The following is a 72,089-nucleotide window of genomic DNA, read 5'->3' as shown; positions in this document are numbered from 1 at the left end:
AAAATAACGGAAGATCCACATATATTCTTGTAATTATTATTATTTGAAGGTTGAAGTTTTGTGAGTAATTCTAAAGTAACGCGCGTTAAAATTAATTTTTTCTTAAAAGTAAAGTTGACATTGGCCTTAGAAAGGCATGTTTTTACAACTTCTTTAAGATACTTAACAAAATAGGTTGAAGATGAAAGAGCCTGCAAGATGCAATTAACGTAACAATTGTTTCCTTCATTTATTAAGCCGCTTGGGAGAAGGATAACGCCTATAAATATTATAATTTTTATGAGTTTATAAATATTTATCACCCTAAAACTTTGATAAAAGTGTAAAACACCATCTTAACTTTTTTTATAAGAGAGGCGATGTAATCCAGATTTTCTTCGGGGTTTTCTAAAGCTTTTTTGTAAAAAAAGAAAACATAATCCAAAAAGCACTGCTATAAAGCAAATAAAAAAATTAAATTATTTAAGCAACACTGTCAAAAAACAAAACCTAAGATAGCAGTGTTTTGAAAATTATTTTTCATTTTTGCTTAAAAATTAAGTTTCATCTTTAGAACAAAACAAAAATAAAGTTTCTTATTACTCCATTTTTCTCCTGGTGTTATTTATACAAAAGTTTAATATCACAAGCAGTTTTAAACAGGTTTACACGAGGCTCGCCCCTATAAATATTATTATTTTCGGCCACTGAAGAAAGCAAATCGAATCAAAGCTCTAACCGCCGGACTGTAATTTTGGCCCGCTCACCTAACTTCCTGCTTAGAAATGCGATATTTAACTTACTTCTTTAGCGATTTATTTAAAATATATGAAAATTTAATCTACTGACCTTATATTAAAGACCTTATATATATTATATATTTATTATTTATTATTATTATAATTATTTTTTCTTCCTCTTAACCTCTAATTAGCGATTTATTCAAAATATACTTATACATTTTAGAAAACTTAGTATCTAAATTACATCTACTGACCTTATATTACAGTTCTTATATATATTATATATTTATTATTATTAATTTTCCTTCCTTTTAACCTCTTTTTTTTAAAAAATATAAATTTATCTTTTTATTAATTATGAGTCTGTCCTCTAAAGAAGACTTCAAGTATTTATTGCTAACTTGTTGGCTATTTATGAAGAACTTAGAAAAGAGTTAGATTTTACAAAGGAAAAACTTCTTAAAGTTACTAAAAACACTCAGGACAAAAATAAGTTTAAGAGGCGAAGGGGGTCTTTTGATAATACAACTAACAATAATAATGTGCAAATTCTACATCAACCAGCGAAGTGGTACTGGAAGTTGGCGAGACTCTAAAGGTTTACAAAAGGCCCGTCTAGCCACCGGGAAATAGCTAATATTAAAGATCATAGTAGCAGTAGCAATAGTTCCCTCAAAGGCGTCATTAATAATAATATAATAGTTAGCAACAACACTAATAGCAATTAAATATATCTAGTAATAAAAAATAGAAATGTCATTATAATAATGATAGTAGTAAGTTTCCCCCCATTGAGGGTAACGGCAACCCGAAAATAATTAGACTCAGAGAGGCCAACAAAAACTTTACAATACGCCGTAGGCATGGAGATGGGCAGTGCTTCTGACACTGTCCTTCTATTTAATGAACGACCATCTACTGCAGAATTCCCCTGCGAACCCGTAAAGAGAAAATCTCTCCTATTACCCTTTGCGAGAAACATAAGTGACCCTTCCTTGCACAACTTTTGCAATCCAACGGTGCCAAAATCCCGAGGTCATGAGATACGCGTCTTGGAATTAAAATATTTCCGAACACAGCTCAAGAATACCGTGCGGTCACAGCGATAATGCGCAAGCAAGAATTACAACAGTTTACTTATCAGTAACCCCAGGCAAGCCACACCAATTTGTTATTCGTGGAATTTATTGCGAATTCGATCTCTACTGTCGAGGCGGACCTGCGCGCGCAAGGCTTCACACTCCTCCGAGTGGCACGGATGCACACAGAAGATTCTGTCAATGAGCTGAAGAAGCGTCCGTTACCCCAAGTGCTGGGGCATATACCCAAAACGGAACGAACAGAAGCTTTTAGAGATGAAGATTATTCCCCGTCCTCAGATCAAAATAGAAGAACTTCGAAAAAGAAGTCGCGTTGGCCAGTGCCACTGTTGTCAAACCTTTGGCCACGCTGCAAGCTTATGCGCCGCGGCCCCTCGATGCGTTACATGCGGGGAGGGTCATTTAACCCCAGGGTGTACCAAATCACCAGACTCGCCTGCAGATGTGCCTATGTGGAGAGGCACATACCGCTAATTATCAAGACTGCAAATATTATCCGCGTAAGGCAGTCAGCCAACCCGCGAAGTTTACTTCTTTGACTCCAACTCCAAACGATTACTGTTATCCTGGGGATCTCTTGAGCCTCTCGTTTGAGGACAAAACCTTATCAAGATTTGCCCAGTAACCCTTTATATTCTAAAGCCCTTGGCCACTCTTCTACTGCGAAGCTAAATAACCGCAACCCACAATACGGTAGATGTCAGCAATTTAAACGACGAATTTATGCAGCAGGCTTGAAACTGTGAGGGGCTGTAACGGTTTATAAGCCAAAAACGCGCCCCCACATTCGGACCATTATTCCGGAATTCAAATGGTGTTTAGAGTAAGAAGCGCGAGCTTCAGGAGCTGTTACTACGAGAAAGAATTGATGTGTGCGCCATCAACAAGACACACCTTCTTCCTAACCTCTTATTTAATTTGTGCAACCTTGTTACGTATCGCCAAGACAGAATTGATGCACGCAGTGAGGATGAGGCTGATTGGTAAAACGGAGTATTTGACATCTTCGGATATCTATACCAGATCTACAGTGCCGAGGTAGTGGGAATTTCCTATGTAGGGCCGACCAGGAGCCCATCGGTCTGTGACCGCTGTCTACAAATCCCCTTGGAAGCTACTTCATCCCTCCGATTTGGATGCCGCCCTTGGGATTGTCTCTTCTGCTGTGTTGTGCCGGGATCATAATTTCAAGCACCCTACATGGAACAGCCGAGCCGATAACTCGAATGGCCACATCCTAGAGGCTTACGCTGATGAGCAAGGGCTGTTCGTGCTAGGTCCCCAGTAACCAATACACTTTTCAACTACAGGCACAATGAACGTACTGGATCTTGCCATACTTAAAAATATACTTCTCTCTACGGCAATTGAGGCGTTCCACGAGCTTTTCTTCGATCACACCCAGTTATTCTCGATTTTGGGGCTGAGAAGGACACACCACAAATCACTACCCGTGTTTTTACCATCTGAGACAAATATGATGATGTATTAGAAACCGCACTACTTCTGTGTTCTTTATTACCGTCCACGCCCGCCCTGCTGGATGATGCTGTTGCCCTTTTCGAAACTTCACTGGACATTGCTCACACTACTGCCACGGCAACTCATGTAGTAACCTACCACCCCGATCGTCTGCCTGACTTACTAAAGGCGATAATTTGCCAAGATAGACGTCTTACTCGAGTAGCCTTGTTGTCGCAGAGCGCCCGAAGACAAACGTGCCCTTAATCGACTTCACAGATGCATTAGAAAAAAGCTAATAGTCCATTTTAATAGTAAATGGGAGAGCAAACTGCATCGTATATTAGAACCAGGCAGCAGCAGCCGCTCTCCCTTTCGGAGATTGCTAAAAGGATCAAAAATCGGAGGCATGCACCACTACCGCCCCTTCCTGAAGGAAATATATTGACTGAGGGTGATGGAGAGAATGCTACATTTTTCGCTGATGTTCTTGCTATCCAAAACGTGCCAGCTGCTCACTATTCCCTCAACTGAGCTACCTCCCCACCCTCTACCCCCGTGAACTACGACCACTTAATCTAGTTAATGATGACGAGGTGCAAGCTAGGTCAAAGAGCTACCTAAACGAAAAGCGCCTGGACCCGATGGCATTACAAATGAGATGCTGTAGAAAATGCCATTAATAGGGATGCACTATCTGTACCTCCTTATAAAACCTTCGGTGCTTTTTGGCGCCTTTCCAATTCGAAGGAAGACGCGATCGTTGTGATACCGCCAAAACACTTTAACCGGAATCATCAGCTAGCAAGTACCGACCCATTAGCCTACTGTCAGCTTCCGGTAGAGTGGGTAAGGCCGTTCAACTGCGTCGTCTTAAAGAGGTCGTTGACGTTTGGAAAGTTTTAGCGGAGTTTTAGTTTGGTTTTCATCAAAGGCACTCAACGACCCAGCTTCTTCGCTTAACTGAATGGACAACCCGCGCTTTAACTTTAAGAAGGCAACAGGTCTTTCTTGACGTTGAAAAGGCATTTGGTCAATTTTTGCATGAAGGTCTGCTGCACAAACTGGGCTCGTTATCCTCCACTCATGGTCTTTATAACTTACTGGAATCGTATCTGAATGGTCGCACCTTCAGCGTGCGCCTGGGAGATACCCGGTCGCCACTTCGATCTCGACAGCCGGGGTTCCTCAGGGGCCACTTCTCTCGCCTCTTTTATTTGCAATTTACATGAGTGATGCGCCCTTGTCGTCGTCCTCTACGCTGATGATACGATCATATATTCCTCTTCGAAGTCCCCCGTCTTGCTATGTAAGCATCTACAGCGCTATCTTGTCGCCCTTGCTGTCTCGTGCCGTGATTGGAAGGTTACTATAAATGCGGTGAAGAGCAAAGCTATATAAATTTCAAAATAAACGCGTCCCTTTGTTGGCGCCCTTAACCTTTAATGGCATGAAGGTTGCATGGTGTTCTCAAGCGAAATACTTGGGGGTCCATCGACAACAACTTTTTCTGGCATCCTCATGTGGGCTATGTAGTGGCGAAGGTTAAGGCAGCAACTAAGACGCTCTACCCTTTACTTTGCTGCAAGAATAAGCTTCCTCTGAGAAACGGCAATTATATTTGTGATACAACCAGCCATAATGGCATACGCGTCTGCTGCTTGGACCTACGACACCACTGCGATAGCGTCGGCACATCAAGTGCGCCAGAACTAATTGCTGCGTGTTCTGAGAAGGGCGCCGTGAGTTGTGCGAAATGGTGCTCTTCACCGGGTTCTTCAGCTGAACCCTATAGACATAGTCTTCCAACACTATGCCGTGGTCCTTTACAACAGGTTCCAGGCACCCTAATCACCTGCTGGTGAGCAAACTTATTTACGAGCCATGGGAGGGGACACGTTATCGCCGACCACTTGACGTTCTTTAGCGCTAGTTTTTATTTGTTAATGTAAAAAGTAATGACAGTCTGAAAGCTATTTGTAATATATCTGCGATCACCCCCGTTTGAGAGCTCGAGTATTTGAAGTTTTTTACTCGATCGAGCACCAAGAACTGTTCATTAATAAATAAAAAAACTAAAGAGAGCAACGTTACAAAAAGCTTTTTTTAAAGTTTTACTTTACTTTGATTTAAAGAATAATATTGTAATAGTTTTTTGTTGTATTTATCAATATTTTGGAATTGTATCTTTGATTACTGGAATTTGTAGGCTAAAGTTTGTAAGTAAAACACGGCTTTCTATTTTTTATTGCTCAAGGCAGTTTCCAAGTTAGATTTTGAAGATAATTAAAGTTTGCTAAAGAATTATAAAAAAAAACTTTTAGGAAAGTTACTAATATTTTTTTTCAATTTTTGTGGTTATCTTCTAATTTTAATCACTTTCATGCATTTGAGATGGTATAACGTTTTATGATCGACTTGGTTTCCTTTCATAGAGTGGAAGGTTTTTTTGAAAACTTGAGTATAATTTCTCAGGTGTAGGTACTTTGTTTTTGCTAAGGATTTTAAATAGTTTTAAAAAATAATTTTTTTGTCGGTAGTAATGATAATTTTTCTTTATGTAGTTGGTGTGGGGACGTTGGTTTCTTGAAAGATATATATTTTTAATTTTCTATTTAATTTCCTCAGGTGCTTAGATTTATTAAGTAAAAATTTAAAATTATATTTTTAATAAAAGAAGTATATTAAATAAATTTTCTTCCAATGAGTTCTTTGTTTATATATACTATCAAAGTTTATAGAAGGTGCTATAAACTTATAACATTCTAGACTTTGACTTATATAAGGGGCTTTTATTGTTCACCGTTTACAACTGTTTTTTTTTTTAATAAAAAATTTTATAAATTTCACTGAGCTTTGTAGCCTGTGACAAGCGAAAAGTTATTACAAATTTAGTAAAATAAAATTTTTAGATATTATATTGTTATAAACACTCTAGATTTATGATATAGTGTAATGTTTATTCCAATGAAAATAAGAATACAAAAATTTTAATAGTTAAGGGATATTTAAACCAATGGGAAAAGCGACATGAATATAAAAATTTAGAATAAAAACGGTCTTTGTTGTTGTCTTCAAAAACACCATGACAAACACAGATTTAAGTAAATATCGCTAGAGTAGACCGGTTTCCGCGGTGAGCAAAGTTGTTAAAACTGTTCTGCGGCGCCGAGGAAGGTGTTCGTGGATCATGCGATGACTGCCGAAGTTTCATTTAGGTATTAAGACCGACCACTCTGAAACTCAGCATTTTTGCGACATGTTTTAAAAGTTCTAGAAGAGTTTGATCCCTTTTGGCACGACGGCCTCTCACAAAAGTTGCATGAGTTTGCACTTTAATAAACTGAGAAAAAAAGGGAAAACACAGAAAAAAGGGAACTAAAAAGCAAAGGGCAAGGCTTTTCTATTAACCAGTCAAGTTAACTGTATTATAATCTTTACAAAATATATTTTTTTAATTTTTTTAAATAATAAAGAGTATTTACTTTCATTGTAGTTGTTTTGTATGTAATCGTTGTTTTTATGATAACTATTACTCGTTATAGTAGAATTCAGCATCATACTCTTGTTTTAAAGGTAAAGGTTTAATTCATTATTCCCTATCTTTAATGATATGTAAAAAGTTTATTGTGGGTCGATCTGCCGAAACTTAATACGGCCTAACCTAATAATATAAAATATATGCGAGATTAAGCAGTCTGCGCTCGATATTACCGAGAATATGCACGGTTCATTAACAAAAAGAAACCAAGGCATGCCGTACGCGTGCCCGCATGCGCTATACATAGCATTTACGATTTATTTATGAGTACTTAATACTACTGATAGCCGCGCATTATGTATAATATATACTAGCGAGCAGCAATACTTATCTAGTGGTAATTATTATAGCCTCAATACTCAGTTAAGCGGCTGCTTTGAGGATTCTAATCATTCGCAAAAGGTGTTAATTATAATTAAATATATAAAATTTTTTGCTGCACTGGTTGTTTCTTTGTCTTCTCTTTCCTTCGTTCACATTTCTTTTATTATGGGACACTTTCGTTATTTTTTTTAACGGTGTCTAAAAAGAAATCTGCGGTTTATAAACAGTGTTTTAATTTTTAGGCAAAAGTTGTAAATTATTAAAAAATTGTTATACCCAGAAGGGTAATAGCAGAGAATTACAGTCGGAGCAATTGAAAAAAGCTTCGTTACATTACACTTTTTTAATGTAACTCTACCTTTATTAAAGTGAAAGCTACGCCTTTCAAAAAACTTTTCAAGGTTTTCCCCTCTATATTATACCTTTCACAGACCGAAGAAAGGATCCCGCTTCAATAGTTTTACTTATTTTTAAAATAATAGAAAAAGTCTTTAAATTAGCAACGGAAGCTTGTAGTAAAGAACCTAAAAATTTATTTTTAATTAGAGTAAAGTAACAGTTTGTGTAGTTCTTGTTCCTTATACATTTATAGTAAGTCCTTTTGAAACGTTTCTAAAAATAGCTAAGGCAACCGATTTTAATTATACTATTTAAATACTATTATCAATTTTTTTTAAATAATCTATTTGAAAGTAGGCGAGGAAATTTATTCACTTGTGTGAAGAATAACTTTGAAATAGTTAAGCATACAAATTATTTTACAATATATTCTTTTATTGTATAACCAAAATTACGTGGACTCTCTCCTGGATTACTTCAGATTCTTTAAATTTTACAAGTATATACTATATATTTCGTATAAACTCCAAAGAAATATAATATGTATGGTGAAGTAGTCGTAGTTAGGTATTTTGTTCCATTCTGGCTTTTATGATTTCGTGTACATCTATTTAAAGACAAAATTATAAGTTACTAGCGCACTCCTTTTAAAGCGCTAAGGCAGTAACGTATGACAAAAGATGTTTTTATACTGCACAAGCCAGAAGTAATGGTTTGAAAAATTAACACGTAAAACTTTGCTATTGCGTTATGGGAATAATAGATTAATTAATATATTTTTTACATAATAATAAAAAGTTAAAAGAAAAAAACGTCAGAATAAAAAGTAAAGTTATCTTTATTGTATTATTTTTTTATAAAAATTCAACTCTAAAATAAAATATATTTAAATAAAAATATTGTTAACCAAAATAGAAAGTTGATCATAGAGTATATTGTTAACAATAAAAAATGTGCGATTCACAACAGATAAAAAAAGTCGTTATTTTTAATAAAATGATTTCATTAAAAATTTAATAGATATTGTCTCTAAAAAGAATAATTATACAGTAAAGATACATTTTTTTGGTATTTCAAAAATAGTATAAACTAAAAAACATTGCTTTAAACAAACAAACAAGAATCAAAAGTAAAGTTGTTTTTAACACAATATGTATTTATAATTTGAACTCTAGCAAAAATAATTTGCAGGTATTATTTTTATAATTAAAAACCCAGTCTTTAGCAATAATTTTACAAAAAAAAGTTAATTACATTCAATAAGAGTAAAAGCAAAGCTGTCTTTGACTGTGTTTATTTTTTAATAATACAAAATATAATTGCAATTGAAAAAGAAATAGAAAGTAAAGTTTTTTATATTGTCGCCTAAACATAATAATGAATTTATTTTCTAGTAAAAATGATACAAATAGTAAATCTAAAATTCACTATAAAAGTAAAAAGTAAAGTAGTTTTTAACTTATTATATATATAAATAATAAAAAAGTTAAAGTTTTTAGCAAATATAATACAAATACCGAAGCATTTGTATTTTACAACAAAAATAAAAAGTTAAGTTGTTTTTAAGATACTATTTTATAAATCTCTTCTCGCAGCAGGGAGGAAATATTTCTTTAGTTCTTTGAATTGGATTAAGTGACTCTTTGTTCTGCATAAAGCTAGCAAGCACAGAGTTAGCTAACAAAAAAAATTATCAAGTTCTTATTAATCATTGTGCTGAATATGCCGTTACTAAACTAACAATACAACAGTAAAAAAGTCTTATCGGGAAACATTTTAAAGTTAAAATCTATGGCTCAGTTAACTAAATCTTTTTCGTGTCAAACATCATAAATAAAAACGCTAATCTTGTTTTAAAGTATATTAATAAATAAAACCTAGCTAGAGCCCTCTACTCTGTTCTAAGCAACCATAGTAGATACTATAGTTTTTATATACTTTTAATAAAAACACTCGACTGATACAAAGTTAACTTAAAATTGAAGTATCTTGCAAGTATTTTAATATCAATAATTTACTTTACAAAATTTTTTTACTATTGATAACTTCACGCTTATTTCTTTTTAAAAAAATTAGCACGTCATCGAAGGTCTCTCATACAAAGAATCTTAAAGCATGGTTTGTTTAACTCCACAATGATTCACGCGTGTAAAAAAAAGGCTATACAGCCCAACAGAGAAGGGAGGAGCGACCAAACTCAGTGCCCGTAGAGAAAGAGATACATAAAGTGGTCATCCACAATGTGAAACAGAAAAAACACGTGGTACACGCGCATAATCTATCAGCGCTAACATTAGGTACACTACTATCCTCTTACGAGTAGGTGATGACTGTCTAGTCCACTACAAAAAATATAGAGAAAAGCGATGGGTGCCATTTTCCATATTAGTTCAAGGCAGGTTCTCAAAAAAACCTGGGAAAGACAACTTGGATACATGAAGAGAATGTCACAGAGACTTGCTAAAAAATATTACCCAACCAGGAGTAATTTATATAGTACTAATAGTGCTGTGTAACCCTATCTTAACCCTTACTCTCTACTGAGCAGTAAATACTTACAAATTTTAAGTGTTCGATTAGATTCTTAAATGCGTAGCCTATCGAATTGACTGCAGCGCTTAAAACAATAAAAGTGATTAAAAAAAAAAAGGAAGTTTCGTTGAACTATTTTGCGGTTGCACCAAACGACAAAGGCAAGAGACTGGAAGTGTAGGCTCCTTCGATAATACATAAATCTATAATTAACTTAAATATGGTAGTGTGCGTACAACGAGGTTTCTTACTTAAATCCTTGGTGAATTTGAGTAGGGTTATAAAATAAAATTTAATTTAAAAAAAATAGAGAATAAGTTTTATAATCTTTATAATTGATTATAAGTAATTATTTATAATGCTTAAATAAAATGAAAATTGTAATAAACTTAATTACACAAAAAAATAAAAATTTTTATAATGAAATAAGTTTGAAGCTAAACATTATTGGTGAATTATTTTAGAAAAATACAATTAATTATATTAAAGAACTTTTGAAGAGCTATTAAAAAAAAAATGAAAACTTATTAAACTTTTTTCATAATATACACAAAACTTCAAGATTAAATTTAAATAAGTTTAAAATTAATAAAATAAGGGAAAATAAAATACAAAAAAATTTGAGCAGAACTTAAAGAATTTTATAAGGGGCTAAAAAAATTAAGTAGAGATTTGTTAACCTTTTTATGATTTTGTAAAGTTAAAAAATTCCTTATAATAAGTAAATTAGTTAAAAAAAACCAAAAAAATTAAGCCATACTTGCAGCACTTTTACGTCGCTTAAAAAGTTTAAAACTATACATTACACAAAGATAAATAATAGTGGTGGAAAAATAAGTGCTTCTTTGTTTTAATTAAAAATCTTAAAAAAAAATAAAAAGAGAAAACTTAAGGAATTTTAAAGTTGCTAAAAAATATTTAGTAGAAGTTTATTAAATTTCATTAATTTTAAAAAAAAAATAATTATAAAGCAAACCAATTAAATAAGTTTCATTAGAAATTTGTGAATCTTATAGTTTACTCAGAATTTAAAACTTAGCTACTAAAAAAAAAAGTTAAAGGTTTCAGAAATTAATGAATTAATTATTTATAAAAAAACAAAACTAAACAAAAAAAAAATTTGTAAATTTCAGGTACTTGAAAAATTTAATTTAATGACTGCAACGAGAATTTAAAAGTTGAGGCTGAAGTTCTACCGCTTAAGATTATAAAATTTTATAAAAAAAATATGCAGAGCAACCTGGTTTAATGAAAGTATTTAACAGAAACAATGAGCAATTTAAGAAAATAAATGTGTTGTTCTAAACTCCCATTCCCGTAGTTCTTGACTAAAGAGTCTTAATTATATATAATAATAGGATAGCAAGAGTAGAACTCTATTGAATTACTTCGCAATGAACCAGAAAAATATTAATCTAATAGGCAACTCCTTCACTGATGGTTTTATACGCTTTTGGTGCGCACGCCCATATAAACATGTTTATTGTTACATAATTTCAAAAAACCATTAAATAAACGGCTCAAAAAATAATAACAAGGGAAAAAAAAGGGGCAAGAGGAGGAAGCAAATCGAGATAAATTAAAAACTTAAACTATAGAGAAAAATATATACTAGTATTGGCGCCTGACTTAGGAAACAAGATTCTAATAGGCTAAATACTACCAAAACCACAAAATAATGGGTAATTAAGGATATTCCCGAATATTTCTAATTTTCCCAAAGAATTCGTAAATTTAACGTGTAAAAGCGATACAAATCCGATCACTCCTTTTCCTTTGCTTATCTTTATAAAAAAGTTATATAAACTTAACTTAATAACTACAAAAATTTATATAAGAAATAATCAATTTGTACTTAAACTGCGCTCACCTGATTGAGAGCTGGAGTTTCGAAGTTTTTTGACAAGAGCCAGCATCGGGAAATGCCATTTTATAAGTAAATAAATAAAGAGAACCCTCTGCTTTCTTGGTAATTTTAACTATTATATGGAAGCCCAGTAGCTATTATCGAACGTTTTTAATTGATACCAATGTTTTTCACACGCAATCCTTAAGTAACTATTAACTAGGTGCGTACTTATCCGTGATGCACCATTGGATGCAATTTACTAATGGACAATAAAATTTAGAAATATAAAAATAAATAAAAACTGCGAAGGCTATAAAAAAAATAATTTCTATTTGACAATATAAAAAGGTAAATTAATATTTAAAATGAATTGAATTAAAAAATAAAAATAAATATAAAAATTTATTATTCTATGCGATTATTTTTCTAATATTTCCACCAGCTATAGAATATCCAGAAGAATGAAACTGTTCGCTATTGAAAAATGGATGCAAATCTTTGAGTTGGAAACTTCGAATCTTATAAAATAAACATTTTAAATTAAAGTTAAAAAAATTACATTCTCGATGTAAAAATAATATATTTTTTAAAAATTCTCAAGAAAATAGTTAAACGACAAAGGCGGAAGTTATAAATAAAACAAGTATATTATTAAAAAAAAATAAAAATATTGATTTTGAGATGAACATTTTGAACCTACAGTATATAAAAATATAATAACTGTATGAAAAAAAAATTAAAAAAAAGACAATTAATTTATTTTTGTAAATTTCAATAAAAAAGGACGAGATTTTAAAACGCAAAGTAAAAAGTAAATTATTAAAAAAAACATATTGAAATCTTTGAGACAAATTTGGGATTTAAAAAAAAAGTACTGATACTTTAATTAAAAATATATGAAAAAAAAATTATTAAAGTTAACGTATACATAAAATTTCCGGGTAAAAAATAGACGAAACTTCAAGATGCAGATATTAATATAAAAACAAAACGGGATCAAACCTTTAATGTGAAAATTTAAATAGTAATAATAAATTAAGTAGAGTTGATTTAAAATTTAAAAGAAAAAAAAGTTGAATTATAAAATTTTTAATTTTGCATAAAAATAGTTGAAACAAAAACGAAAATTAAAAATTAAAGAAAATTAAATAATAAATTAAAACGAATTAAAATCTCTAAGAAAAAAATTTTGAATATGCCAAGAAATAGAATTAATTTAAATTAAAATTGAATTAAATTATTTATAAATTTCCAAAAAAAAAATTAACGTAACTTTAAAACGGAAATTATTAATAAAATAAAACATTTTTTTTTTTAAAAATTAAAATAAAAAATGAAGTTTCGAATTTACCAAAAAATAAAATTAAAAATTGTTATAAAAATTTAAGAAAAATAAACAAACTAAATTTCCTTAAAAAAAATGAATAATTAAACAAATTTAGATATTAATAAAAAACGGATCCAAAACTTTATAATTAATATTTCGAATATAACAATTTATAAAGTTAAAGTTAATAATAAAAATAAAAACTTGAGTAAAAGAAAAAAATTGATACTTATAGTTTAAAAAAATATATAAAAATAAAAACATATCACAAAGTATTATTATAAAAGTATATATATATAACTTGTAAGAAATATAAAATTTTATAAATTTTTATAATATAGCCATTTATAGAAAAATAAAAATATTAATTAATTTATTTCCTAATACACTTTTACTAAAAATATAATAAAACTTCTATAAGGTACCAAAAAAGAAATTTCAAACAAAGTTCAAATAGTAATAAAAACCGATTTAAATTTTTTTATTTTAGATAAAATTTCGAATTTTACAAAAAATAGAAATAATTAGATTAGAAATAATAAATTTGTTTTTTGATAAGCTAAAAAAATAAAAGAATTATAAATTTATTATTATTTTTTTTAAATTATTATTATGAAATATATATTTATTTTTTAACAACTTAAAAGTTTGAGAGGCAAATTAGAACACAAACAAATTTAATAAAAACAGGAAATTAAAAAAATTTGTATAAATAATAATTTTAAACCATAATCCTTTTAAGAAAATTACAAAAATAATAAATTTAAATTTTTTTTTAAAAGTATTTAAAATTTCATTCGAAATTAAATTTATAAATGAGAATTAAAAACTTAAAAATTTTTTATTAATTAATCAATAAAACAATTATGTAAATTTATAATATTTTCATATATATTATAATAATAATAAATAATATTTTTCATAAAAATCTCTTTACTTGTGTTTTGAAATCCTCAATAGAAATTTCCACCACTTCGGGCACATGTCCTCTTCGCATTTGCAAGTAATTGATTTGATCTTGAAAAGCCTTTGATAATAATAAGAAACAAAAGTGAATAATATCCTTACTTTTTTTATATTATACAAAGTACACAAAAAATTATTTTTAATGTTTTTACTATTGTAGTTATAAATAATAAAAAATAGATGATCATAATAAAGATAGTAATAAGTATAATAATAATTGTCAAGAATAATATGTAATAATATATAATAAAAATAATAATAAATAATTAATGAACCCATCTTTAGAATATAAAAAGCACAGAAAAAAGTTTTTTTAAGAAAGTTTTTAAAGTAATTAAAAAAAATATATATTTTTTATATTAAAAAAAATTTCAACATGTATTTTATAAAAAGTTAATAATAATAATAATACATAATAAATAATAATAAAATAATAACTTACAACGTGCAGCATATGAGCAAGTAAATCGTTGAAATGTTTTTTGTAAGTCAAATATTTCGAAAGAGACTATTAAATAATGATAATAATAATAATAATATAAATGATATAAGAAATAATATTTACTTTTTAATAAATTATAATTATATAACTTTTATTTATAGGGTTATATTTTTTTATAAAATTTATTATAATTATATAAATATATCCAAAAGTGTTACTATTATAATAAAAGATTTTTATAATATATATTTTTTATTTATATTATTATATAAAAATATAAATAAATGCCTGATTTACTTCATGCTTATAAAATAATTAGAAAAGCGAAAAAGAAAAAAAATACAATAGAATTCAAGTATTACTTTCGCTTCGATAGTAATGCTATAATAATAAATTAACCTTATATTTTTTAAATATAATTTTTATTTTTTATTATTATTTTGATTGTAGTTATATAGAAATATTTATTTATTATTTAAATAATATAAGATTATCATTATGATAAAAAAAATTCAAAAATAATACTTTTATATTTCTATATTATATTTTATAATTTGTAATTTTTTATTATTATATATTATTATGATATAAAAATTTATTTTTATATTTACTATTTACTATTATGTAAAAATAACCGATATTATTAATATAGTGACAATAAAATTTAAAAGTAATATGTTTATATTTTTACAATATAATTTATTTATAATTATTATTAAATTTTATATTTTATTATAAAAATTAGTCATTAGTATTATGATAAAAAGTTATCCTAATTATAAAAATATTTATTAGAAATAATTATTATTAAACTATTATATAATGAAGTTATTATTATAAGTAAGATATTCTTATGATATATAGTTATAGAGTTATTAAAATTTTATAAGAAATCTTTCTATTATTATATTATATTAAAAAAGTTATTATAATAATATTAAAATTCAATTTCGGTTATTATTATTATTATTGATATAATTATTTTGTGCAAATTACTATTCAAAAATTATAAAAAAGTTATTATTATAATAAATTTTATTTATTATTTATAGAAGTGTTACTTTTATTATTATATACAACAATGAAGTTGTTAGCTTATAATAAAGCTTTATTTATTATTATTCATTAAAGTCTAACTTTTATTATTATTTATTTATTATATTGTTATTACTTTAAAAGATTTCATTATAATCATATTATAATTAAAAAACTCTATTTATCATTATTATTTATAAAAGTATTACTAATACTATATTTTGAATTCTAAATTGAGAAGATAAAAAAAATTCTGTTATAAATTTTGATTTGTAAACTATTTATAATAAATTATTAATATTTTTTATAATATTGATTTATAATTCAGTATTTTATATAATCTAATGAATTTACTAGTAATATTAACTTTTTTGTAACAAATATTATATATAGAAAGTAATTAGTAATGACAAATAGTTATTGTTTATATATTATTATTATAACAACATTTATTTATTTATTAATAATATTTATATAATTTAATAAATATAGTATTATAAATTTTTTATAATAAATATCGTAAATAAAAGTTAAATAATAATAATAACAAAATAAGATGATTGTTAATATATTATTAGTATAATATGCATCAATATTTGTTAGCTTTGTTCATTGTATTTCTAAGAAGTTTACTATAAATATTAACTATGCATATATTATAAATAATAATAAAGTTAATGTTTATGATATTATTATTATCATTATTCAATATATCAATAACTATTATTCACTCTTTAAGATTTTATTAATAATATTGACATTTTATTATAAATACTAGAAAAATTGGGATCAATAATAGTATATACAAAATAAGTAGTAATAATAAATAGCGTTGATTATCCATTATTACTAATATGATATTCATTATTATTGCATCAAAATAATTAATATAAATAATATATTAAATTTATTAATAATATTAAGATATTATGATAAATATTACTTAAGTAATAATAATAATAAAACGTAAATTTTATTTATTATTATAAAAGTAAATTTAAAATTATTATTTATAATATAATAATAATTATAACAATTATCAGTTATTTACAATACATTATTTTGTAAAATACTTATAATTTATTATAATATCAACTTAAAAATAATAAATATTAAATAATAAAATAAATTACTAAAAGTGGATAATAATAATAATAATATAATAATAATAACCATAAATCATAAGTTCCATATATTATTAACTTATTTAAATTTATTATTATTACAGTTATAACAATTATTATTTTTAAATGATTCATTATAAACTTTTCATAGTAAATATTAAATAATAATGAAATAAAAATAAATAATTATAAGAATAAATAACACATAATAAAAAGGAAATAATATATAAATATAAAAAATAAATTATTATAATATTATATTCAATAAAAAATTAATAAAATATATTTATAAGTATTAAAAAATTTATAATAATAGTTATAGAAAAATAATAAAAAATACATAAAAAGTTAAATAAATTATAATTATAACAGTAAATACTAAATAAAATGTACTATAATTAATAAATATGTATAAAGTAAATTTTATTAAAATAATAATAATATATAAAATTTTAAATTAGTATATTACAATAATAATTGTATATAAATCTATAAAGAAAATTACGATTATAATAATAAATAAAATTTCAAAAAATGTATATAATAATAATAATTAATATTTTATAAGTTGAAACTTTTAAATACTTTCTAGTATTTTCTTAAATTATTAATAACTTTTATTATTTATTATTCATTTTACTTTTATTATTATTACAAACTTAAAAGAAACTTTTAATTTATTATTATTAAGTTATTATAATTGATTATAAATTTTGGTATGTTTTTTTTAATTTTTAAACTTTTATTATTAGAAACTTCGAAACTTTTTTATATTTTATAATAATTTTTTTTCATATTATTAAAAATTAATTGTAAACTTTTTAAAAAAAAAAAGTAAATTGTAATAACTATAATCAAATATTTTATATATAATAACCATTAATAAAGGAAAATATTTTTATTACTCAAAACTGATATATTCTTTTAATTTTATATATAAATTTATTATAAACATTTTTTTCATAATTATTTTAATTATTTATATTATTTAAAACTTATAAGAAACTTTTCTACTTTAATATGAATAATATTTATACCACTTTCAGTTAGTATTATTAATATAAACTTATTATGAACTTTTGTATTTTATTATTAATTTTTTTAATTTTTATTATTATAAAAATTATTATTATAAACTTTATTATATAATAGTAATATAATACTTTTTTTAACTTATTCATAACGCTCGACTTTTGAGTAGAAACGAAAGATTCTAACATCACTCGAATGGCAATATTCACATCTTTTATAAATAAGTAAAAAAAATTGATAATAGAAAGTAGAAGTTTATGATTAGTTTTGAATTATAACAATAAAAGTAAATAAAAAATACTTAGAAGTAAAAAAAAATATATAAGTTTGTAACCTTCAGATGATAATAAAACTTAAAAAATAATAAAAAGTGTAAAAGAAATAAAATAATTTATTAGTAAAAGTTTATAATTAACTATAAATATTAATAAAAAAAAATAAGAAAAAATAATTAAAATAATAAAGAGAAGTAAAAGTTTTATAAAAGTTTCAAATACGAAAAAAATATTTAAAAAAGGTTTCATAAAAATTTAAATGTATATATAACTTTATTATAGTATTAGTATCTATCAAAAAGCATCCAATAAGGGAATGTAATTTTTGTTATGCTGCATTTCAATATACGCTTTTCCAAAAACTCTGGCATTCTATTGCTTCCTTACTATAATTTTTAACAGGAAGTCGAAATTTAATGAATTGCGTTTTAATGTTTTTTAAGTTTCCGCCGCCAACCAAACGCATTAAATATAAATTTGGCAAATAATTAAATACAAATATTATATTTATAAGTTCATTTTAATGGATATTTAGTGAAATATTCGTTAAATATTAATAAAAATAGAAAATAATGATTAGTCCTTTAAGAAACTTGAATGAAAATCAAAAATTTTAATGATCATATAATATCTACGCTAAAAAAAATAAATAGAAAAATTAGCGATTGAAAATAAGATACAGAAAACATGACTACAAAAAAAAAATTTAATACCAAATAACGAAAAGGATATAAAAGATGGACCAATAAATAAAATAATATATAATAAAAGTTTTTAACAAGTATAAAATATAAATTTTTAAAAAAGTTATCAAAAAACAACCAATAAGAAAAAAAATAGATCACCATACAAATAAAAATAAAAATTAGCCAAAAAAATATAATACCGATAAAACGTTCAAAAATAATAAGTTTTAGCATCCAATAACAGAGTGGATACAATATATAAAAACCAATAAAAATAAAAATAATAAATCAAGGATAATAAAGTAAAGTAAACGAACAAACAAACAACTCGTATTAATTTTTTACCTAATAATGTTACATGTAAAAGATATAAAGAAAGAAAAAAACACCAATAAATTATTAAAAATAAAACAAACTTACGTTAAAATAATAAAAAGGGGAAGTGAACAAAAAAAGTTAAAATATAGAATTTAAAAATTTCAAACCAAAAAATGATATATAAATAGGCCATAGACCAACAAACATACATAATATAAAAAATATAAGAGAAAGTAAACCGAAGAACCAACGAACAGATATAAAGTCTACGCATCACTATTAAATGAATTTAACGTATTTAACTCTTAAAAATAATACGCCAAAAAAAATTGAAATTTTAAAGAATGGACCACCCAGCTAATGAAAAAAAAACATTAAATCCCCTCGCCTCACTAATATAAGCAAAATGAGAAAAAATAATTATAGAATCAAAAATAATCGTGAGATTACTAATTTCAAAACAACCAATCAATCATAATATAACACACCAGCTGAAAAAAATGACTAAATAAAAATCCTAACCAACATCATTTACGAAAAATTATAAACACCAGAAAATAACGAAAGTGCACCAATCAATAAACTTAAATAGGTGAAAGAACCAGTCAAAAGTCTGTAAATAAATAAAAACACAAAACAAACCTTCATCTTCTACAAACTCACGCAGATGCATTTTTGCGTGAGCTTCACTAATCCTCAGCATTGACTCCAAGTGACGGACGGTAATAGGAATGCTATTCGTGATCTAAAGAAAATTATAAGAAAAAATAGATGTAAAGCAGCCAAACAAAATTTGTATAAGAATTCGTAAAAACAAGTAAAAACACAGATAATAAAGGATATAATTATAGTTTTTTAACAAATTTACTATTAATATTATATTTATACAATATATATAAATTGGTAATAATAATAATAATAGTAATAGTAATAGTAGTAATAAATAATAATGATAATAATAAGAAGAAAAAGAATAATAATAATAATAATAATGAGCAACCATTGCTTCTCTTCGAAGGACGCTATATATTTTTGTAAGTTTGTCCGAATCGATATTAGTGAGTTTCGGGTGAATATTTTTACGAGCGTATCTTTAATAATAATTATAAATAATAATAATAATATATATATCAATAATAATAACAATAAGCAAACTTTATATATTTCCTTAAAATTTCTTGAGGAATTGCAGAACTATTTTTGATTGCTTCTCTTTCTCTGGCGGCATTTTCTTCGAGTTCCTTTAATAGTAAATAAAATATTGATATATATATATATAAATATTTACTTTTCTATTATTAATACGAAAAATTATTTAGATAATAAAAATAATATTAATAATAACAAAAAAAAATTACTTAAAATAAAAATAAATGAAACTATTACTTTTCTATCTACTATAAATAATGTATATATCTTAAATATAAAATTCATTATATATCTATATAAAATAAATGAAATTTATACAAATAAATAACTTTTTCTTATATATTTTTTTATATATAATAAAGATTTAATTTATAAAAAGTTGCATATAGAAAACATAATATATTAACGATAACAATGGATTTATGTTATAATAATATATAGAAAACTTACTTTTATATTTAAAGTTAAACAATATATGAAATAATAATAATAATATTTTTATGTAATCTCCACAAAAACTAAAACTTTTCTATATAATAATAGTAATGAATATATATTTTGAGAAGAATCATAAAAACTTAAATTATTCTACTTATAAGAATATAAAAATTTTAATAATAATAAATATATTTTTGAAATATATTTATAAAAACTTTATCTTTCTTACTTATAATTAATAAAAAATATAATTTTTATATAATATAAAATACTTTATATATATATATATATTTTAAATATTAATACTATTAAAAAAAATAACTTTCAATTTTTTAGACTTATGAATAATAAATATATTATATGATTTAAAAAAAAAAGGAAAAAACTTAAACTTCTATATTTATTATTAGTAAAAGTATGATTTTCATAATAAATATATTTCTTTTTAAAATTTTATTAAAACTAAAACGTTTTTATTATAATAAATTGATTCATATGTAAATTAAAAATAAATAACTTTTTTACTTATAGAGGATGTAGTAAGATTTATATTGTTATGCATATTTATAAATTAATGAATATATTATTTATAAATAATGCATAAAGAAAATTTAATTTTTCTAATTATTATTACTAATAAATATGAAAAATATATGAAATAAAAATTGTAATAAAGAATATATATTTTAATTATATAAAATTAAATGACATACGCATAAAATAAAAATATAACTTTTATAAATAATTGTAACAATAAATATATTTATTGATAATATTAAGAAAAACTATAACTTTTTTATTTATATATAATATATGTATCTTTTTATAAAGTATGTAAATATAAAATGAAATAATATTCCTTATAACCAACATTTTTTTGAAAATATATATAAAGAAACTTTGAATTTTGAGCTTATAATAAATAAACTTATTATGGGTAAAAACAGAAGAATATATAAAATATTAATATTAATAATAAATATATTTTTTATTAATATTATATAAACTATCACATTTTATAAAAGATATATATTTTTATAATAAAAAATGATATTAAATTTTTTTATTAATAAAACTATTTAGTAAACTTTTTTATAAAATAATACTGAAAAGCTTTATATTCATTTACTATACAAATAATAAAAGCAAATTATTATAGTTCCTCATAATAAATAAATAATACTTTTTACAACATTTCTTATAACTTTTTATAAATATAATAAATAATATAAAAAAACAAAATTTACTACAATTTCGTGTATAAGAAGTGTTAAATAAATTTTATTTCGAGAATTAGTTTTTATAAATAAAAATAAATGTAGTAAAAGTTTTCACTGTTTATAATAAATAGTATATATTTTATTAAAAATATTAAAAAAAGTTAAATGTTTATAGTTATAAATAAAAAAAATATTTTATTAATGGCCTTCTTTTTTTATAAAAATGACGTAATATTCAATTTATAATAATAATTATTATACATATTAATAAATGTTTTAGTTTTGATATTTAAATATTAATAAATTAAATATAAAGCGGTAAAAAGTATTATATTTATATATAAAATATAATTAGTATTAAATTTTTTAGTTATCCAAGAAATAAGTTTTTTTTTTGCCCAAAAGAAAAAATTAAGAATATTTTTTTAAAAAGTATTAAGTAAAATAGAATAAAATAATAATAACAATGAATAATCATAAGAAAAATTTTGGCTTCATAAAAGATTTGTATTAAGTTATACTTCTCTTTTGGTTGGGTGGTTTATATAATGACTATTCACTACAAACTCAGCAAGTTTTCTGTCGCTTTCCTAATAAAAATAATATAATAAATATAATAATAATGGTTTGAATAAAAATAATAATATTATTAGAAAAATATAATATTGCTAATAATAAAAAAGGAATATGAGAAAAGAAGAGGAATTATATATAAAAAAATTAATAATAATAATACTGGTATAAATAATAATAATATTATTACCCGATCACTTCTGTCCACCACAACGCAAAGAATATCAAAACGTGAGAGAATCGGATCGCTTAAGTCAACATTCTGAGAAAAAGTGTCTATAATAATAATAAGAATAAGAACAAGAATCAAAATAGTAATAATAGTGAGTATAACAGGCTGGATTGTATGTGCTATGACGCGGATTAGCTGCTGCTATAACTGAACAACGCGCTTGCAAGGAAGTGACGATGCCGGCCTGTTAGTTACGAATTACAAAAAATATTTGTAATATTTTTAATATATTAATAAGTAAAAAAATTACAAGTATTATTATAAATATAATTACAACAAGAGTATGAAATAAATAAATATAAAAACTAATATAAAAAAATTATTCAAAATAAAAATATCGAAAACAGTAATAATTATTTATATTAATTAAATAATTATAATACTTTTTATTTAAAGATGGTTGTAATATAATTTACTTAATAAAAAAGTAAATTATATTATTATCCATATAAATTATGGTTATAAAAAAGATAATAAGAGTAAAAATAATAAATATATATAAAAAAATATATAAACATTAAAATTATTAAAAAAGAAAATAGTAAAGTTGAATAGTAAAATATAATTAATTAAAGTAAATATTTTTTCTTTTAGTAACAAGTAAAATATTATTATTATAAATATAATAACAAAAGTACAAAGTAAATAATGATAATATATAACTTATATAAATTATAGTAATAATTTTAAAAAAGTTTATTAGTAAAATAAAATAATAACTATATAAAACAGTTAAAACTTTTCTGTATTTATTAACGATAAATTATTATTACTATAAAAACAGTAAAAGTATTGAAAAAAATAAATAAATACAAGAAATGAAAAATAATAACAAAAAAAGGAAAATTTTATAAGTACTGTTATATTATAATAAATATTAAATAAAATTTAATTATATTTATTATTAATTATTATTATTGTAATTATTGATAAACAAGAAAAATAATAATATAATATATATATAATAAATAAAATATTGAAAAGAAAATTAAAAAATAATATAATGAAGTATTACTATTTATTAATAAATTTAAAAAAAAATTGTTAAAATAATTATTAATAAATAATGTTCTCAGTATTATAATTATCCATTATCATTATTAATACTTTTGATATACTTATGCTTTGCTGTTCCATGGCTTCATGAATACTCGTCCTGTCCTAGAAGAAAAAATTCATAAAACTTTATTAAAAACATTTAAAAGTTTACAAGCAATAACGAATTACATTCAAGGCTTTCCCTAACCTAACAAGCTTTTGGTCAAATTGAAAAGTAAGTAATTATACAAACGTAATTAAACGCACCAACCAAAAAAACTTTAAATAAGAATGCACGTGATTTGTGAACTAGTTTACCGCAATTTATTTAGCGAGTTGAACAGCAGTAACTAATCAGAGCAACGGATGATAATAATAAACAAAACTAAAAATAGCCAATAAGAAAAGGCGAGTAAATCATCAAGCAATGATAAAACGCCATTAGCCAAAATATAAAAACAAAATAGGACCAAATTGAAACTTTGATACGCTAAATTGTAACAAAATCATAAAAAAGTGGCAAACTTGCAAAAACCCATAATCTATAGAGTATAAATAAATTGCAATGATTTCAAAAAATGTATGAATATAACGAAAAAAAATAAATAACCTGATCGCTCATTTTATCGAACTCATCGATCAAACAAATGCCTCGATCGGCAAGCACAAGCGCTCCTCCTTTATAGTAGTAATAACAGAAATAATAATTAATAATAATAATAATAATAATAATAATAATAATAATAATAATAATAATAATAATAATAATAATAATAATGATAAAAACCTTCAAGCATCCATTCTCTCGTTACCGGGTCTTTGTGGACACTCGCCGTTAGCCCAACAGCAGACGCACCTTTAAAATTACCACCAATCATATGAGATAGAGTTCAACTTCAAGGCTAACAGGCATCGTTTTACGCTAAAAGTAAAATTTGTAACCTTGTCCGGTGGTATACATGCATCTGGGCGCCGTTTGCTCAACGTATTTAAGAAACTGAGACTTTCCCGTGCCGGGATCTCCGCAAATCAAAACGTTGATATCCCCGCGAACGCGATGCTAAAAATATAATGAATAACAAACATAAATTGAAGTATATATTAATTATTTAATATATAATAATTCACATAATAAAGTGTTAATATATATAATAAATAGTTTGTAATAGTGAATATTATATAAATAATATATATATAGATATATTATATACTTTAAATAAAAGCACAGAAATATATTTTCAAAAAAAATTTAATAAATAACAAAAGGGTATGTATACTATATAGAAAGTATATATAATATATTAAAGCGTATAAAAACAAACGATATTAGAGATAATATAAATAAATATATTAATAATAGTGTTAGATAAATATATATAAAATGTATAACCGTTTATAAAAAAATATATAAAAACATATATACTAATATATAAAAGTGTATACATATAAGTATTATAAAAAAAAATAAAAAAGGATAGAAGTAAATATATATAATAAAAAAATGTATTAATATATATAATATATAATAAAAATAAGTAAATATATTATCTAAAAAAATGTATACAAAAAAAACTTATAATAAATATATATAAAATAATATTTTTGTAAATATTATATATAATAAGCAAAGGTATATAATATAAATAAATATAAATAAATAACATATATACAATGTATATAAAAAATAAAAATTATAAAAATTATAAAATAAATATAAAGTAAATAAATTTATAATGAAAAAATAATAATTAGCACAAATATTAAATAATAATTATAATATTTAGAGAATATTAAAAGAGATAAAATAATAATTATAAATAAATTTAAATATAAATAAGAAAAGTTACGATAGACGATATAATAAAAGAATAAAAAAGTAAACAAATAAAAAATAATATAACAAAAATATTGATATATAATAATACGAATTGATAGAAATAAAAGAACCTTATTGGAGTCTCCATATTTTGCTTCGCCCCCAAAAAGAGCAAGAGCGAGAGCCATTTTGATATTTTCGTGGCCGTGAATAGAGGGCGCGATACTAATAATAATAATAATAAAGTAATGATAAATCCCTACATCAAGTAGTATAAACAAACAATATGAAACGATTAAAAAAAGATTACATTCATAAAAAGTATAATATATATATAAATGCACCAATAAAAAGTAAATTAAACCGCAAATAAAATTATACATAACAAAGTTTACTAAGAATTCATTTTTTTATTATTGTAAGTATTTATTTTTTAAAATAAAATTAGTTTATAATAAATTTTTTAATTGTAATTATTAAATATTATTATTTTTCCATTCTAGAAATAAGTTTTTCATTTTTTAAATTATTATTACTATTTATATTCATTTATATATTTAGTTTTTAAAATTTTTGATTGTTATCAATTTATTAATTATAAAATCTAGATTTTAGTTATTAATGTTTCTAAATACTATTATTATTTTAATATTATTAATTATTAGTAGAAAAGTGAAGACTATTATGAATATAAATAAATATAAAAACAACCTAAAAAATGTAATAACTATCTTAAAAAAAACATAATATAAAATAAAAATTTTAACGTACCAATAACAACAGTTATGAATCGCTATTAAAATTATGATTAACAAATGTAATTTCATTTTACTATAAAGTCAATAAAAGAATTGAAAACTGTTCATAAAGGCAAATAAAATAATAACCAATAAAAATTATAAATCGTATTCATTGAATATATATATATATATATATTAAATTTTAAAAGTACCAATCAAAACAAAAATAAAAAGCTACTAAAAATATGAATAACGAATTTTATTTAACTTCATATTAAGTCAAAAAATTGAAGAAAATTTATAAATGCAAATATAAATAAACCAACCAATAACATCGAAAAATTGTATTCATAAATAATAAATATTATAAAATTTAAACCGTACCATAAAAACTAATATAAATTGCTATTAATAATGTGAATAACAAAAATAAGTTCATGTTACTATTAAGTCGTAAAATATATTGAAGACTAATATAATTGCAAACAAAATAAAAACAACCAATAAAAAATAAAAAATTATATATCATAAAATTTTAAACGAACCTACAAAAACTAATATAAATCGTAAATAAAAATAGATATAACAAAATTTGTTATAAAATATAAACAGTGAAGATTATAAAAAATACCATGAAAAATAGGAAACAATAAAATGGTTATAGAAAAATAAATTCATTACATAATAAATATTTTTAAAAAAATATTTAAACGCATTAACTAAAAATTATAAATTGCAGTTAAAATTACGATTAACAAATTTATTTTTTTCTAATAAAAACAAAATAAAATTAAAAATTATTATGAATGCCAAAATAGGAATTAATAATATAAAAAAATTATACTATTTTATATACGAAATATAAATAAATAAAAATTAAAAAAAATTATGATTTGCCAAATTTCAATTATTAAATATTCATTATATGGATGAAGACTATTATGAACGTCAATAACAAATAAAATGATTTATAAAATATAAAAATTATAAAAATTTATTATTACTTAATAATAAAATTAAAAAATAATTCAAAAGTACCAAAAAAAAAATAGGAAATAATATAATCGCAAATAAAAAATTATGAATTTTATAGTATCACGTACTCATTAAAAGGGCGAAGATTATAATAAATGTCAATGTAAATAAAAATATATTAATCCATTATTTTATAAAATTAATATTAAAGAAATTTAAAACGTGCCATAGAAATTAAATATGAAATAAAATCAAAATCGCAAAAAAATTATGAATAACACATTTTATTAAATCTTATTGAAATAGTGAAGACTATCATAAACGCTAATAATAATAAAATTAATAATATATATAATAAATTTTAACAAAATCCAAACGTAACAAAAAAGTATTTATATAAAAAATAAAAAAACACAAAGAAATAGTTAATAATTAAAAATTAAATTATCATTATAAAAAGTGAAGACAAGATTACTATATATGTCATTAAAAATAATGTTATTATTAAATATAAATTATATAAATTAATTACATCAAAATAAATTTAATATAAATTTCACACGAATCAAACAAAATGAATATATAATAAAAAAAATTATTGCAAATTAAATTATAAACGAATGTTATTGACCAATAAAAATATCAATAAATTTTAGTTTCGTAATTATTTAGGTAATTTCTTATATTAACCAATAAAAAACCTTCGAATAATTTTTTCGCCAATCCTGGGGTCCTCGCCCATCTCGAGTATGAGCTGCTTATCCCTTGACGTAAGCAGAGAAGGCGACGAATCAACACGCTGAACATTATTGGCTTCCAAAATTGTAGTAAAAACCTACCCAATAAAAATTTCGGTACTTCTTAAAATAATTTTAATACAAAAAGAATGTTAAACAAATCATATAAAACATGCAAATTAAAATTTTTTTACTTTTATATAGTAAAAATAACTTTTTTACTCAAAACTTTTTTGGTGTTTAATTTATTATATAAGAAATATATATAAAGAGAAATAAAAGACAAAAAAGTTTGAAAAGATATTATTGTTATTAGGAAAATTTATTATAAAAGTTAGAGATAATTTTAAAAAACTAGGAATTACTTATTAATATATACTTCTACATATAAAGTTTGAGTTATTTTTATTATTAAAGTTTATTATAAAAGTTTATATTATTATTAAAAAAGTTAAAGAATTATGATTTAAAACTTACATAAAAAAGTCATTATTGTCATTAAATATACTAAAAAAGTTTATTAATAATATATAAATTAAAAAAAAGCATTATTATTTTATACTCACACAAAAAAGTTTGAAGGATAAAAATATGTTATATTTAAAAAAAAGTTAAAATATTATTTTATATCTTCGGATGATAAAATTTAGACTATTATTATTATTAAAGTCTATTATATAAGTTTTTTATATTTTTATATTAGTATATAATGAGATAATAAAATTTATAGGTATATGGATAAATAATAACTGGAAAGCCTTGTTGCTTGTTTAAAGCAATATCAAAGTTATTTCGATAAACAGCAATAACTTCCACCTGAAAAGTAAATAATAATAATAATAGTAATAATAGTAATAATAATAATAATAATAATAATAATAATAATAATAATAATAATAATAATAATAATAATAATAATAATAATTATAATAATAATAAAATCAATAATATAACAAGTTTTCCTTAAAAAAATGTCCTATTGACGAATAACGTTTGCTATACTACATCTAAACCACTCACATCGCTTAGCAATTTAAAGGAAAGAGTTTGACAAAAATTTTAATGCATTGCGTCGCATTAACATCATTTACTTTAAAAAAAGCCAAGCCCACGGTGAACGGCCAATCCAAAGTGCACATTGTAAGATCAAATTAGAAGAGCATAAAAAATATTCTGCAGAAGAAAATACCAATTACAAGGCGGGAGTTAAGAACAAGAATGGTTAATTGGTTAACTATAAGTCGAATAGAGGGTACGCACGGCAAGTATTCACCAACCAGACGTTATTACATGTGAACGACAAGTACATGAACGGAAGGAATACTATTTGTAACAGAACTATTCTAGCCAATAGCACTCCGTGAAAACCCTCAATCACTTTTATTGGTCAAACAAATAAGATGTAAAATTAGCATCCAATTAGAACGCTGAGTTTATCAAATAACTATGGAAACTGTTATTTTTTAAAGTATGACGATATACTTGATAACGTCCAATATATAATAAATAATGTAATAAAAAATAATAAATTTATTCATTTATATAAAAAATAAAATCTAGTGAAATAGATAATAAAGCAGCCGATGATAAAGCGAATTAAAAAATTATATACTTCATCACCGGGTTTACAGGAGTCGACCAAGTCTTGAAGTAAAATGACCTTCTTTTGGACAGGCAGACGGCCAGGAGAAACAGAGCCGGGACATTCCTGAAGCCATATCTTTTAATATATATTAATAAATTAAATAATAATATATTATAAACATTAACAATAATATACATAAATAAAAATTTAAGTAATCATAATGTAATAAGGAATAAAATAATAATAATAACATAACATATAACAGTAACAAAAAGAAAAAAGTATAATAACTAAAAATAATAATATACAAGAACTGGATTTAATAAAAATAAAACTATATAGATGTATTGCATTAATAATAACAGCTTACATAATAGTAAAATATAAGTAAATGAATAATAATAATAATAGTAAATAAGTATTTATAACAATATATTCCATTACAAAACAATAAAAAAAGTAAAAATAAAACGAATGATAATAATAATAATAAAATAATATAGTATAAAAAATAATAATGAACAAAAAAATAATAATTATTATGAAAGTAAGCAAGATAATAATAATAATAAAAACATTAAATAGTAAAATGGTTATAAAAATAATAATAAATAATAATAAATAAATAATAAAAAAAAGCATAATACATAGTAGTAACAAAAAAAAATAAAAGTATAGTGACAGGTAATAATAATGGTGATATAATATATTTTAAACATAATAATAAGTAAATACATAAGCATCACAAAAATAATACAAAAAACGGGAAAAAAAAAATAGAATAATGTATAATAACAAAAAACGGTAATAATAATTATAATAATAAATATGAATTTAAAATAATAATTAGTATTAAAAGCATTATATTAAAAATTTTTAAAAAAATAAATATAAAAAAAAAAGTAGTAATCGTACTTAATAACAATAATATAATGATTTTAATGTCAATAAATAAAAAAACAAAATATAGCGAAGTATATTTATATTATAAATATTATCGTTATCACGAGATATTTTTAAAATTCCTTCTATTTACTGCATTCATGAAAACATAACTGATTTGTAACAAATTTATATAGAGAGTGTCAATACAAAAATTTCAAAAAACGTGAAACCGTAAAAAAATATTTTAGAATGATTAAAAACATAAAATTATAAAATAAGTAAAAAGTTTAAGTATATAAATAGTTAATATTATATTAGCCTTTATATTTATTATAATAATTTTAAATATAAAAATAACAATAACAATAAATAAAAAAATTAATTAGTGATAATTATTATTATAATAAAATTAATAATAATAACAATAATAAGAATAATAAATGACACTAATAATCACTTGTTGATAGTTTTTATAAACAGTGTGTCTGGTGTTTATGGAAAATGAGCCACGGGCTTGGCAATTGGGACATGTGCCAATTTTCATGTCTTTATCGCTGCTTTCAAACATAAAAGGGCCAAGAACTTTAATAATAATAATAAGTTAAAGTAATAATAATAATAAAATACTAAAATAATAATAATGATAACTATAACAATAGTAATAATTATAATATTAATAAACCATGGCCGCATGTGCCACAGTCGTATTGAACATACTGAAGTTGAGGAAGTACACTAGTACGGCGAGTAACAACGCCAGTCACCTCAAATAATAAAATTAATAAGTTAATAATAATAAGAATAGTAACAATAGTAAGTAAAAATAATTACAAAATAAAATAATAAAATATATATGAATAATTAATATAATAATACCAGCAATAATAATGAAAAAATAATTATGAATAATAATAACAATAGTAACAATAATAAATAGTAATCATGATAAGAAGTACAATAATAAAAACTGTAATAATAATAAATAATAGTAATAGTAATGAAAAAAAAAGTATAAATAATAACAACGTACTTTTACAAGAGTATTGAGATGAGCTTCGCGCAAGTCTCTCAACTTGTCTTCGAGCGGTAAATTGTAAATACGCACGTGTATATCCTCATGTATTTCGTGGTACTTTTCAAAGTCGCGCAAAATAACCTAAAAATAATTTTAATTAATAAACTTAATAAAAATATTAAATAAAAAATAAATTTAATTAGAAAATTAATTAATTTAATAATAAAAAAATAACCACAATATTATTATAAAAACAAATATATAAATACTAATAATAAACAAAAGGATTGTAAACAAATATATACTTATAATAATAACTACAAAAAAAATTCTGATAATAATAAATAATAATAATTATATAATAGTTATAAAATATACAAAATTAACGTTAATAATGAGAGTATATCCAAAAATAAATAATAAAGAAATTATAATAACTATAAAATAAAATAAAAATTATAAACAAACATTATGGATATTTAAAACTATATTAATAATAATAAGAATATAAATAAACATAGCTTGACATTAAAAAAAGTTATTATTAATAATATTAGGATAATATGTAAAGGAGAATGGTAATAATAATAAGCAAAAATATATTATTAATAAAAATAAGAAAAAAAAATGTAAAGAATAGTAAATTTTTTTTTATTATACAATAAAATAATAATAATAAACCAATAAACAATATTGTAATGATAATAATAAATAATGAAAAGCAATAAATGAATTAAAACTTAAAGTAAACGATATATAGTAATACTTAAATAAAAATAGATATAATATTAACAAAAAACTAATAAACAATTTTATAAAAGTAATATTTAAAACAAATATAATAACAATCTAGATTTATTAAAATAGTCATTAACTAAAGTAATAGAGAACATAAATATAAAAAATATTTTTTAATAATAATATAAATAAATAAATAATAAACATAATTACCATAACTTTCTTATATATATAATAATGATAATGATGGTTATGATAATAATAATAATTATGGAGACTTGGGTCGTTGCTTCGTCTAAAATTCTAAACATTTCGATTGGAGCGTCCACTAAATACATCGCTAAAATACCGCAACCTTCAAACTAAACAGAAATATAAATAATAATTATAATAATAGTAATATAATTATTATAATAATTATAAAAACTTAAAAAAATATAAAATTACTAATAGTAATCAATTTACTTTATATAATAATTATAGTAATTTCAAAATAAATAAAAATATTATTATTATTACTTTCAAAAAATCTTTGAATATAATAATAATAATAATAATAATAATAATAATAATAAATACTTAGAATATAAATTTAACAAACCACAAACTCTATTAATTTATTGTCATAAATTCTTATATATAGAAAAAAATTTACTTTACAATAAAATTTAATAAATAATAAAAGTTAAGAACAGTAATGAACAAATTTTCATTAAAATACAAAAAATAAAATAGAATAACAAAAATAACGAATTTTCATTTTAATAATTGGTAAATTCTTTAATAACAAAAAATTGTTAAAATATTATCATATTTTAAATTATCATTTGTATCACTTTAGTTCGCTGCAAATTATTATTTTTTCATAACGTGTTAAGCTTCGTACTATAAATGATCGTATTATTAATACTTCCATAATTTTTAATATAAGCAACGCACATGGCAGAGATGTTGGTAATCCACGCGCAAACTAGACTCATTATTGGAGCATAAATTCATAATAGCGTCCCCGTAAACACTTACTCCTGATTCGTCAACAAAAGAGGTCAAAAATAAAGTGAACTGAGCCCCTAAAAATTATATACGTCATTTTAAAAGCAAAGTAGACATAAAATTGTTGGGACGAGTTTCTTAAGCTGCATTTTTTTTAGTGAATTTCTTTTTAAAATATAAATTTTATTGAAGCAAAAATATTGATTTGCTTTATTAAAAACTTGTTGATTACTACTTTTAATTGTTTTATATTTTTAAATTTAAATTAATGAAATAAAACTTTTTATATATTTTTAGAGGTTCCAAATTTTTTTTGTTTTCAATTAATAAAATATTATTAATTGATAATATTTTTATATGAAACTTTTTACATACTTTTTGTAATATTTATAACTTTCTTTCGAAAAAAAAAAGTTACTCATAAATATTTTAACAATAAACGTTCGCTGATATCATATAAATACTTCCTTTTAATAGAGATAATATTGAATTATTATGATAAAATTTTTTCATGTAAGTTATGCTTTTTATATAAATATTATTATTTGTTATCATTTTTATTAATAAAATTTATTTTTAAATATTATTAAACAATTTTTAAAAAGATAATAATAATATAGATATTATCATAAACGCTTTTAAAGTTGCCAAATTTTTAATTTTATTTATTATTATTGACTAAAAAAAAATTGTTAATAATAATTAAAAAAAGTAGTAAAATTTATATTATTATTTATATAGTATTTTTATATTATTTTAATAAAAAGTTTTAATAATCTTTTTTTATAAAACTTAAATAAATATGAAATTATATAAATATAATTATTATTACTTATTACTATAAATTACTTTTCTAATAAGTTTAACTTTTTATTTACTTTTTATAAATCCATAATTCATTTTTGTAAAATATTATTACGCTTTCTTTTCTTTTAATATACTCTTTACGCCATTTTTTTATAGATTTTCCTATAAAAAATATTATACTTTTATGAAAATAAAGTAGATAATAACTTTTAATAAAGTTATTTATATAAATTATAAGAAATATTTCTTTTTATTTATTATTTTCATTATAATATTATGAATTTTCATTTATTTATTATTTATACTTTTTATTATATATATATTTTAAAATAAATATTAATATTATTACTTATAAAAATTATTATATTACATACTTTTATATATATATAAAAAATAAATATTATCTTTTAATAAAGCTAATAAAATTTTAAAAAAAAATTCTTTGTTAATTATTTATTTATAATAAAGTAAAGTATTACTAAATTTTTTACTTTCATTATTATTATACTTTTTGAAATATATATGTAAAAATATATACTTAATATTATATATTATTATTATACTTTCTTATGTTTATATTTTATTTCAACTTACTATTATTATACTATTTTTTTAAATTAATTATATAATTGCGCATTATACTATTTTTTTGAAAAAAAATATTCTATTGACAAGTATTTTTACCTTTTAGTAAAGTTATAGATATTATTTACAATATTGTAATATTGTTTTATATGTTCTACCTCCTCTTTAAAAAAATTATTATAATTATTAATTGTTTCTTAATAAATACTATTTTATATTATTTTATCATATTATTATCATAAAAAATTATTTTTACTTAACTATATTCATTATTTTATATTAATACAATTTCATTAAAAAATTATCAGTTAATATTATAAATTAAATTCTTTAAGTCACTATTATTTTTGTCTCTATATATATTTATTTTTTTTTTATTAATATTAAGCTTTACCGATTTCCCTCCGAACATTATCGAGAGCGAGAAACTCACGAACTGGCAAATCGCGTGTGTCCGATAAATTTATATTGGCCTCTCGTTCCTTAAAAAAATTGATTAAAAAAAATGTTTTACTTTTTGATAATTATTAAAAAAATATTTAACAATAACAATAAAATTAGAAATTATATAATTATTATTTAAAAAATTATAAGTAAAAATTGATCATAAAAATTAAAAAAATAAATATCACACAGAATTATAAGTTAAAAATATAATAAAGACGAATAAGAAATAGAAAGTTAACAATAAAAATAAAAAAAAAATATATAAATAAAATAATTACAATAAAAAAGGTAAATAAAAATTTTTTTTAATAAATTATTAAAAATAACGAATGAAAAAATTATAAATTAGCTCTTATAATAACTAATAAAAATATAAATAAAAATTCTTATCAATAAGAATGAAAAAAAATAATAAAAGGCGAAAAGCAAATAAAAAATTAAAAAAAAAAAAATAGTAATAGTAAATGACGAATGAAAAAAAATTCATTAAAAGTATAATGAAATTATTTTCATTAAAAAGGGAAATTAAATTAATGAATACAACAAATATTCAATAAGTATAACGAGTTAATAATATTAATAATTAAAAGCAGTATAAATTATAAAAAGTTTAAAATAAAAAATAACGATAAATAAAAATTTATATAAAATGCTCAATAAAAATAAAGAAAAAAAAAGTAAGGAATAGATATCAAAAAAGATTATGAAGTGATTATAAACATTCAAAATAATTACGATAATAATTATAAAATATATATATAATATATAAAATAACTTTACATTCTCAATTAAAAAAACGAACCAAAGTAAACAATGATTATTAAAAACATTAAAAAGTAATGAAAACTTTCAATAATAACCATAATAAAAAAATGTAAGCGATCAATAAAAATATATTAATAATGCTCAACGGAAATAATGAATAAAAAATTAAAACCATAGTTATTTACAAACGTTGTAAAGTAACTTTATACGTTCAACCATCATAATAAGGGAGTATATACAAAATTTTAAAGCATGACGGAAATTTTATCAAAATACTCAACAAAAAAAATAATGAAATACTATAAAATTATTATTATTTTAAGCAATATACGAATAAGAACATGTTCAATAGTAAATATTGCAAAATATATTAATTTTTATAAGTGAATAAAATTTAGTATAAAAATGTTCAATAAAACGATGATAAAATAGATATATTTATTATTAAAAGCATTAAAAAATTATAGTTATTATTAACGACCAATAGAAATCTATACAAAAATGCTCAATAAAAATAATGAAGAATAATAAAAATTTGTAACAAGAAGTGTAAAAAATGCCAAATGAAAGTCCTGTTCGTTCATATTAAAAAAAAAATAAACCAATAAAAAAAAATAATAAAAATAAGACAAATAAATTTAAAATTTCATTATTTTTCAAACTAAAATTTGGAACAAGAACAGTTAAAATTGGCCAATACAAGGAGCTTTTATTTTATATAATCAATGATTTATTAAAAATTAATTGCGATAATAAACCAATAAAAAAGTATAACATAAAATATAATAAAAGTAAGATATTTAAGAAAAAATCTGTAAAAAATATATACAACAGAAATAATATCACAAAAAAATAATCAACCAATAAAAAAGTGCATCACTATAAATAATGAAAAGAGTGCAATAAAAAATGTATTCATAAATAATATGAAAAGAGTGAATGGATAAAAAAGGGATATCACTAAAAAAATAATAAACCCATAAAAAAAGTACAAGATAATAAATACTGAAGTAGTCATAAGTATACAAAAATATTATCACTTAAAATTTATATAAAAATTTTAACTTCATATATAATTTGTGGACGATCTTCAGCGAATGGGCGGTCACGACGTCTTCGTAATCCGCCAATAGCGTCATCACTTTCTTCAGAATCTGAAAAAAATGCAGTATCCACGCAATTAGTAAATAAAAGACATAAAAAAGTTATGTAAGAATTTCCATAACATAAAAAAACTAGTTATGACATAATAACTTTTATAAAAGTAATATTCATAATAAATAATAAACATTTAAAATAAAAAATAGAAAAAATTATAATAGTTATAAGAAAGGTATTCATCAACCTTCTCGTTATAATAAAAATGCACTTCATAAAAATAATATTAATATAGAAATAATAAAAAATGCTTAGTAATAATAATAATAATAAATATAGAAATAAATAATTATAACAAACCAGATTAGCTAAAAAAAAAATATTAAATTTAAAAAAATTAATATCAAGCAATAAATAATTAAATATATTTAAAATTCATACAATTAATAAACTTTTTAAAAAATCAATATTAATAAAATATTAAACTTTAACAAATGAAAAATATATTTATAATCATAATAAACTAGTATAATTTTTAGAATATAAATAAAAAAGTTTTTAATACAATATATCATAAAATTTCATTATAATAAATATATTATAAATATTAAAAAAAAAATTATTATATAGAAAGTAAATAATATATTGTATAAATATTTTAAATATTACTGTTAACTTGTCTTAAAAATTAAAAAAGTTTTTGAAACAACAATAAGAAATTTCCTTTAAAAATAAAAATTAATAGAAAAATAAATCACTAAAAATAATACTAATTAAAGTAGTTAATAAAATTTTTTTTTGATAATAGTATTAACTTTTCAGTAATTTAAGAAAACTTTTATTTTAACAAGTATTATTTTTGTAGTATAATAATATTTAATAAAAAAATTCTTTTTAATATGTTAAACTATAAAAAATAAGAATTACTAAAAATAAAATAAAATTAACAATAAATAGTGAAAAAAAAAATTTAGTAATAAAATGTAAAATTTTTTATTATATAATATTTTCGTTACAACTCAAAAAAAATAATTAAAATATATATACATCTAAAAATAATAAAATAAGAAAAGTTAATAATAAAAAAGTATATAAGTTTATACAATAATTTTTCATTAAAATAATAATAAACTTGAAAAAAAAATATTGTTTATAATAAAAGAGTTTCGAATATAATATTCATTAACTTAAGAATAGTACTAAATGTAATAATGTATAAAAAATTTTTATAAAAAAAATTATTGTATAAAAGTATTCGATATTATTATTAACTTCTTATTTAAATAAATATTTTTTTAAAATCACTTAAATTTCTACTAAAAGTAGATAAATGTTTATAAAATAATTATATAAATCTTAATAACTTATTAAAAAGAAGGTAAGTAAAAAATTTTTTGAAGTAGCAATTTTCGTTTAAGAAAAGCTTCATTATTAAAATAAAAAAATTTTAAATATAAAAAATAATAATATTAAGTATAATAGTATAAAAAACATAATGAAAAGTTTAAATAAAATTAATAAAAGTTTTATGATAAAATAATAAATACAATTAAAATATATAAATAACAATATTAAGAAAAGTTCCTGAAAAAATAATAAGTAAGAAGAATATAAGTATTAGTTTTAGAAAAGTCATAAAATTTTTAAGTGATACTATTAATGCATATATGAAAATAAGAAGCTATCATAAAAGGTCAAAAAGACCGTCCAAAGCACGTGGAATTCGTCCTAATCGGCGGTCCCTCCTTTTCATTTGTTCTTCAAGAGCTCTTCTCTCACCCATATCAAGTTCTGAAAACTAAGGAAAAAAATATAATAATTACATATAATTATGATAGTAATAATAAGGAAAAATAAATATAGTAATATATAAAAGTATATTAACAATAATAATAAGGAATAATAAGTATAATAATATACTATATATAATAATATTTATAATAATAAACCTTAATAAATATAATAACAAATATAAATATAATACTAATAAATAATAATAATAAGGATAATAATATATAACACTATTTTTAAGAAAAATAAAAAAAACTAATAAATAAACTTTTTTTATATGAATAATAAAAAGTATTATAACAATATTATTGCAGTATAAACTTCATTCATTATTACTACTGTAATAAATAAAATATTTCAAAACTTTTTAATATTAATATTAATAATACTTTTAAAGGAAATAAAAAATAATAATAATAACAAGTTTATTAATATTATTATAAAAATTTTATATAATAAATTTTACAAATAAATTTGTAAGTTTTTAGAAATTATTACTAAAAATAAAAAGGTTTAATTTTTTTTTAAAAATAATAACTATAACTTTTTTTTATTATATTTATTTAAAGTAGTATAAAATGTTATAAAAAAATTTAAGTTTCTATATATAATTATTGCTATTAATAAAAAGATTTAATTTTTTTAATAATAATAGTAATGATAAAAATATAATATAAAAAAAATTAACTTGTAAATTTTTAATAAATAAATAATAAATAAGTAAATAAATAAAAATAATAACTTTATATTAACTATTTCAAGTATAATAACATTTTTAATAATAGAAAACAAAAAGTTATAAAATAAAATAATAAAAATAATAACTTTTTTTAAATAATTTGATAAAAGTATTATAAAAAATAAAAAATTAAATAATGAATTTAAAAAAAAGTAAAAAAAAAATTATTATTTTTAAAAAATAAATAATAATAACTTTTTTGTTTTAATAATAATAGAAATAATGAATTAAAAAAATTATATATATATAAAATTTATAGTAAATAATAATAATAACTGTTTTATATTAATTAAAGTATTATAATAATTAATAATATAAAATAATAAAACTAAAAAATTGTATAAATAAATATTATTTTTTAAAATAAATATTAATCATAACTTTCTTTTATGAAGAAATAAAAGTATTATAACCTTTAGTAAAACTTACGATTATAATAAATTCTTTACAATAAATAATAACGAGAGTAGATTAACTTATAAAAGTATTATAGTATATACTAAAAATAATAAAACTAAAAAATTGTATAACTAAAATTTAATGTTTAAAATAAATAAAAAAATCTTTTTTATGATGTTGATAAAAGTATTTTAATAAATAATGAAAATATAATTTAAATAAAATAATCGTAAAGAAAACTTTTTTATATTAATAAATAAAAGTATTATAACAAGTAATAAATTAAATATATTCAAAATTAAATAAAGAAAATAATAAAAACTTTTTTATATTCATTAATAAAAAAATTATGATTCAAAATAAATTATTATTAGGATTTCTTAAATTTTTTTACTTTAATAATAATAAATTAATATATTTATAAAATATATATTAATAATACTTTTATTATACTCTTTATATAATAAAGTAAAATAAAAATATATCATTATAACTATAAGGTAAAAAATAAATGCTTCACAATAAAAAAAAAATTCTTTACTTTAATAAATAAAAATAATAATTTTGTTATATTGTTTATGTATAATATACAAAAATAATATATATACATATATAGATAAACTATTAACGCAAAAAAATAAAAAATAATCAAAATTTACTTCTCCATCATCAACGGCATCAGCTTCATAGCGATCAAGATTAGGATCAGGACGATAATCTCTAATAAAAAATAAAATATAAATATAAAATAATAACTTTAATAAATAATTTATAAAATAATAAAACTTTATAAAATGATTTATAAAATTTATAATTATCAAAATAAACATGCATTATATGTTGAATCTTCTAAAAAAAATTTTATTACGAAATAAAATCTATTAAATTAATAAATTAAAAAAAATTAAAAAATAAAGAAATAATCTTGTATTTTTCATAGATAAAAAAATTAAAAAAGTCATCTTTTCCAATAATTATGAATCTTAAAAAATGTTAAAAAGTAAAAAAAAATTAAAATTATATTAAATTTTTAATAAAATAAAAAAAGCAAAGAAAATTATGTTAAAACTTATTGCGTCAAAATTATTTAGAAAAGACTTGAAAAAAAAAATTATTAACTTAAATTATTAATAAAAAAACTCACAAGTAAATAAAAATTTATATTCTCCTAAAAAATAAAAATAAAAAGGAAATGAAAAAAGAACTAAAAAAATAAATCATGTTCTTATAATTAAAACAAAAAAAAATTTACAATTGAGTGAAAAGATAAATTTGCCAAAAAAAATAAAAATAAAATGGAATTAAAATAAATCATAATTTTAAAAAAAATTCAATTACTTATTATTACGTTAAATAAAAAATTTAAAAAAAGATATGATTAATAAGTTAACTCCTCCAAAAAATAAGTATAATCAAAACTTATAAATAGCTTAATTATAATTTATTAATATAATAAGAATTTAAATTGATATTAAAAAATAAAAAAAATTCATGCAATAAATAAAAAAAAATTAAGTTCTCTAGGGAATAAATTTAAATAAATAAAAACTAATAAATTTTAAATATAAGTTATTATTTCGTTCAATAATATAAAAAAGAGGGTTAAATTGGTATTATAAAATATAATAGAGTTCATAGAATAAATATAAGATTAAATCCCCCCAAAAAAATATCAAACTATAATAATAAATATTAAAGTATAATTTATTATTAAGTTCATAGTATATAAAGAAATATCATTTTTCTAGACTAATAAATAAAAAAAAAGAATTTCTCCAAATAAAAATTTTAAAATAAATTTTTAATAAATAAAAACGATAAAATATAAAAATTAAAATAAGAAAAATAATTAAAAAATATAAAAAATTTAATTCTGTAATAAAAAAAATTTATTTAACAAATATAAAAAAAATTAATGAAAAATTAATAAAAATATTTTTAAAACTTTAATTCTCCATAAAATTTAATAAAAAAAAAAATAAATTTTAAAAGTAGAAAATCAAATTCTCCAAAAAAAAAGAGTTGATAAAAATACAAAATTAATTAAAAAAGTAAACCATATTTTAATTAATCAGAAAATTTACTCAATAAATAGATAATAATAATAATTAATTTCTTAAGTGAAATAGAAAATTAAAATCTCCATAAATTATTAAATATTTTATTATTTTCAAATTACTCATCTTAAAAAAATTTTATTTTGGTCAAATAAAAAATTATGATAAAAAAATTAGAAAAAATTAAAAATTTATTAAACATAATTTCTCAAAAGTAAATAATATAAAGATAATTAAAATTTAAATAAATAAAAATTATAAAAAAAATATTTTAATATATATTATTACGTCAAATAATATAAGAAAATTAAATTTAATAACATTATCTATAAAAAATAAAAAAGTTAAAACGATTAAACAATTAATAATTATATAAAGATTAAATAAAATAAAAATAAAACAAAAGAAGTTTTAATATAAATTATAATTACCTTTTATATAGTAAAAAGAATTTAAATAAAATTTAGTTAATAAAAAAATTTTAATAAAAAATAAAAAATACAAAATTTTATTTAAACAATTTAATATAAAAAATATTCTTCAAAAAAAAATTGTAAATAATGAAAATTTTAATAATAAAATACGATAAATATTTTATTACAAATTACTATAACAATAAATAATATAATAAAAAAATAAAATTGATAAAATTATATAAAATAAAACAAATTTCATATTATTAAAAACTTAAAATTTAATATAAATAAAATAAATGAAAATAGTTAAATAACATAAAAAATTATAAATTTTATTAATTATTATAACAATCCACATTTAAATAAGTCAAATCTAAAACAATAAATAAATTATTCAATAAATTATATTCTTTAAATAATTATAAAAAAAAATTATAAATTACTAATAAATTTTACTTTTATATAAATCAAAACGACAACAAAAATAAATTTTCTAATAAATTATTTTCTTTAACATAAAAATTATAAAAAAATAAATAATTAAAATTATTATAAAAATTAACTTTATCAAGTAAGTAAAACTATAAGAAAAATAAATTAAAACTTAAAAATTAAAAAATTATATATAAAAAAATATACAAATTATTAAAACAATTTACTTTTAAATAAATCAAAACTAAAGCAAAAATAAATTTTTAGTATAAATTGAAAATTTTTTTTAAAAAAATGAAATATAAAAAAAATTATAAAATTTTAAAACAATTAACTTTTATTTAAATCATTTAAACAACAAAAAAAATTAATTCTTTTATAAATTTACATTAAAAAGAATATAATTCAGAAAATATTATAGAAATTTAAATTGCATTATTAAAATACTAAAACTTAAAAGATTATATTACATTCAAGAAAAACCTACTACTTATTATTATTAAATATTTTCTATATAATGACTATAATAATAAAAATAAAAATAAATTTTTATTAAAAATTAATATTAAATTATTTTCTTAAAAAAAAAATTAAAGTTAAAACAAAAATTTTTTTACTAAAAATTAATATTAAACTATTTTCTTTAGAACAATATAATAAAAATATAAAAATATTCATTAAATATTGAAACTTTCAACTTAAATATAAAATTTAAGTCCAAAAAATTTCTATTAAAAATTAATATTAAATTTTTAGTTTTATTTAAAGTATATTAAAAAATAAATTTCTACTTTAAAAAATTTTCTATTATCAATTAATAGCATAATATTTATTTATTCTATAAAATTTTAATTATAAATGTTATATAATTTCTTTTATAAAAAATATAATAATATAAATTTCACTGAATTCAAAAACTATAAACTTATAAAATTAAATCCTAACAAAATCTATTATTAATTAATATTAAATTACCTTCTTTTAAAAATTTATAATAAAAATAAAAATATAAATAATTTTAGATCTTTAAAAAAATAACTTTAATATAAATCAAAACAAATAACAAGAAATAAAGTAGAAATATTATAATTATAAAAAATGCTTTAATTTATATAATTAACTTAAAGAATTTGAAAAATATTAAATTTCTATTATAAATTAATACTAAATTATCTTCTTTATAAATATATTAATAATAATTGTCATTAATTTATAAAACTGTAAACTTTAAAAAAAAAAAAAAGAAATTTCTATTGTAATATTAAATTATTAATTTTAAAAAATTACTGTAATAAATTGAAATAAAATTAAACATTTTTTTCGTTAACGAATTTAATGTTAATAAAAAAATTAATAATTTTACAAATAAACAACAAAAATAACTTTTAAATATCATAACTAAAACAAGAGGTTCTACTACAAAATAAAATTAAATTATTTTATTTGAGTAAAAAAAAATTATTATATAAATTATTAATAAATTACTTTTTAATAAATCAAAACTAATATTAAATTGTTTTCGTAGAAAAATTTATAATATAATAATAATTAATACTACAAAAAAAAGTTCTAATAGAGATTATTATTAAATTATTATCTTTGAATAGTTTATAATAATAATAAAAAATTAAATAAATTATTAATAAAAAATAACTTTTAATAAAAATTTCAATTATATTAATTTTTTCCGTTAAAAAATTTGTTCTAAAAGTTATTAATAAAAAATGACATTTAAATAAATCAAAAATTAATGAAAAAAATTTATAAATAATTATTTTAATAAAATAGATAATAAAAAATAAATAATTTTATAAATATTAGTAAAAAAAATTCCTTTAAGAAAAAACAACTAAAACAAAAAAAAGATTCTATTATAAATTAATATTAAAATATTTTTTAACAACAAAGTTTAAATTCTTTAAATTATAAAGTATAATTTAGAGAAAAAGATAAAACAAAAATTCTACTCTAATAAAACATTGGATTTTTTTTAAAAAAATTATAAATTGAAAATTTTAATAAACCATAAAAACAATTGACATAAATTTTTATAACTAAAACAAAAAAGAAAAAAAGGATCCTTCTATAAATTAATATAAAATTGTTTAGCTTTTTAGATATTAACTTAAAAAAAAAATAATAAATTTTATTATCACAAAAACTATTACCTTTATAAAAAATTAATTAAAAAAAATTTTTTTTTAAAAAATAATAAAAACAATTATTTTTAAAAAATATTAAAAAAAGATTCAATATTATTATTTCTTTAAATAATTTACAATTATAAAAAATATAAATATATAAATTATTAAAAAAAATTGAAGATAAATCATAATTGATCAAGAAAGGATTATTAAACTATTATCGTTAAAGAATTTATAATAACAATAGATAATTTGTAAATTTTATAAAAAAATAATTTAAAAAATCCCTATTAAAATTAATAATAAATTTATAAATTATTAAAGAAAATAACTTTAATACATCATAACAGCAAAAAAAATTTATTATAAATTAATTTAAATTGCTTTCTTAAAAAAAAATAATATTAGAAGATTCGTTAAAATTTTAAGTTTATAAAATATAATAAAAAAAACTTCTACTTTAAACTAATATTAATTTATATTTACAAAAAAAATAACTTTCAAATAAATGAACACTAAAACAAAACAAAAATTCTACTATAAATTAATAGTAACTTATTTTCTTTAAAAATTTGTAATAAAGAAAATTTTTGTTATTAATTATTGACTTTTACATAAACAGAAACTAAAACAAAAAAAGGAGCCTACTAAAAAGTTAATATTTATTTACTTTCTTTATAAATTTATAATAAAAAATAAAAAAATTATTAACAAAAAAAAATTTAATTTAAAAATATTATAACGTTATTATTGTATCTTCTAAATCTTCTCCAAATTCTTCTTCTTCCAACTCTTCAATGTCCTCCAGTTCTCTCCACTCTTCCGTTTCATCTACAAAAATTTATATAAATTAATAATAATTCAATTTAATAAAAATAAATAAATATAAAAAAAGTAATCAGAAGATTTTTAAAGAATTTTGAATTATATTATATAATTACTTTATTAAAAAAAATTTAAGTATAAAAAGTATAAATAGTATTTAGATTATTATAATTTTTTTCTATACTCAAAAAATAACTACAAATTTTTACATAATTTAATAAATCAGTTTAGTAAAAAATATATAAATATATTAAGAAAAATGTAATCAGCTAATTTTTTTAAAAAATTTAAATTAACTTTTTTAAACACTTTAACTAAAAGGGAATAACTTAAAAAGTATAATAACCTAGATGATTATTACAAATTTTTTAAATACTTACAAATAACAAACTTTCATATTATAAAATTCATTTTTTTTTAAAAAAATATATATATATGTAACGAGATAAGTTAAAGGCTAATTTTTAAAAAAGATTATTTATAAAAAGAAGAAATAATAATATAAATCAACATAATATAATTTTTTTCTATATTTAAAAGTAGTAACAAATAAAAAAACTGCAAAAACTCTAAAATAAAATATAATTTATAATAATATAAGGATTACAATTATAAGTAATATAAAATTTTTTTTTTGTTCTAAAAAAAAATTCTAAACTCCAAAATAAAATTAAATTTTTGTAGTTTTCAATTACAATAATAACAAAATATTAATAAGTTATACAATAATAATATGAACAATAATAAAAGTAAATAAAATGCAGATGAATACCAACAAAAGGTACTTCAATTGCTTCTTCATTATCTCCGTTGACATAAGAATCAGGTGAATTAGAACTTTCTCGAATGGGCGACTAAAAAAATCCCAAAGGACAAATATATATATATATAAAAATTGTTATATTGTTTATAAAAAACACAAAAACTTTTTCAAAAAATGTTAGTTGTAAAAAGTTTACAACAAAGTAAAATTAGTAAAGGAAAAAGGTAAAATTAATCGTTGTGTTTTTTTTTTAAATTAAAAATTGCTATAAAACATATTGTATAATTAATGTAATAAAGTGCTTAATAAAATAAAATTACCATAATTTTAAAAAAAACTGTTAATAGTTTATAATAAAGTATAATTAGTTAATAAATAAAGAAATATTACTGTGAAAAGTTTACAAAACAAAATTGGCTGAAAAAATTATATTTTACTGTTAAAAGTTAATAATAATATAAATAATAAAAAATAGTGTATAACAAAAATTTAATAATGTATGTATTAGTAAAAATCGCTAAAAGTTACTAACCATAATTAATTCCTATAAAGCAAGACGAAAAGTTTCAAGTTACAAAAAAAAAAAGTAGAAGCAGAACGAAGTGTTTCCTCCTTGTTGACACATTTTAAAAGGCTTAAAGACACAAAATGAGACTTTGACTGCCAAAAACACATTAAAATGCACCAAAGTGATGCTAGAGCTAAAAGCTTAGCCAAGGCGCATATATAAAGCTTTTAGCACTTATTCACTTTAATTAGTTCTAACTTTAACATTTAATATATTAGTGAATAGATATTATTTAAACTTATTTATTTCCAGAATTTACTCATTATAATAGTATTTTATTTTAAACAATTTGACATTTATTATGTCATTTTTCTTATAAACTTTTTAGAATGAATATACGATGTAGGTAATAGTATAAGTATGTATAATATTAATGATACTACATTAGTAATATTTTATAATAATTATATAATCTAATATTAATAATAACAATTATGACATTAATAGAAATTGTTATAAATGGTGTAGTAACGTAGTTTTATTAATAATCTTTTTTATTTGTATTTACAACGTAAGTGAAGGTTTACTTGCTTTTTGTTCTAATTTTAAATGCTAAAAAAAAAGTCCTTGTAAAGGCTTTTTTAATGCTGGCTATATTACTTTCTCGGAACCCTCTTGAATTCTCCCTTATAAGAATCAGACAAAGCAGTTAAAGCTATTTCATTCATAACGATTGTAGCAGGCTAGCGAAAATATACAAATATTATAAGTCCAATAAATTTTCAAGGAAATCCTCGATGTGTATTTTTCTGAAAGCATTTTTCTCATAAGCGTGCCCTTAGAATACTTCAAGGAAAACCACGAGGAACTGTTTTATTTTTCTATGATTGAAGATTCTAATTCAAGGTAAGGAGAATAGTTTGTAGAAAAAAATTTACGTTTTGTAATAGCAAGAAAATCACAGGATAAGCATTAGTTCATAACACTCTCGACACAATATTTTACATATAAATAATATTAAGTTCAAAACCCTTAAATGAAGAAACAGATGTACTATTTTAGATAATAGATTGATCAGTTATAATTGATTATACTATTTTATAAAAATAATAATAATAGTAATAGTTAAACTCCTTATTTTGCATTTAAATAATACGATGTGATTAATACTAATTAGGTAGCTGTAAATTTAATAGCCCCAAGCGTGTAAAGTAAATAATAAAAGAGACAGTATACTCAAAAATAGAGTACAACTTCAGCTACACTTAAAGGATCAGTAATAAATTTTTTTTTTTAAGGTGAAAAAGGTTGGGAAAGTTTGGAATAATTAAGCAATTGAAGAAAACTAATTCGGACAAAATCTACTTAATAAACCTGTGGTTTAAGTATAGCGCAAGTTATCTCGATAAGAAGAAATTTCATAAGATATTAATCATTAAGCAAAAAATTATGGTTGCACGGGTTTTAGAAAAATCGGGATATTAGTATTATAGAATACTGAATAAAATAATAATGTTGTTGAGTTACTAGATTTTTCTTAAAAACACATTTAGAAAAGCCTACAATACTGGCCGCACAAAAATTTTTTATAGGAGAACTTCGTGATAACAAGCTTTTAGGTTTTGCTATCACGATAGTATTTCTAATATAGTTAAAAGTGGGGGCTTGTAACGCATAGGAATAGTAGTTTTTTCTTACAAAGTAGGCAGGGTCTTTTAAACGCCCATGAGAGAGTATATTTTACATTAATATAGATAATTTTAACAGTGTATATATCTGGAAGTATATAAATAGTAAAAAAAAAATAAACAGAAAAAAGCAGGAACATACAGAACTACGAAAAAGAAACGATGTTATACACAATAAGAAAGAAAATAAACACAACTCAAGACATAAACTTGCACGGAAGTATTCGAATAATAAAAAGTAGCTAAGCAAAAAGCTGGGGCTGTTTAGTACAGAACAGAACGAAGATGCTTTAATAGAAAAAGATTGAAAATAAAAACTATGTAAAAACAAAGGTAAAAGTAATAACATAGTAAACTGTGAACAGAGAAATAATAAAATAGAAAGCTTAGTCAGGGAGTTGAATTCCTCTTATTTATTAATAAAGCAAAAAAATATTCTAAAAAATTCAAACTGGTCTGTAGATTATACTTGTCATATACTTTATATATAAACTTGATAAAAAGCAATAAACTTTTATTTAAGTTATTATAAAAAATCTTGTCACGCTGTATTAATTAATAGCTGTTCCTTTTCTTTTGCTACGGTAGGGGTTGTGCTCCTCTGCAGAACTTTTCGGTTTTATGATAAACATATATTATTTTAGTATTCCAGCCTATATATTAATTTTTATAAAATAAACTCAGTGAAATTTTCCTTTTTTTTGTTTAGACCCATAATGTGAGGGAATTATAACTATCCGCCTTATCATAAATGCAAGATGATATTTAACTAAATTAAGTATTACTTCGATGAAAATATTTTAGATTAATATAATAAATTCTAAGCAATCATTCATAGAAACTAACGTGAACTAAAAAAAAAAAATTTGAAATTACTAATTTTTCTACGCCGCCGATTTACTTTGTAGGAAGAAAATATTACTAAAAAAATCCAAAATCGGAAAAAGGCATAATGAAATGTAGAAAACTACATAGTGAGCTTAATTTTGCATAAGTAAAAAAAAAATTATGAGGAATGTGAAAAGTTTTCCAAGCGTCGTTGTAAAATATATTTAATTAAAAGACCAATTCAGTAAAAAATATTTATTAGTTTCGTATCCCCCCCTCAAAAACACCATTGTTTATACTTTTTATGGTACTGTTGCTAATGAGAAAGCAAAAAGGAGGGGAGCAGGAAGAAATGCAACGCAACTAAATTGAAAAAACTTTATTGTATTAAAGCAAGGGACAAGCCAATTATACATCGCTTAGTTTTTAGTAAGAAACTGATTTAATAATTGCAAATCTCGCTTTTTTCTCAAAAAATTCCTGTGCAACGACCATTAGTTATAATATTTATATCAACAAATAATAATATTAATAAATTACCTCCTAACTTTCTTACCGACTGACTTAAGTAAAGTGGCACCAGCTTCATCTTTTCCTTTTAGCTTATCAGCAAAGCTTTCTATATCTTTTGCTCTGTAAGAGTAAGCCAAATATATAATATAATTTAACCCAGCTTTTTTTTTTTTTCATTATAGTATACCTCTCTTCTGTCGCAAAAAGCAACACTCGGTCAATTATTGGATATTCCCAACCGATATGGAAAGCTTTTATAGTTTTGTTCCAGTCTTCCTTAAGCATTTCCCAAGCGACTTCTCTGCTCGTTGGACTAAGAGCCAGATAAAAGTAGGTCATAAAATTTTCCCCCAGCTATTAATACATAGGAAGTGAACATTAAAAATTTTTGAAAAGCACTTGCACAGTTAAGTAGCGTCGACAATGAAAGTTATTTAAAAAGAAAACAAAAGGGTGCCTCATCCGAGGAAAGACTACTCATATAAGTTAAGAGCTCCTTTGTATCCTCCTCTATGCAAGCTGCAAGCGCCACCCTTGCAAACCACCTTTTTTTTTTTTAAGGCAAAATTTATTTCTGTTACACCAAATTAAAAAGAACTTACTCTTCCTTACTAATCTTGCGCAGCTCTTTAATATTCTCTTCAGTGCCTTTACATGCAGCAATAAAAAACACAGGAGCTTTAAACTCATCGGCCAGTGAAGTATTATCAGATAGAAATGTGTTAAATCTGCTTTTTTTTTTTTTTTTAAAAAAAAAAACTCTTAAATCCTATAAAAAGGTATGCAATAATCGATACATAACCTTTTTAAGGCCTCTTCAACCAAATTAGAATAATTTTGAAAACCTGCAAAATTCCACAAGTTCAGAGAAGCTTAGCTTCGAATATATTACTTATGAACTACCCAAAAACGGTATTAGCAATGGCGTTAATAGATGTTGCTCAGAGTCCTCAATGCCCTTCAGCTCCCAAGAAGCATTATCAAACTTGTCGCGAAAAAGAGCTTTTAGGTATGCCAACCAATTCTCTTTTGAAGGGCCAAAAATAATGTCAACTTTTACTAAGTAGCTTATAATGCCAATCCAATGAGCAACCTAGTATGTTATCAATTAAAAAAAATTATGGAGTTTTAGGGAAAGAAAACAAAAATTTAATAAGGTAGAACTTTTCTAGTATTTTGGTAGTCAAGAAACAGACTTAGCACATGGTGAGTCAACAAGTGGCCAGCCTGCAATCATCCAGAGTAACACAGGTATATAATGATAGCGTACATGCCAATCCCACTAACCTTGGAAACCACTATGGCCTCCTGTAAGACATGATCCTCATTTTTTGAACTTAAAGCTCCGTCCTTGGCAGCTTTGCCTAACGCTTCAAGCATGCTAGAAGAATAACTAACCCTGTAAAAGCCGACTTGGTTAGGATCTACTTTCATCCTAAAGTATAACAGAGCAATAGGAAAATTTTACACTCTACAGAGGCTTACAGTTGTTAAATAACTGTACCAAGCACTATTGGCAAGCTCATGCGGAAGTGTAATATTCTGTTCACGTTTTAAAATAAGCGTTTTATATGGCTTTTTAGAACCTTCACCAATTACGGAAAAATATATGGGCCAGACTGTCTCACTAGTAAGCTACAATGTAGAATAGTAATAGTGTCCTCTATTTAACATTGCCACAGGGTCACCAACATTCTCGCCTATGTCCAAGAAACGTTGTTGCCAAACATGCAAGGTATTTTTGTTTCTTCTCTCAACGTATAGAATGGGATAGCCTTATGGATTTTTTTTTTTTTTTTTTTTTTTGGTATTCGATTAAGTACTATATACTTTATTTTAAGTTGGCATGCTGACATACCTGCCGTATCAAACCAACGCGTAGCATATTTTACTTCCTCATTCTTTTTTTGTCGTAAGAGCATATTTAGTTAAAAACGTTGCTGCCAGAAATTATTAAGCATATTATAATGAAGACCTCACTCGAGAGCACATTCCACCAATCTGTAGAAGTTACAGACCCGTACTTATACTTTTTGAAAAAAGTCTATAATGTATATTAAAAAAATTAATTATGATAAAGTAATTAAAAAACGAGAAATTAAAATTCTAAGATATACTCTAGGACCACGAACGCTCGTAGCTAAACAAAGTTTGGACAACGCACCGTAGAATAATACATAACAATAAAATACCCGGACAGCACGCTGGAATACTACGGGATCCATACTATCAACAATTGCACGAAGGAGAGAAGCCGCTTTACCATAGCTTAGGTGGTAATGCATCTCATCCAAAGATTTTTTATCGCTAATAATTGGTTGTGAAGAGATGGATGCATCTATCTCTAACGCACGCTCTTTATAACTAATATTAAAGAGAGTAAACAAAGAGATCCCGCAAAAGCGTAGTTAACAATGGGCCTTACGTGTCTAGTATTTCCCAATAGTCTCCTTCCTTGTGTAATTGAGTCAAAGCGAAGGAGCCCATATAATTTGCGAAGCCTTCCTTTAACCATAGGTCCTATCGCAGCCTCAATATTAATGTGAATGCTCTTTAGTCTGGTCGACTATCTACCTTCCAATCAGACATAGTGACTAAATTTCCAAACCATTGATGGGCGACCTCATGAGCTATAACCAGAGCCAAACTTTTATTATTAAATTCATCTAAAGGTATTTCGACCTCTCCCTAACAAAATAATTTGAAAACGCTGGGTATGCCGCAGACTCGCGATGAAACGCAACAAAGGTTGAAAGTACCAAGACATTAGAACCAGCAATGCCTATAAGCCCCCACTCTTCCGTGGCTGCCACATAATTTCGCTCCCAAAAGAGCACGTCCAACTAAATAAAAATATTGCATTTAACAATTAAAAAAAAAAAAGTATATGAATACTAACCTTTTGTAAAGGGAGTTCTTGACCAGTAAAGTTGGTAAAAAAGGACAAAGTCTCAATAACTAAGCCGGATGTATAATTTCGTAATGCTGAGAGGCAAATAAGACAGTTTTAATAGAAAGCAGTATTTCTAATAAGGTGATATCTGTTATATACGTTCATAGGTTGATCCCGCTACCGAACAAACTTTAACAGGAAAACTGCTTTTTACTGGGTAACTCAAACAGCTTAACTCTCCGAATACAAAGGCGACCAGATAGGTGGACATAATCTAAAGGAGTAGAAATAAATTAAATATAGTATCGTGCATAAAGAAGAAGACTGATTACCGGAGTCGTTTCAAAGGAGACCGTTTGAAAGCCGTTTTGAGGAACAGCTGAGGCCACTGGAGTATTCGAAAGGGCAGTATAACTTTCAGGTATAGTCAACTGAATGTTAAAACGCGCTTTAAGAGATGGCACATCAAAACACGGGAAAACTTTGCGTGCATAACTTGGTTCGAACCTGGACCCTAAAGCCATAATATTATAATTGCTTATAATTTACTACTAAAAACTTCAGAAAACTAATATAAGTCACCGTAAAAATACTTCTTTTCTTTATCTTTTAGTTGGTATTCTGACTTTAAAAACCCTCCCTCTTGTTTAGCTAAATCCACTATTTCATTTATCTCACCTATGCACATTCCGCATTATTAGCATCGTTAGCAGGGATATAATTACTTTGCTACAAAGTGAAAACCTTGGTAAGATAAGAGCATTACATAGATTCCGGGCTTAAGCATTTGCTTAAAGTTGAAAGTGATTGTTTCATTTTTCTAAATATAATGAAATTGCATTAACTATATTTGGAAAAAGACAGTTTTTTTATACTGCTGAGTATTGTGGAGGTCCGTCACAGCTCACTTCCTTAAGGCTCTCTTTAATGACATAACTTGTTAAATTTAGTTTTAAGGCGTGCAATTCAATATATTTGCATTCTTTAGTAACATTAACTTCAATACTAATTGTTCCATTAAATGTATTATCTTCTAAGTTCGGTAGCAATGATATATTATATAGTACTGGAGCAAGTTTAGGTAGTGCATTTGTTGTCTCTAATATTATTAACTAGTAAATAAACTGGATTTTAAGAAGTTAATATGTTTCAACCTTTAGGCTCTAAAATTCCTGGCCACTTTGTGAGAGTATTTTCTTCTTTACCTTGTATAGTAGGTTTAACGGCATCCTTATAATAAAGCGTTAAAAAAACTATAACTGAAAAGGTAATCGTGACAGACTTAAGCATGATAGAACACACTAACAAAACAGTAAAGAAAAGAAAGGAGCCTATAATTTGATGTCTTTATAGTAAAAAAAAGTGCGCTTAAATACAAATATAAAGTTGTTTATATGTTAAACGACGCGATTAGTAAACAAAAAAAATTTATTATTTGAAAGATTAAGAAAAATATTATTATATCTATCTCTTTTATCCATTTCTCAGTTGGTATTAATGATTTGTACAATTTGCTGATAATTTTTTAAATAAAAAATAATTCTAACTAAAGAAAGCTTACACCTTTTTTCCGTTATTCACCTCAAAACACCCATTAGCGGTTGACAAGGTTTTTAACTAGTAGCGTGCTAACCGCTGTGGTTTATGCGGAATTTAAAGTTTCTAACAGGTAACAGGTTAATATGTAAAACCAACATACTGTATTGAGAGATGTCGTCGTAGCTCAGCGGTTAATAGTTGCATTGACGCGCAAACTTAAGGGCGTGGATCGATTCCCACAGACGCAACTCTCTTATTCAGTCTTTGATGGTCGCGTATTTAACCCTTCGCCTATATATTTTCTAATAGTGTGCGACGGTTTGGTATCGCAGGTTTAGGGTTCGGTTTTAATAAAAAGTAAACTTTGAACATACGAACTGTTGAGTATTACTTTCGTCATAGGACACTAAATAGCAAACCCTTTCGAGTTGGTGTTCCTCTTCGCTATCCTCTGTTATACTCGAGAAAAAAGTCAGAGAAGGCGCAAACTGGAGACAAGATCCTTAATAGTAATATTTTGTTCACTTATAACCATCTATTTCCGACTTGGTGAGTATTATTTGACATGTGGGTTAACAATGTATATAAATCATACGTACTGTTATCTCCAGATAAGCAGCGCGTCATCCGTTTTACCTTAAATAAACTGAAGTTACACGGTGTAAACTTGAAAATTAAATTTTAAGAAAGCTAAAAAAGTTGTAGCGAAAATTGGAGCAGCAAAACTACCCATAGGCCTATAATAGTCATACAATATTAGGAAAGAAGAGATTTAATGTCCAATTTGTTATTAATAAAGTACTCTATTGTATATTATAAATTTTAAAAGCAATGCTAATATAAAAGTTTTAATACCTACAGAACAATTAGTATTGTTTTTCGTTAAAAAAATAAACCCTTTCAAATTTTTTAGAGATAAGAGGTGTAATTGTTATACAAGACTTGTCAGGGGATTGTTACAATATACTCTTGTAAATTTAAGTGCAAGAAATGACCTTTTTAATGTTATTTTTTCCGTTTAACCTCGACAAAAATTACGTGCAATACCACGTGACCCCTCGCTACCTTGTAATTAATGTGGTTTAATCCGTCCCACACTTTTGGTATACCACCCTAAAGGCCTTTCACATTCCTATCAAAAACGTTTGTAGATAAGTTTTTAAATGAGGTAATAATTAGGAATTTTTAAAGTCATTCTATAACTGAAAACACAACAAATATATAAAGTTTTAGTACAATTACAAAAGGAAACCTCTAAGAGGCTTAATTTGATTTAACTTCTCTCTACTGGTAAACATATTCGTCCCTACATTTAACAAAATATTAAAGGTAACAAAAGAAGTATAGTGGCATTTATATTACTGAGGCCGGTATAATAGTATAGTAGGGTAAAACTCAATATTTGCGTCGTATATGCTACAGTATTTTTTAAGTAAATTTTATTTACGGCTGTAATAGTATCGTAAAGATTAGATATATAACACAATACTTTACGACATAATGGAAAAACTATTTTATTTTAACATTTCTTTTTTATTTTGAATTTTTAATTGTTTATTTATGTTTTATCAAATATCAATTAAAATATTAAATGAATATTCTTTTATTTCTTTTTATTTATTTTTTTTACCTCTCTGGGCGTTTCTTTTATTTTAGGCATTTACTGTCTAAAAAAGTATAGCAGTAATCTAACAAAAAGCTATACGTGATATTTTCATCCTTTATTATTATTTAAGTATAGTTGTTAAAAGCTTTTACGGAAATTGTGTGACTGAAAATTTCAATAATTCTTGGTTACGATCTGGTTATAGCAAAAAATCTATATAAAGTTTTATATATTCATGCTTATTTAATCTTAATTACGGCCTTAAAATTTAAAATTATAAAGCAGTAGAGCCGTCACACATGCGCTAAATTCAGGTTAATTTTTTTTTGAAGGCTGAAGAGTACGCCAAATAAAAATTTTGTGTAGTACAACTATGTAGAAGAGAGTTTTACTTAAGTTTTTCATTAATCGTTGCAAGTGAGAGAGCAATTATAACATTTACGCCAAGATTTGATATTAAAGAAACTTGGAACAAAAAAATTTTTGTTTAATTAAAAAAATAGTTGTTAAAGTGAATTATTAGCGTTGGCTAGTTTCTGATAAAAATGCTATTTAATCGAGAATAAATATATACAAACTACTTTTCCAACAACAATAATAATTTTTATTTGTAAGTAACTTTTACCTCAATATTATAATATTGATAATATATATAAAATTTTCAACATAATAATAGTATTATTATAAACAACTTTTACAATAATATATAATAATTATATATATATTATTTAACACCTTATAATAATATTATATATAAATAAATTCTGAATCAATATAAAAATGATAATATATATATAACTTTTGACTTATTTATAATATCTTGCTAAGCTGGTTATCGTTTTTAAAGATAAGCAACATCTCAAATGGTAATTAATTTGCTGAAAGTGTAAAGATTGAATAATGATACTGAAAGCATCACTGTAGAAATGCAATTTCTTATAAGATTAATTTCAAATGTTAGATTACAAATTCATGGTTAATAATTTATGAAATGTGTGTAAAGATATAATACTTATTTTACCAGGTTTATGTTATTAGAATATATAAAAAATTATCTATGTAAGGTTCACATATAAAAATTTAAAATGTAAAATGCGTTGTTTTAAACCAAAAACTGTCTAGAAAAATTAAAGACTTACGAATAAAAGTTTTTTATGTTTATTAGAACAGATTATAAAATATATAATATACAAAATATAAAATAAATAAAAAGTAAGCAAAAATTAACAGAATAAAGCTTTTTTTTTAATGAGTATAGGGTGCTTGGCAGGTCGAGCGCAGACCACTGAGTATGATTTGAGTGCAACCAGGGGGAGTTTTTTAATGATCTGTACTTCAGGGGAAAGTGTAGTACATGGCCGACTCCTAGGTCATCCGCCGCAGTACCAGTTAAGTTCTTAGAGATTTGACTTCTCCAGTCGGACGTATACAAAAAACCACTGCTCCAATCAACTGCCTCTTATTAGGTCATATTAAAAATACGGATATCAAATACTTAATGAAATTGGGCTCATATATAGTTTATACTAGGTATGTCTCCTTACCCAGTTCTAATACTAGAGTCATCTACTTATAAGAAGTACGTACTATTCTAGTTAGCTAAGTTACCTTAACCATAACTATACTTTTGTTCATGCAGCCTTACAACTAGGATACAATACTAGATAAAGACACCTATTTGAATAGTACCAGTTTCTAACTAGTGTACCAGCGTCTAGAATCAATGCCAATAGTATTGTTTCGAATTAGTTATTTTGTCAGTCATTATAGAGACTCTCAAGAGCCATTATTACTATCATAGCTTCCGGACTCATTTATTAGCCTCACCAGCTTATAGTTAATTCCGATGAATCTACCTACCCGTTCGTCTCAGAAAAGAATGGTACTCATTAAGCGAGCCCCCGCTGGCTGGAGGGCTTAAACCATATAAACTCAGTAACCACAGCCTTATAACTCTAAAAGTGAAAATGTAACCAGAAATTCGCCTTGAGAGTTTGAATTGAAGATTATACCTTCCGAAAGCACTACTGTATGCTATAGGTTCTACCATTTTTTAGAGCAGATCTTTCGACCCCGGCGTCAAAACCATTTTAGAGTCCTCCAAGGTACCACTTCGCCCTGATAACCTTTACCCAAAGCCCGAAAACCATATTCATAACTCAATGTTTGGTCATTCTTTGGAAGATAAAGATATTAAAACCTACTTGATTTTTCAGCTAAAATCCAAGGAATTAGGTCGTAGTAGAGGGTTATTAACCAAATCTCGGCGTCAGGTTCTACAACGAACGTGTACTTACACCTCGGCGGATTATCTGCCGTGATGGATCGGGGCAAAGTAAGAGGTAGCTCAATGACATCTTCGTGTAGTTCGGTAGAGACTACCTAAAAGCCTAGCTATTGAACTTAACTAGGGAGTCAATCTTTTTTGGGTACTTTAAGATATATCCTAAGGGCAAACAGCAATTTTTACTTCGTTAGAGAATGTACTTCAATGAACTATAACTACAAGTTTGAATGAAAGCAATAAAGGTAGAAGCTAACAGTCCAGTGCCCCATTAAGAGGCACAGTGCTCCCACTAAGGTCCCTACTCACACAGTTTTAAAAGGTTTTTAAATGACAACTGACTCCTACATTACTGTAATCAAAGATCAGTAAACGATGACCCCCGCAAGACAAGCGTTTAGGATGCTAAAAAGATAAAAATAGTGACGCTGGGCCAGAAGCGGGCATAGACTGAAAAGGCTTATCTCTTATACACGATTATTGGTGGGCTTGATGAGCCATAACTAGTGTCTTCATTTAGAAAAAATAGACTTCATTAGATTACTTTATTCACAAATTCTAATCTCCGTCACTATCATCTGTAAAGAATGCCCCGTATAGGTAAGAACCAAGAAATGTCTTCACTCATTTTAAAGTAATCCGAAAGCTCTAATCCTGGTAATAAAGCACTAAACCTTTACCACACTAGCTATAAGTCACCAATACTTGCTAGGAAAGTTAGCTAAGTAGCACAGATCACTTACGAATCCACTCGAGAGAGGAAAGATGCTTCGTACAGGTAAGCATCAAGAACTAATCTAGTTAGGAAATTAGTCATCATTGACGTGTAACACTCTATTGTTGATGCTTAGATACCAAATTAGGACTAGTCGAACCAAGTAAGTGTTAATTATCTAAAGTCAAAGAATGTAATGTTATTTAGGAATTCATTCAACTAGAATAACCTTACCTCTAAAGTGAAGAGATTTCCAAAAATTTGTTCTTTGTGTTAACCCGAATTTTACTTGTAAGTATTACTTTAATTTTTTTTTTCAAGTTTTATTTACTTTAATTTGAAAAATTACCTTATACTTAGACCTAGGACAGTCAGGAGAATGGAGAATACAACATTAACTAATCTAGCCTTAGCCTCTAAGTGAATAACATGGTACTATCTAGCTTTATACTTTTATATTAATACTTCTATTATTAAGTTCATATGGTACTAAAACGAGTACCAAAAGCCTTATTTTATATCACTCAAAAAGGAAGTTACCAACAATTTTTAGGCAAGAGCAAAGTGAATTCTAATATTGATCTTTTAATTAAGTAAAATTGTTAACTTGGAAGGCCTTTTAGAGTTATAATTAGCAAACTTTTTACTGTCACTAACCATATCAACAGGAGGCCTAGTTCCATTTAGTAAAAAGTCATTAGCTTTTTAAGAAGGCCCTATTTACTTCTAAAGTAGTAATGTCATAGAGCCATATGCCGCAGCATCAGGTAGCGTTATAATATTTTACTCTCTACATATCAGTAGTTTCCATAGCTTAGTTCTCTAATAACTAGCTTAACCTCGATAAAATCTACGGGTACCAGTTTTGATACCGATTACTGTTCATTCTTTCGAAGCCTTTAGCTATGAAACGTTTCTTACATCATTGCTAAGTCCCTCTCAACGATTAATATATTAGCTCTTCCTCAGAGTAGCCAGTCAGTAGTTAGCAACTTGGCGGCTGGGAAGAGCTTGAATTACTGAGGTCGAGAGTAGAGAGCGCTAAATTCATCAATTTTATTTAACCTTCAATCTAAGCTAATCGTCACTGGCATAAATTAGTTAAAAGATTATTACAAACAAGTATGCTAAAAAAGTTAAGTACTACATAACTCCAAGAAGCCCAATAAGCTAAGCACTGAATAACTAAAATTGGTAGCAGAGTCTAGATTACAACTGTTGTCTATTGAAGATTATCCCCAAGTCAAAGGTTTCTACTTTTTACAAATTTGGATTCTGTTGTTTCACCTTGGAAGAAGAAAAGACTCTTAAGAATTGTACCTAATTAGCGATGTAGTATTAAGGTGTTAGATAAAATAGTAAAAGATGATAGTGCCATTCAAGGGGTAAAAGATATAATAATTCTGTATACAAGATTTCGTAATTACTCTTTTAAGTGTGAAACGAAAGAAAAGTAGCCATGACGGCTCGCCGACTAATGTAAAGCCAAGTACTACCCCTATATATGCAGTAATTCTTTCAGTTGGCATCGAAATTAACTGGGAGGGAGTGATGCTATACCACAACTTTGAAAGCTGTTTCCTTCAAGGAGAAATTGAACCACTAATTTTTTTTATAAATTTATACTTTTTATATAATAATATTAATAAAAAATTTTAAGCTCCAGTTAATGTCATCATAAATACAATAGGTATACATAAAAATACCTGTAAAATATTTTTTACTATACAATTTGTTTTTCCTATTGAATAGGAAAGTTAGATAATTGTAAGGCTTGAAAACTTTTTATTATAGGGTAGAAACCAAATTGCACTGAATTAATAATTTTTTTTTACTATTTATGTAAATACATCTAACTACTTTACTTTTATCGTCTTTATATTTTAATTGATCGAGAAGGTGAGCTAAATAATTATATAAAATTTAATATAAAATTTAACACACTTTATAATAAAATAGACCTTTAGTCAATCTTATTTTTCAGCTTTAAGTAAATAATTAAACCTAAATATATTTAAATTTTTTTTTAAATAAAATAATTTAGCTTAGAAGAAAATTGGTATTTGTATAAATTTTAAGTTTATTAGTTTACTTAACGCTTCATATTGCACTACCTAGTTGCTAAATTTAATATTATATAATAAAAATTTAAATAGATAAAAGGATCTCAGGAACGCTTTACCATTTCGTCAAATGTAAAAACTTAAATAAGGAATTATAAAGTGGCTCAAGTTTCCAATTTAAATATAAATTCTAAAGTTATTACTTCTTGGAAGTTACTTTACTCAATTTACCGGTAAAACATATATCTTGTGTTGTTATAACAAAATCTTTGTAGTATATATACTACTACAATTTAGATTAAAAAAAATTAGAATGTTATAAGCTATAATAAAAGCTTAAACTGACAATTAGCAATAGAACATACTCGAGCACGCCGAGCACACAGATTGTTTTAAAGTATGAAGCTTTCTACAATACGAGTATAACTAATTTTTCAAGTTCAGGGCTGCCAATAATTAACTGAAGATACCTGATAACAATAGAGTCTCTCTTTTATGCTAACTGGAATTTATTATTAAGCTTTTTAAATTATAATTAACTAACTATGAGTTTTTATTTATTAACAAACTAAGGGACTCGAGATTTGGGAAGCTATAACTAACTAATATCTATTGTACGTTACTTAAAAAAGAAAAGAACACAGTGATCGGTGAGAATTTCAACTAAATGCATCAATTGTTAACTGGTAAAGTTCAATGTTTTTAGTAGCTTGATTTACAAAATGTACATATTCTCTAAACTTTAAGCATCTTAAATTGATTACTAAAAAATCATAGAAATTCTATGACATAAGAGTAATTTAGATATATTTGAACATGTATTGTTATGTTTTTGTTAAACATTTAAGTTTGTACTTTTGCGAGTACGTTTCCATTATTCTTCTAAATTTTGTCACATTTATTATTGTCTACTAATAATATATTACCCTCGTTATATTTTGGTTTTTATCTCAAAATCATTTTCGTTACTGATACATCTGGTTAATAGGTAAAAGTTTGATGTACTGCTATTATATGAGGTAAGATTTTTTGTTTTATTGAAGTTAGTCTTGAAATGATTGTTTCCGTCCGTAAAGGTTTTTCATATCGGATAACTTCCCTCTACCAAAGGATAATCTTAGTACTGCAATTTTGTTTGGTTTAACTTGTAGCCCGAAAGTCCCAGGCTAACTAATTGAACACAACTTTTTTTTTTTTTTTTGCAGAATCCAATCTTATTATTCACATAGTCTCCTTCAGGAGCGATACAATCATTCCAATGCTTCTCTAAAATTTCTACACATTTTTATAGAACGAATTGTTTTTGCCTTCAAATAGACCTCTGTTTCGTCAATGGTTTCGTTTAATACACATTTCTTTCCTTTGATCAATTTATTTTATTTTCTTTTAAAATTTTTTCTAATATTATGAATATTATGTACTTGAGTTAAAAATTCTAATTGACTATTGACTATATATGTAATAAAAATGTTTCTTTTTATTTCTTAATCGTTAATAGTGTAAATTACATTTTATATAATTGTAAAGTAAACATTTAAGGAAACTAAAAGAAAAGGTTTGTGATCACGCAATAGACAAGATTAATAATTTTAAGTTTCTCTATAAATATTAAAGTATTAGAAAATTTAACGAACCTTTTCACACTTTAACAGAGGAAGATTTAGATAACAATATAGACCAAAGAAAGATAAAAGGAATAGTTTACTGAAGTTTTTTATTGAACTTGCAAACTGAATGAAAGATAGACTGAATAATTTTATTTCTACAAAGTTTTAATAACAAGGGATCTCTTTAAATAAATTCGAACTTTAAAGATGATCAATAGGTTATATTAATTGGCAAAGGTGAAAACTTTTAAGTTGGAGGCCTCGATAGAGATCTTTGGCCAAAAAGACGAGTTATTTTTATAAACAACAGCTTTCTTTTTCATGCCTATGTAAGGCCTAAAAGTACAGTTTATTTTTGTCAAAGAGCTAGTTATTATAATATAATAAAAATTCCTCTTTTTTCAAAATTGTCTCTACTATATAATCAATTACTAAAGCTAAGTTAAAAAATTTTTAAGCCGTTTAAAATAGTTCCTACTTTAGTTATCCCGAAAGTCCGCTTCTCAACGGTAACTACGGCATTAAGCTGTTGCCCAGGTATAACAGTTTTGAAAAAGAGAGGCGAAAGTTTTGAAGGTTTACTGTACAGCCTTCTTACGAATACAGATAGAAATACTCAGTTTATCATAATAAGCTATAGATTTTATATTTTAATGCATACTACTCCTTACTGTTCTTTCCTCTGTAGCTGGACTAACCTTGGCCGAAAGTCTAAACAAAAAACTGGTGCAATATTGAAAGAATTCTCATCTTTATTTAGCCTTTCCCTGCCTTCCTCGATTTTATACGAGATCATAATCAGAGTTTTTGTTAAAGGGTGGTTGAAAACTTGCACTTTCCTCTAAGAGATTAACTTAATCTTATAAAAAGAGTTCGCCAAAAAATTATGATACCCCACCCCCTTTAAGGGCCGGAACCGGGTAATGGGAAGAAAAAACAAAAGCGGTGAAAAGATAAAACGCCCATAAGTCTAGTTAACAATAACCTAAATTTAGAATAACAAAGATTTGTTAAAAAAATTTCTATAAAATGTCCCTTTGCTGGAAGCTGAGGTTCCCTTCTTCACACTTGGTCGACTATCAAAGTGACTTAGTCGCCTAAAACGAAGTTTCTTTAATGAATTCACTCATTTCTTTTACTTTATCAAGTAGTTTTTTTCTAGTACACCCTCCTATAACCCTATTTAAGTTGTCCTTGTAAAGATTAAGTATTAAAAAAAGAAAGATTTTCTGGTGAGTGGATTTAATTTTTAAGGCTGTAGGGGGAGATAAAAACTTTGTCGGTAAAAAACTACAAAAAATCATGTATTACAATAAAACCACTTTAATGGGATAAGATGGTATCTATTTAAATATGTAGAAAAAACGCCTTGAAAAAATTGTAGAAGTCGATGTCGGGGTAGAGAACTGATGACATAAGGTTATTATTTAATGTTTACTTTATAACCATAATCTTTTGAAATGAAAAATGTTCTAAGATATTACTAAAGCTTCTCTTCGAAAAAAAAAATTGGTCTTTAAATAATTTAAAAAAGTATAAACTGACAAGAGTTAACTAACGCTTAAATCAATTAAAATATTAAAAATTTATTCGTGATAAGTAAAACATGTAACCGTAAACTTTATTGTCATAATTTTGGTGACAAAGCTATAATTGGGGCACACTCAACAACTGTAGAATTACTCTAAAGGTCAGATGACCCGTTGCCAACCCGATGGTCCCCCAGCTTTCCTTGTTTTCGAGTGTTGTGATTTAAAGCAAGGTCTGCCTTTTCGCACCTCGTTTTATCAAACGAATAAAAGTCTTCAATTTTATTTTTATATGTGCAATTCTTTGTGGTAAAGTAGGGCTTATTTTGATAATGAATTCTTGCACAGCAGAAAAAAACTTCGCCCAGCGTTATCTCGCTAAAAAGCGAGAAACAAGTCATATTTAATATTATAATTATTTAAGAAACTCTATATACACTCTTGTGGAATTACTAAACGAATTAGGACCGATATACTTGATTGGATTTTCTTTTAAATTTCTATATATTAAAAATAATAAAGACATTTTGCATATTAAAATGTAATTAAGTAACATAAAAAATGCATATAAATCGTTTTCTTATAAAAAGAATAGTTAATCCTTTTATGTGCCTTTATAACTTACCGCAATTTCCGTATAATTAATTTTTTTATATAAAATATACCTATTAATAAGTTTTTTAATAATAAAGAAACTCACAGAAATCTTAAGCTTGGAACTTTCGACTTTGATGCTGAACAAGCTAGAATTCGCGTAATGGAATTATTAGAAATGTTCCTGCAGAATTAGTATAGTTAGCCAAAATTTACCCCCTGATAAACTTGCTTTCGCGGAAAATATGAGTATAGTGAATATATATATATACCTTGAGTAAGTTTTATTTAAAATTTTTAAAAAAAATTATATAGTAATTTTGAGGAAAAAAAACTCACAAATCTTCTAAATCCTTTAGTCCGGTAAAGGTGTCTTTCTCGATCAGAGTAAGTTTGTTACTGTGTAACAATCTTAATTAAAGTAAAGATATAAATAGTGTATTGGTACAAAGCTTGAAACATTTAGAAGCAAAGGTAGGGGATTGAAGAATTCGGTGATTAATAATGCTTACAATGTTGTTAGGGTTTGCAAATCAGAAAATGCATTATTTTCAATTGATGTCAAAGCGTTACTTCTTAAAACTCTGTATTACATAGCTCATATTAAATTCTTGTTAAAAGTAGTTTGTTCTGTGGACTACACAGTTATAAAAGAGTGTCCTTCTGCAATTAACCTTTATTATGCTAATTAACTGTCTTTGGTGGTAAAGAAAATACAATAACTATAAACGTTTATAATAAAAAAGCATTAGCAGATCGTTAGGGAACTCTCACACTTGCAATTACTAAAAAGCATAAAGTAAATAGTTTTGGAAATATCCTTTCCTTTTCTTTTATAAATTATAAATAGATTATAAATTTAGATGTGCAACTATTTCGACTTATTAGATGTATTACAGTGTGCGTCTTTTTAAGCATATATTAACCTGGGATTAAAAACTATGAATAAAATATTTTACTTACAACATAAAAAGAGCCAGATAAGTAAAGAGTTTAAATCTAAGAGAGAGTGATTACTATTTCAACTGTGCCCAAATTTGCAATATTTTTACAAGACCCTCGAAAACTAATTAAGTTTGCCTCTACCAGCCGAACAAAGCAAATAAAGCAAATTTTTTTACTACCATTTATACAAGTAGAATTTTTAGATGGTGAAAAATTATTAAAAAAGAAAGAAAATTATAATGCCGTCGTACACCTTTCCGATATTTCACCTTAAATGCATTTGAACTCCAGCAAATTACTATAATAATTTCCTATTAAACTTATTTTAAGGTATATAACGTGGATAATACTACTAGTGCAAGCATATTTGCCTATCAACCTAAATAAATGCATTGCTCCGTATACTTTTTAAAATAATTATGAACATTATAATTTTGGTAAACTATAACATCAGAAACTTTTATTGTATTGCTTTTATTAAAGGAAAAAGAAAGAGGCATAACCATCACAAACAGTATTAAAATTTTAACAGAGGCATAACTCTGAGCTTTTTAATTGTACTAGAAGCACTTGACTATTTGTACACTTTTGCACTAATCTCTTTTAAATCTAAAGTGCAGTGTAACAAAATAAATAATGCTGTAAACCGTGCGCCTAGTATATTCCAGAACATTTTGCAATATAAGAGTTTTAGTCCTTATTACGTGTAGGCCTCTCTAACTATTATAAATTTCCAAGTAGAAAAAATAACAAAGATGTTTAAAATATATAAAACGGTCTATCGAAACTTATTACTCTCAGAATTCTAACCAATTCTTTTTTAACACTTGGGCGTCCCTGGATCGGAAATCTCTTGCCATGAAAACTCTTAAGATTAATATTATGTAAACTTTAAATAAAGTATTAAAAAGGCCACTAATTTTTTGTGTGGTTTTGAAATTAATCGTTACATATATATGAAGTAAAACAATAACTCTACAAACAAGATTTTAAATTTTTATTTATAAATTTAAATAGTATATTACAACTAAAAAGTATATTTTAAGAATAAATAATTACAACTTAATAGAAAAATTCAAACTTACAATGCTAACAATCTAGAGAGACCCACAAACGTTCGGGCGCCAATATGCTTAATTTCATTTTCTTGGAGAAGTCTTCATACATATGATTATTAATTTTAAGTTTTAGAATAAAATTAATAATAGCAAGCATAAAGACAAATTCAGCTTCGTTTCCTAAGTATGTCAAATAGTGGTAATACAGTACACGAACTTTTTACTTACAGAAATAATAAATCTTTCGCATCTTGAAAAGCATAATCATCGATCGCTGTGATACTATTGTTTTTTAAATTTCTATTTCAAAAGTGTAAAACAATTAACAATTTGGATTTTTATTGTGCGTTGCTGGATAAACTAACTAATCTTAGATATTCTTAATATAATAAATAAAAGCCATAAAAGTTGATAGGAGAATTCAGCCTTAACAAAAAACCTACAAACTTATTAAAAGTGTACTTACTAAGTAGGACTATTATTTAATAACTTAGCATGATTTTCAGGTTTCAAAAGGGCGAAAGCGAATAAGAGATTATTATGTCTTTCATAATGGAACAATGTGAAACTATTATTTAAAACACACTCTTTTTCAGTGTCTTTCAATATAACTCAATAAATTAAGAAGTTTACCTTTCTAAACTTAGCTAAAATAACGCATAAAAACAGTTTTTACCTAAACAACCTTGCGTACCAAATATTTAGGGGCAAACTAAATATTTATTATAAGCTTACATAAAAGTCAAGAGAGTGAGCCCCTCAAATGTATAAGTCGAAATCCTCTCCAGTTTGTTACACGAGAGATCACTTTTTTTAAAAGTATTAATGAAATAACGCATTAACTATTTATAATATTAAAAAGGTAACTCTTACATTTCCTTTAATACTATAGGGTTGCCTAGGATTATAGGTTCAAAGAGCATTAGATGACAGTGTGATAAATTCCTTATGTGATTGATAATTATACTATTAATAATCAAAATTTGAAAGCATATATATCCTAGTTAAAAGGTTTTGGCTTTAAACAAAACCATTACGCTTAATTATGCTAGCTAAATAGATGGCCTGGTCTTATGTTAAATATTTATTTAGTTAATTTCATTCGGAATTTTATAATACTGAACTAACCGCCTAACCTTCATGCTCTACCATTTAAAATAAATAAATATTTTAATGCATGGTACGCATACAAATAAATACGTACAACTTCTTGATGTTTTTATATGGAGGGTAACATCTTTGAAGACTTAGGGTCTTTCCAGAAAGTTCAGCAAGAAGAAGAACAAGCAAAAATAGGTCCATGGCTCCCACTGCGACAAAAATAACGAGCGCAGTCCCTCTCGCGTTACTTTTATATGTCCTAAAATAATGCTTCTTTTGTGCCTTATCTAAAGTGGAAATGTTGTTTTGTAAAAGCATTTTGAATGACCAAGTTTGAAATCTTTATTGGATCGGAAAGTAAAGTTTTTTTTTGCTATACTATTTATTAGATATTCTTTTAAAAAAAGTTTAAAAGAAAAATGGCCACTAATAATTATATGTCTTATTCTTTATACAGAAAACACATAGCTAATAATATCACTGCCGACACTGCTCTTTTATTTTTTAAAAGTGCATCTAATTTTTATCTTAAAAAAAAAGTTATTGGCGTTTTAAGCTCGCACTTGTGCTGTAGATTAAAAATATGTAGTAAAATTGGAATATATCTGCTTAAACTATACTTTAACTTAGCAATAGTCATTAAGAAATAGACTGTAAGCCTTCTATTCTTCAAATTCTTAGGAAAATATACACCTTCAAAAAGCCATTAATTTGCTAATTTAATCTTTTTACTGACGTCTTTATAGTATATCCTTTATAAAAATTAACCCGAGTTTTACTTATAAATTTTAATATCAACTTTATTCACTTTCAAAAAAATTAAGAATTAAGTATAAAACATGTGAAACTTGCTTTTTTTCGATATTACTTGTTAGTTTGCTATGTTATCCTTTATTTTTTTCATGTAGACTACCAAGGAAAATAAGTGTTACTAGAAAAATTTATAAAGATATTGGACAATTATATTTCGTCCAGTAAAAATAGTTTTTTCCATTTACAACTGTAATTTTTTTGCGAGTCATTAATGATTTTAGACTTTTAATAAGAAAAAAATTTTTGTGACAAGCACTATTATCGTTCAAAGAAAACTCTTTTGCTCTTACGAGTTCTTACTCAGTATGTTAATTTATAATTTATATTGAACTTATGTTTTTTAAATTTCGGTTTAAAGTTAGAAAAATGGTATCACCCACCTTTTACTATATCCTTACAGCTTATAAAAAGTACATGCTACTTTTCTTATGTTTAGTATACACCATAAAATAGGGAACAGTATAGTTTAATTATAGTTATGTAGTAAACCTTCCACCAAAGCAGTAAAGGACAGCTACCTTAACAACCAGATATAGTATTTGTAAGCCCAAGATTTAAGATTAAAATGCCTCGACGTAAACTAAATCTTAGATAAGGCTTTTCTTTGAGAAAAGTAAATTAGATTATGTATTTTTTACTGTTCAATATCATCTTTGTTCTGTTTTTTTTTCCTCGGTGATATTAATAATCTCTGACTTATACATAGGAAAGCTTAGGATGTCGTAAACTATAGCTGAACTTGTTTATATAGCATTATTTAAGTTTTTATCTACAAGTCACTGAATGTTTATGGTCACTAATTATAGCCAAGTGTTTAAAAACAAGGGTATTTTTATTAATTTTTTAATAGCTTCTGGCCCCACTAAGCGTTTCGTTGAGAGTATTTACAACTTGATTAACGTGGTGTAAAAAAAATATATATATATATAAATTGTTATTATTATAATTAGAAAAAGTATATTAAAAAGGGAATGTAATGTATTTAGTAATGAACCTTTTTTACCTCTCGCCTAAACTATTATACTAGCATATTTAGACGCGGTAGAACTCTAAAGACAATAACGCGTTTTCATCTTTTTTTATTATTTAACTCCAATGAGATTAACTATAAACGTTACAATAAATAGATAGCTCCATCTATTTTTCATTTTAAAAAGGGTTTATTTTATTAACGCTGAGAAGAAAAGTGGAGTTGCTTGCGCTGTTAGTATAGTCATTAAGACTACGATTGGAGAGGCTGCTAGCCCTTTTTATTAATAGAAGAGTAGCTTAGTACTATCAAAAATTAGTGACACAATGTTTTTACCATTAGTATTATATTGGATATGCTCCAATACTGTAATAATCTGGAAGTAGTGCTAACTTTGTTAGCAAACATAATATGGCTGTAGAGTTTTTAATTTTTAAAAAATAGAACATTAAATTAATATGATATGTTAAAAAGAGAAATTAAATAATAAGACTACAAAAGCACTTTCTTATAATGAAAAAGTTATATTTAGGCAATTTTACACGTTGCTTGGAGTCTTCCTTTGGACTACTAGTAACTTTGAACTGGTATCTAAATAAATTTTAATTAAAAAACTGGTATCTCTTTAAATAAGTTGTTGAAAAAGTACTTAAAAACAAGAAATGCTTGATACGGAGATATTAGGTTCGGTTTAACATGACAAGTATTACTAAGAGTAGAATATTTACCTTTCTAAAATCCACTTTTTTTCTTGTTTTTGGTGGTTGATAAGTCTCAACACTAAAGGGAAAAGAGCATAAAATAAGAAACAACTATACATGATGCAAAAAAAAAAAAGCTAAAACTTGAGCAAGAAAGCAGTATGACAATAATTGTAACGCTTGGCAGACAATAGTATATTGTTTTTTTTAATATCTTTTGTTATATATAAGGTTGCTCTAATTAAATACCAACAATAATTTACCAAGCAGAATATAAGCTTAGAAACAAGTTTTATGCAATGTTTCACTGTTGAGCAAGGCCAATTCTCTAGTATTATAACAATTCCTTTTCAAGTTTATCAATATAAATATATTTATAAAGATAAAAGAGAAGGGCGTTGGAATACAATAGAGACCAAAAATTACAATTTTTTATAGCTACTAAATTACAACGAACGCTTTCACGACTATCTTAATCTTTTCACCTGTAAAAACGAGTTCTTTAAAGTATGCCAGCATTGTGAGGTCAAGTGTTCTTGATTGCAAACTTTGTTAGAATTTAGATGGATAAGGTTAACGTCAGTCCCCACAGAAATATGTGTAGCTACATGATTATAAGTATCGGGAGATAGCTCACAGTTGAATATCTTTTAGTCAGTTTGCTCTCTCCCGGTGTAGTACATGCACTCTGCGAAAAAATTTTATTTAATTTCGAACTAAACCCCACCTTACTATCTACGTTATTGTTTTTTTTCCTCGATTTGTAATAAGGCTTCCATGACCTCAGGGTGTGTAACGAAACGGCTGACCCTGGTTTTGTGAGATGGGCATCAAATGTTTGGGTTAGAAGTGATTTTAGTGGTGCGATGTAGATATTGTTGAGTTGGATTTTCGTTTAGTTACCATAAGGGTAATTTGAAAGAGAAGCACGTCGAATCTGAACCTGAGGAGCTATCTTCGAATGATGAAAACGAGTCAACTACAGAAAAAAAGCAGAACACAAACATTAGAGTTATGGAAAGAACACTTTCAAATGGTTTGCATATTTTTAAAAGTCAAAAGTCTGAACGAGGGAACATAACCTAATTACACTCCTTTCAGAGTCCAGCAAAACAGAAAGGGAATTATTGTTCACAGATGAAATATTGAACGATATAATTTAACGTAAAACTGAAAGATCTCGCACGTTAGCCTGCGTCTTTTTTCAGAAGATAGATACGATAACAGGGGTGTATATAACACAGAATTACGAGAGTTTCTAGGGATCTTAATATTTTTTTCAGTCTTTTAACCAATTAATGAAGAATTTAAAGCGCTGTTCACTACAGATGGCACCGGTCGCGGTATCTATCGTTGCAACACCTCTTTGAAGCGAACGCCGGTCATTTTAGCACGCGTTCGCTTAAGCAATGCATCTGATAGAGCAGAGAGAAATAAAAACTGATACAAGGTCTGCAAATACATTTGGTTTCTAAGTCATTTGTAAAAAATTGTCAACAATACTATCCCATAGAATAATACGCTTGCGTAGACGAAATGCTTGTTGGATTTAGGGGGCAATTCAAATTCCGCACGTATATGCCAAAGAAACTTCGACAATACACTTTAGAAGTTATGGTACTGAACAATGCGAAGACCCACAACCTTTGAATACCTATA

General features: G+C 23.6%; 3 protein-coding genes and 2 long non-coding RNA genes across 6 annotated transcripts; 1 reads left to right on the top strand and 4 right to left on the bottom strand.

Annotated features, from left to right (window-relative positions):
- Positions 1–12,278: 12,278 nt before the first annotated feature.
- Positions 12,279–47,060, bottom strand: LOC135142506 (DNA replication licensing factor mcm2-like). The gene is made up of 30 exons (XM_064074221.1): positions 47,008–47,060; positions 46,485–46,566; positions 45,631–45,718; positions 40,498–40,558; positions 38,614–38,707; positions 36,877–36,965; positions 34,994–35,081; positions 33,154–33,284; positions 32,493–32,576; positions 31,492–31,617; positions 31,144–31,225; positions 30,919–31,043; positions 29,604–29,711; positions 28,742–28,807; positions 27,956–28,089; positions 25,671–25,764; positions 24,666–24,783; positions 24,511–24,579; positions 24,334–24,401; positions 23,793–23,846; positions 22,788–22,869; positions 22,644–22,729; positions 22,402–22,470; positions 20,229–20,314; positions 20,074–20,164; positions 19,716–19,818; positions 17,926–18,005; positions 14,604–14,669; positions 14,133–14,222; positions 12,279–12,386 (listed from the first exon to the last, which is right to left on the bottom strand). Exons 1-30 carry the CDS (start codon positions 47,008–47,010, stop codon positions 12,279–12,281), a joined length of 2,625 nt encoding a protein of 874 aa, XP_063930291.1. The 5' UTR covers positions 47,011–47,060.
- A 2,803-nt stretch (positions 47,061–49,863) lies between these two features.
- On the bottom strand, positions 49,864–54,201 carry LOC135142512 (uncharacterized). Of its 2 annotated transcripts, XM_064074229.1 has the most exons (25): positions 54,060–54,148; positions 53,973–54,004; positions 53,781–53,910; positions 53,650–53,725; positions 53,488–53,583; positions 53,238–53,419; positions 53,065–53,179; positions 52,912–52,997; positions 52,772–52,855; positions 52,587–52,700; positions 52,438–52,532; positions 52,205–52,376; positions 51,988–52,056; positions 51,871–51,913; positions 51,705–51,787; positions 51,517–51,647; positions 51,300–51,447; positions 51,177–51,239; positions 50,916–51,105; positions 50,815–50,857; positions 50,615–50,740; positions 50,470–50,557; positions 50,200–50,366; positions 50,040–50,132; positions 49,864–49,979 (listed from the first exon to the last, which is right to left on the bottom strand). In XM_064074229.1, exons 2-25 carry the CDS (start codon positions 53,993–53,995, stop codon positions 49,919–49,921), a joined length of 2,478 nt encoding a protein of 825 aa, XP_063930299.1. In that variant the 5' UTR covers positions 53,996–54,004; positions 54,060–54,148; the 3' UTR covers positions 49,864–49,918. The 2 variants fall into 2 exon arrangements, with proteins under 2 accessions (XP_063930299.1, XP_063930298.1); XM_064074228.1 differs by having other exon boundaries at positions 53,781–54,004; positions 54,060–54,201.
- A 7,490-nt stretch (positions 54,202–61,691) lies between these two features.
- LOC135142492 (uncharacterized) lies at positions 61,692–62,260 on the top strand. Its single transcript, XR_010282549.1, has 3 exons — positions 61,692–61,798; positions 62,101–62,131; positions 62,189–62,260. It is a non-coding gene; the product is annotated as an uncharacterized LOC135142492 (long non-coding RNA).
- Positions 62,261–64,363: 2,103 nt separating this feature from the next.
- LOC135142518 (slit homolog 2 protein-like) lies at positions 64,364–68,143 on the bottom strand. The gene is made up of 10 exons (XM_064074238.1): positions 68,050–68,143; positions 67,719–67,790; positions 67,581–67,652; positions 67,074–67,145; positions 66,873–66,944; positions 65,355–65,426; positions 65,182–65,253; positions 64,949–65,026; positions 64,686–64,748; positions 64,364–64,626 (listed from the first exon to the last, which is right to left on the bottom strand). Exons 2-10 carry the CDS (start codon positions 67,766–67,768, stop codon positions 64,404–64,406), a joined length of 774 nt encoding a protein of 257 aa, XP_063930308.1. The 5' UTR covers positions 67,769–67,790; positions 68,050–68,143; the 3' UTR covers positions 64,364–64,403.
- Positions 68,144–70,064: 1,921 nt separating this feature from the next.
- Positions 70,065–70,765, bottom strand: LOC135142493 (uncharacterized). The gene is made up of 4 exons (XR_010282550.1): positions 70,694–70,765; positions 70,458–70,509; positions 70,272–70,320; positions 70,065–70,144 (listed from the first exon to the last, which is right to left on the bottom strand). It is a non-coding gene; the product is annotated as an uncharacterized LOC135142493 (long non-coding RNA).
- Between the last annotated feature and the right edge of the window lie 1,324 nt (positions 70,766–72,089).

Source organism: Zophobas morio, unplaced genomic scaffold, assembly GCF_036711695.1.
Source record: "Zophobas morio isolate AGI-343-1 ecotype UQ-CSIRO unplaced genomic scaffold, CSIRO_AGI_Zmor_V1 ptg000048l, whole genome shotgun sequence".
NCBI classification, from domain to species: Eukaryota; Metazoa; Arthropoda; class Insecta; order Coleoptera; family Tenebrionidae; genus Zophobas; species Zophobas morio.
Note: the sequence above shows the minus strand (reverse complement) of the source record. Positions and strands in the feature narration are given on the sequence as shown.

What these genes read in the sequence shown, in the direction of transcription:
- LOC135142512 (XM_064074228.1), bottom strand. Translation starts at nt 54,195, where the DNA reads ATGCTTAAGTCTGTCACGATTACCTTTTCAGTTATAGTTTTTTTAACG. An exon ending in TATTGGGAAATACTAGACAC is followed by an intron (nt 52,377 to 52,437) that starts GTAAGGCCCATT and finishes CTTTAATATTAG; the next exon opens with TTATAAAGAGCGTGCGTTAG. An exon ending in GTAGTCTTTCCTCGGATGAG is followed by an intron (nt 50,367 to 50,469) that starts GCACCCTTTTGT and finishes ATGTATTAATAG; the next exon opens with CTGGGGGAAAATTTTATGAC.
- LOC135142518 (XM_064074238.1), bottom strand. Translation starts at nt 67,768, where the DNA reads ATGCTCTTTGAACCTATAATCCTAGGCAACCCTATAGTATTAAAGGAA. An exon ending in CTCTCTAGATTGTTAGCATT is followed by an intron (nt 65,427 to 66,872) that starts GTAAGTTTGAAT and finishes TATGTAATACAG; the next exon opens with AGTTTTAAGAAGTAACGCTT. An exon ending in TTGCAAACCCTAACAACATT is followed by an intron (nt 65,254 to 65,354) that starts GTAAGCATTATT and finishes ACTTTAATTAAG; the next exon opens with ATTGTTACACAGTAACAAAC.
- LOC135142506 (XM_064074221.1), bottom strand. An exon ending in TTTATAAAAACTATCAACAA is followed by an intron (nt 29,712 to 30,918) that starts GTGATTATTAGT and finishes ATATATTAAAAG; the next exon opens with ATATGGCTTCAGGAATGTCC. An exon ending in CCTGTAAACCCGGTGATGAA is followed by an intron (nt 28,808 to 29,603) that starts GTATATAATTTT and finishes TTTACTTTTCAG; the next exon opens with GTGGAAGTTATTGCTGTTTA.